Source organism: Dipodomys spectabilis, unplaced genomic scaffold (genome assembly GCF_019054845.1).
Source record: "Dipodomys spectabilis isolate Male_0828 unplaced genomic scaffold, ASM1905484v1 ptg000006l, whole genome shotgun sequence".
NCBI lineage: Eukaryota > Metazoa > Chordata > Mammalia > Rodentia > Heteromyidae > Dipodomys > Dipodomys spectabilis.
The window spans coordinates 6,817,861-6,885,174 of record NW_024870683.1 but is presented as its reverse complement, the minus strand read 5'-3'; the positions used below and the strand labels follow the sequence as shown (position 1 = coordinate 6,885,174).

The following is a 67,314-nucleotide window of genomic DNA, read 5'->3' as shown; positions in this document are numbered from 1 at the left end:
GCTATAAATGCATAATATATTCATACGCATGCACATGTATATACATATATGTATATATTACATGTTATATATCCATGTATAGACATACATGTGCACACACACACACACACACATATATATATATATATATATATATACACACGTATATATATGTATATAAATATAGATAGGACCAGGACACCCACACATATATACATATATATATACATATATATATATAATGTATATATATATGTATATATATATATATATGTCAGGACACACACACATATATACGTATACGTATATATATATATATATATATATATATATAGTGGTAGAGTGCTTGCCTAGCATGCATGAAGCCCTGGGTTTGATTCCTCAGTACCACATATACAGAAAAAGCCAGAAGTGGGCTGTAACTCTAGTAGTAGAGTGCTAGCCTTGAGCAAAAGAAGCTTAGGGACAGTGCCCAGGCCCTGAGTTCAAGCCCCAGGACTGGTTATAAAAAAAAAAAAAAAGGTTAATCTCTTAAAATATATGTACACTTGAAATACTATGATAAAGCACACTAAAAAGAAAATAAATTATAGGAAAATAGGCTCTATTGTAGGAGAGTACCAGCAGCATATGGAAGGAAAAATAAGGATAAATATGGTCAAAGTAGATTATTTGTATGCATGAATAGAACAATGAAACCTGTGGAAATTGTTTTAGAGTAAGGGAGAGTGATGGAGGTTGGGAAAGTCTGATCATGCATGTCACAATAAAATTCCCCTTCATACAACCTTTGCATGCTAGTAAGAAATCACAGAAATAAATACTCTCTTTAAAAAAAAAAATCTTCCCCAAAAGAAAGTCAATCTTTCCTATCAGGGCCTCTCTAACTGCAAAGATCATCCCTGACAGAACATCCTAATATCTGCTGTGTCCTCATGGCTGACAGAAGCATTGTTCATGTCAAACTGCTCCCATTACTCCAAAGCCATCTTTCCCCTCAGGAAATTCTGTCACTGACAGAAGCCTATTATATAGGACAACAGTACTGCACAGCACCAGGGACCACGTTCTCTCTGCACAGGTCCCATGTGAGTGCTGAGTGTCAGAATATAGCTCTGCATATTAGTATAGTGGCTCCAGTTCTTCTAGCACTACCATCACACAGGGATGGAATCCAGCCCTGGTAAAAACCCTTTGTGTTTAAAGGATGTTTTGACGCTGGCTGCAATGCAGAACATTTAAGCCAAGCTCTGTTCCAGGTGCTGATGACCCAACAATGAACAAGTTTAATGTGGTCTTAGGCTTCATAGAGCTCCTTCTCTTAAAACGGCAGATAAACTGGGTGCCAGTGGCTCATGCCTGTAATCCTAGCTACTCAGGAGGCTGAGATCTGAGGGTCAGGTTCAAAGCTAGCCTGGGCAGGAAAGAAGTCCATGAGACACTTATCTCTAATTAACCATCAGAAAACCAGAAGTGGCACTGTGGCTCAAGTAGTAGAGTACTCACCTTGAGCTGAAGAGCTCAGGTATGGTACCCAGGCCCAGAGTTCAAGCCTCACAACTGACTTTTAAAAAAAAAAAAAAGGCAGATAAATTGCTGGGAGCTGGTGGCTCACACTTGTAATCCTAGCTACTCAGGAGGTTGAGATCTGAAGATCATGGTTCAAAGTCAGGCAGTAAAGTCTGTGAGACTCATCTCCAATAAACTACCAAAACAGCTGGAAATGGAGTTCAAGTGGTAGAGAGCTAACCTTGAACAAAATAAGCTCAGGGGTAGCACCTAAGCCCTGAGTTCAATCCCCAGAATGGGGGAAGAAAAAGACAGATAAATATATCAAACATTATTTTTAATTGCAAGCCACTGGAACTCATTGGAAGGGTTAAACAAAAACTGAAATTTTATTTTAAAAGACCCTAGGGGAGCAGGCAACAGTGACTTACCGTGTAATGTTAGCTCAGTGTAAGGTCTGCACAGGGACACCTCCCTACCTCTTGGCTAAGTTTCCGGCCAGTATCTGTTACCTAGGTAACTGGCAGACCTGGAAGCAGTCACCTTCCCCTCCTGCTAGGTCACATCCTGGGCCACCTCTGGTCACATGCCTCCCATCTGACCTTAGGAGGGTCCCAAACCCTGAAGTCATGTCTGGATTCAGTGTGGCCACACCTTTCCCTCACCTGGCCACACCTCTTCCTGTCCCTGGCTTAGATAAGTCCTGGCCCAGGGGTGGATCACCCCTTTTCCTTTTCAACCAGCCTCTCCACCGTGCATGGTGGGGGCAGCAGTTTGGTAAGTAAACTTCTTCTCCTGCCTGAGTAGCATGTGGTGTTGTCATCAGCTACCTAATGAAACCTACCTATTTAATATACCTTACACTCAAGAGGCTGAAATCTGAGGATCAAGGTTCAAAGCAAGCTAAAGCAGTAAAGTCTGTGAGACTTATCTCCAATTAACTGCCCCAAAAGCCAGAAGTGGAGTTGTTGCTCAAGTGGTAGAGTGCTGGCCTTGAGAAAAAGAAAAAAAAAAAAAAAGCTCAGGAACAATGCCTGGGCCCTGAGTTCAAGCCCCAGGACCAGCACCAAAAAAGCTCTCAGGGGTATGGTTCAAGTGGTAGAGGATTTTCCCAGCAAGCCCAAGGCCCTAAGTTATGGGAAACTAGGGAGGATGTCGAACTCAAGGCCTCATGCTTGCTAAACAAGTGCTCTACCACTTGCAGAAAATGATAAGAATGACAGAGGCCAAGAAACTAAACAGAGATGAATGCAGTACAGCCAAGATGATCCATGTAAGGTCTGCTCCTGGATGGCTAGCAGACTCCACCCTCCTCGCAGCAAAGTCTCCACCTAGTACCTGCATTACCTAGGCAACTGGGACACCTGGAAGAGGTCACATCTGAATTTGATGTGGCCATACCTTTCTCCACCCATACCCTAGATAAGGCCTAGCTCAGGCCCAGTCGCCCTCTCTTTGCTCTTTTCTAGCTCTTTTCTCAGCTCTTTCCTTCTCTTCTCTTTCCCAGCTCTTTTTCCTAGCTTGCTCTTTCCCACCTCTTTCCCAGATGCTCTCTTTTCTAGCTCTTTCCTCTCTTTTCTAGCTCTTTTCTTTTTCCCAGCTCAATTTTCCCAGCTCTTTCTCAGCTCTCTCTTTCCCACCTCTCTTTCCAAGCTCTTAACTCTCTTTTCTAGCTCTTTTCAATCTCTTTCCCAGCTCTCCCAGTTCTCTTTCCCAGGCCTTTCCCCACCACATGGAGGACCAAGATGGCCTGGTACCAGCCCGAACGATGAATAAACCTACCCCTTACCTGAATACCACGTGTGTGGTGCTGTTCTTACTTGGCTACCTCTTTTTAAAAACCTAACAATCCAAATAGCCCTCCAAGACAAACTGGTGGCTCTCCACACACACACCAAGAAGGACACCAGTTGAACTGCCCTTATGCCCACACAACTGGGGCATCAGCTCTGCATTCCATGTTTTAGAGGGCCTTGCTCTGGCCCTCCTCCAATCCTATCTCTAGACCCAGGACAGATTGTCACCAGAGCCAATGGGACATACTCAGAGCTCACCTTCTCTTTCTTGACCACAATTCAAAAAACAAAACCCAGGGAATTCCCTGCTCAGTAGAAACAGCCTCTAGTGTTTATGAGGCCCCCCTCTCTTAGCTTTGTTCTTCCTAGGATGGACTGTGTAATTGATATACTAGGTCCAAAGGAAGACCAAGAAGTAGCTATCTGTAAGGAACATGTATCATGGGGCTGGAGCAGTTTCACTCAGGCATGTGAGAGTCTCCATAGTACAAGACAGGAGTGAGGGAAGGCAGAAGACAAGTAAGGGAAGGGAAGTTGGCTCTTCTCTTACTACCTGAAATGACTCCAATAAGGTTTGGCTTTATTATTTTTTGTTTTTGCTGTTTGTTGTTTGTTGGTGAGTGGTGGCTGTGAGGCTTGAACCCAGGGTCTCTGCACTGTGCCTGAGCTTTTTTGCTCAAGGCTAGCACTCTACCACTTTGAGCCACTGTGCTACTTCTGTTTTCTGGTGGTTAACTGGAGATAAGAGTCTCTTGGACTTTTCTGCCTGGGCTGGCTTCAAACCACAATCCTCAGATCTCAGCCTCAGGAGTAGCTAGGATTACAGGTGTCCAACCTTATTTTTTCAGAGAGGAAACTCACGTTGAGATTTAATCCTTATTGTGAGATAAGAACAGTTCAACTATGCTGTTTAGAGGTGGGATCTCTGGAAGGTAGTGAGGATAAGATAAAGTAAAGCCCATGATTAAATTATGGGGGTGGGGGGGCCTGCATCACCTCAGGACATTGGAAGTCAGAAAGCCCTGATTAGATTTGGACTTTCAACCTTAGACCAGAACCATGAACCAAAATCAACCTCTTTCTTTATACCTGAACCAACGTGAGGTACTGTTATCAACAACAACAAAAGGACTAAAAGATGACCTCCTTTTATCAAAAAATCCAAGAATTCCAAGTCAAGCCAGGCCTTTCAAGTTAAAATCATCATCGTCATCTTCATTATCAGTACTGGATTTGAACTGGGGCCTCATGCTTGCTAAACAAGTGTTCTTCTACTTGAACCATTCCCCCAAAAGTTATTTTAAGGGTGGAGTTCTCAAGACAGAAACATACACACATTTTTATTTGACAACTTATTACCTTGATTTGTAACTTTTCTTAATTTTTTATTGTTATTATAAAGGTAATGTACAAAGTGGTTAGAGTTACATAAGTCAGGTAAAGAGTACATTTCTTTTTGGACAATATGATATGTAATTTCTATTTTTTTTCAATTTATTTTATTTATGGGTACCAAGGAATCGAACCCAGGGCCTCATGCATGCAAGCACTCTACCACCAAGCCACAATCCCAGCCCTTTATGTTATTTTGTTAAGGTCTCCCAATGTTGTTGTGCAGACTTTACAATAGGAAAGTGTTATGGTTTAAAAAACTCAGAGGAAAAATTTGGGGGATAACACACAAACCCAGAGTTCAAGCCCAGGACCAAAAAAAAAAAAAGCTAGGAATGGTGAGTTATCCCTGTAAACACAGATATAGAGGAGGCATAGGTTGGAGGTTTGTAACCCGAGACCAGTCCAGGTTTAAAAAAAAAAAAAATACAATACGAGCTGAAAAATAACTAAAAAGTATAAAAGGTGTAGAGAAATACCTCATGTGGTAAAGCACTTATCTAGAAAGCACAAGTCCCCATGTTCAAACCCCAAACCCCACTGCTGCCAAATAATAAGTATATATACACAAATGGACTAGGGGTATAGCTCAGTAGTAGCACTTGTGCTTAGCTTGCATAGGGCCCTAAGATCAATCCTCAGTACCAAAGAAATAAAAAGTATTTAGATGGTGTCCTTTTTTTCCTGTCTCCAATGTTTCCACAAACATTAGGTGGTCAGTGTGCCAAATGCTACCACCTCAATCACAGCTACATATAATACGTATATAAAATAGACATCACTTCTACCACCATTCTTACTACCACTAATAGAGACTCTCTGCCAACCGTGTTCCTTTCCATCACTACTAGTTTCCAATTCAGTCCTTAGCAACATCCAACTCTTAAGATCTCAATCATTCCTCCTCTAAGTTTTCTCGTAATCTTATTTCTCTATTCTGAAACACTTGATAATCACCTCCAATTGGCCTGATAGGTCAGGATAGGTTTGGTTATGTTGTACTAACACCCAGATCTGAGTAGTTTCACACAACAAAATCCTATTTCCCATGCTTACCATGCCTGTTGTATGGAGCCACGCAAGCTCCTAGCACAGCTGTATTCCATGTGGTGCTGCTTTGATCTTTTGGCATACCCTTGCATCTCAACACATGCTTCTGTGATCCTTCTAGTCAGGGAAGCCAGCAAGGGGGGACACTTGTTTCCACGTTTTTGTCTATAAGTGACATATGCCACTTCTCACATTTCTTTAAACAAAGTGGGATGAACAGCCATGCTGTTCTTCTCTGCCAGGAGAAGTAAATCAGAATCTTGGTGGGAGTATTAATATCAACACAGCAACCTACATTCAAGAAAGGAGCATGGAGCTGGCCATTTCTGGCCATTCATGCCTGTAATCCTAGCTACTCAAGAAGCAGAGACCAGAAAGATCACAGTTTGAAGCCACCCCAAAGAAAAAAAAAGTTTGTAAGACTATATCTCAACCAATGGCTGAGCACAGTGGCATATGCTTGTTATTCCAGTGATGCAGGGAAGCACATGTACTTGGGAAGCAGAGATCAGGAGGATCTCAGCTGGGGGGCAGACCATAATAATACTAGCAAGACTCCATCTCAACAAATAAACCAGGTATGATAGTAATCATACCTATAATCCTGGCTATGCAGGAGGCTATGGATAGGAGGATCACAGTCTGAGGCTGGGCATAGACAAAAACAGTAGACCTACCTGAAAAGTAAATAAAGCAGACCTTCTCTGAGTTTCTATTTGCTGACTTGACTACCTGAGGAGTCTGCATAGAGTATGTGTGAGCAAAAATAACCTCAACAGATGTAGCCTTTCCACTTTCAATCTCCAGAACTGAAGTTGGGCATTTTTACACAAAATATTTTTTAAAACATTGTAGGAAAAGATAGATGTACTGACTAGAATTAAACATGAAACACTTTGAAATCAGAAGAAAAATAAAGTTTAAAAAAAAAAGCCTCAAAAAAAAAAACACCTCAAGATCATGGTTCAAAGCCAGCAAAGGAACATCCATGAGACTCTTATCTCCAACTAACCACCAGAAAACTGAAAGTGGCACTGTGGCTCAAGTGGTAGAGCACTTGCTTGAGCTGAAGAACTCAGGGACACTGCCCAGAGTTCAAGCCCCATGACCAACCAAAAAACAAAAACCTCAATTTTTTATTACATATTTTTAGAAAGTATATACATTCAGTCATGGAGTGAATGGTCATGGGACTTCTCTAGAAAAAAATCTGAGAAGGAAATAGATGCCTGCCTGGAAAACAGGAACTGAACACAGAATAAAAAACAATGATGGACAAAGAGGCCATTAACTTGCTAGTAAGAAATATGGTAGGGCTGGGAAGTTGGCTCAGTGGTAGAATGCTTGCTTTGCATGCCTGAGGCCCTGGGTTCAATTCCTCAGCACCACATAAGCAAAAAGAAAAAAGCCAGAAGTGGCCCTGTGGCTCAAGTGGTAGAGCACTAGCCATGAGCTGAAGAGCTGAGGGACAGCGCCCAGGCCCAGAGTTCAGGCCCCACAACTGGACCCCCCCCCCCCAAAAAAAAAAAAAAAGAAAAAAGAAATATGGCTAATTTCCCAAGAAGGACTCCAGGTCGATTGGAAAAAAAAAGTGGCCTCAAATTGGGTCAATTTGTGTTAGATGTGACAAAGCCAAGCAACTTAAGGACTCAATTGCCACTCCCAAGGAACAGTTAAGAGTCTGAATTCAAGTGAACAGCTCAGAACTCCAGGTTCATCAAGATGGCTGTTATACTATGCTCATCAAGAAAACGGTTATGTTCTAGAGATATAAATGATATAAATAAAAGCTATTTTCTACCACTACGTAGAAATAAAGATGGCTGCAGCCCTGCCAGATGACATCATCACAGTGGCTGGGCAGTGGATGCCAAGGAGAAGGGGGTGGCCACTAAAGGCAGGCCTTGGAGTCAGAAGCCAGCCAGGCTAGTTGAAGCAGGAACACAGGTGGAACTAGAGGAGAATTTTAGAAAAAAGAGGTAGAAGAACTTCCATATATCAGAATACAATGTTAGGATCCGACACGACCACCCCAAGGGAGACCATGTGGAGTCAGGCACACACAGGAGCAAGATTATTACAAGGTTTATTAGAGGGGCTATATCTCCCACAGGAGAGGGAGCACATAGCGTCTGTACCTATCCAGGTGGCAGGTAGCTCTGGGTGTGCACAGGCAGGTCTGGTTGGAGAGAGGGAATGGCCAGCTATCCTGCAGGAACTCTAGGGGAGGGAGGAGCTCAGATCTGGGTGGAGCTGAGGACCAGAGGTGGAGATAATGCTATCAAGATTGAGGAAGCTGGGTTGGGGGGGGGGGGGGGGAGGATGGGAAGGGATGGGAAGGGAAACAAAGGAGGAGGCTACAATGCTTGATAAGAAATGTACTCATTACCTTGCTCAGGTAATTGTAACCCCTCTCTACAGTATTTTCACAATTAAAAAAAGATTGAGGAAGCTAAAAAAGAGAACTCATGCTGCAGAGGAATTAACAGGAGTTCCTAGAATGGGCCTTCTAACTGCACCCAAAGGGAGACTCTGACCGTTAAACAAAGTAACCAAATGAACACACTAAGGTGCAAGGAAGACTATATTGCCAGGTAACAGTTGCACGTTGAACTGTCCAAAACAAAAAGGAAGCTAAATGTGTTTACTTTCATTTTCCAAAATGAGTATTTCGGGGCTGGGAAGGTGGCTCAGTGGTAGAGCGCTTGCCTTGCATGCCTGAGGCCCTGGGTTCGATTCCCCAGCACCACATAAGCAAAAAGAAAAAAAAGCCAGAAGTGGCTCTGTGGCTCAAGTGGTAGAGCACTAGCCTTGAGCTGAAGAGCTGGGGGACAGTGCCCAGGCCCAGAGTTCAGGCCCCACGACTGGACCCCCCCCAAAAAAAAAAAAAAAACCAAAATGAGTATTTCAAAACTCCTATGCAGAAATTTGCATTTTATACTTCAGTATTTCTCTACAGCACATGCCTTAGTAAAACAAAAATAAAAATAATAGTAACTAATGAGTCTCACTAGTGGCTCACATCTGTAATCCTAGCTACTCAGGAGGTTCAGATCATGCAGTTCAAAGCCCATGAGACTCCACCTCTGAAATAGCCAGCAAAAAGCAGGGCTGCAGACATGGCTCAAGTGGAAGAGCACCAGCCAAGTAAGCAAACTCTGTAAGTAAGCGAGCAAGTATGTACAATACTCTGCATTCAAACTCCAGAACAAAAAATAACTAAAGCAAAAAAGGGCTGAGAATATGGCTCAAGTGGCATAGCCTATCAGCAAGCACCAGACCCTAAGTTCAAACCCCAGTACTACCAAAAAAAAAAAGGTGAAAGATAAGAGGTCAGTTAAAGTAAGAAATGTAGATAAACGCTACAATCAGTAATTCTGAAACTGGTGCTGAGGCTTAACTGACACTTGAAACTTTCTCCTTCCATTTGTTTTCTATTGCATGGCAAGTATTTACAAAAACTTCAAACACTGGTGAGTCAAAGTCAAGACAATGGAAAATGCTTTCAGTTCTACTACTGCCATTAACAAAGAATGCCACCCAGGTACTGGTGACTCCTGCCTGATATCTAAGGATTCCAGCTCAAAGCCACTTGAAAAGGAAAGGCCATTGTTAGGTTTTTAAAAAGAGGTAGCCGAGTAAGAACAGCACCAGCACGCACGTGGTATTCAGGTAAGGGGTAGGTTTATTCAGTAGACCTGCTGGGACCAGGCAAGGTTGGCACTCCACGTGGCTAGGAAAGGCCTGGAAAGGAGAGAGAGCTGAGAAAGAGAGGAAAGAGCTAGAAAAGAGCAGAGAGAGGGGTAAGAACAGTAGCACTCACGTGGTATTCAGGTAAGGGGTAGGTTTATTCAGTAGACCTGCTGGGACCAGGCAAGGTTGGCACTCCACGTGGCTGGGAAAGAGAGAGGAAAGAGCTAGAGCAGAGAGAGAGCAGAGAGAGCTAGAAAAGAAGAGCAAGAGCTAGAAAAGAAGAGAGAGAGAAAAAGAGCTAGAAACGAACAGAGAGAGAAAAGGAGAGAGTCTGGGCCTGGGCTAGGCCTTATGTAGGGTATGGGCGGGGAAAGGTGTGGCCACATCAAATTCAGATGTGACCTCAGCGGATGCAGATGTGACCTCTTCCAGGTGTCCCAGTTGCCTAGGTAACGCAGGTACTGGGTGGATACTTTGCTGCGAGGAGGGTGGAGTCTGCTAGCCATCCAGGAGCGGACCTTACAGCCATGAGATTCTTATCTCCAATTAACCTTCAGAAAATTGGAAGTGGTGCTGTGGCTCAAAGTGGTAGAGTGCTAGCCTTGAGTGAAGAGCTCAGGACAGTACCCAGGAGCTGAGTTCAAAGCCCCATGACTGACCAAAAAGCAAAACAAAACAACCATTGTGCGTTCTCCAGTACTATGTGCACTCCCGTCCCCACCCTCCCAAAAAAGTAGACTGCCTAGGAAAGGTTTCTTCAAGGGAATCATATTTAAGCTAAAATAGAAGCCAGCCATTGAAGAAAAATGACCAAGTCAGATATAGTGATGCATGCCTATAATCCCAAGAGAGGCTGAATCAGTAGAATCTTTTTTTTTTTTTGGTCAGTCATGGGGCCTGAACTCTGGGCCTCAGCACTGTCCCTCAGCTCTTCAGCTCAAGGCTAGCGCTCTACCACTTGAGCCACAGCGTCATTTCTGACTTTTTCTGCTTATGTGGTGCTGAGGAATCAAACCCAGGGCCTCATGCATGCAAGGCAAGCACTCTATCACTGAGCCAACTTCCCAGCCCATCAGTAGTTCAAGGCCAGCCTGAGTTACTTATGAGTTCAAGTCCATTTTGAACTACACACTAAGACCCTGTCTAAGAGATGTTGGGGGGAGGGGGATGACCAGTGCAGCTGGAGCAGAGATATAAGGTGAAGAAGGACAAGGACGTAAACGTCACATGATCCAAGTCTTTGCAGACCAAAGGAAGGCATGAGGATTTTGTTATAAGTGCTGTGAAAGATTTTAGTCCACAAGTAACAGAATCTCATTTACAGTTTCAAAAGACTCTCAGTAGTATAGGAAAGAGTGATTAAGTTGGAGTAGTCTTCTAGGAGTCTCGGATAAAGAGCTGACACTGGCCAAATCCACATGGTGGCGATTGGAATAGAAGAGTAGTAATTCTAGACATAGTTATGAAACAAAATGACAGACAGCACTGATAGATTATATTTGAGGCATAAGAGAAAGGGAAAAACCAGGCATGACACCAGGCTTCAAGGCTGCATGTTTGAGTAACCGAAGGGATAGTGGGTGAGATTCTCAGCGATGCATGACTGAGGGAGGTGTTGGGAATCCAGAATTTGGTTTGGGAATTAAGATGCCTATGAGGCAGCCAAGAAGAAATCCCAAACCAGCAGTTAGCCTCCCCAGCCTGGAACCAAGAAGTAGACGGGTATATCAGCCCTGCCTCTTCAATTTTTCTCACTCCTTTGCTACCAAGTCATGGGCTTCCTGTCTCCTTAATGTCTCTAGTGTCTGTGTAGCTTCCTTGGTAAAGCTAAAGTAAAACCCCTTTCTCAGTCCCCCTCCTCAGCATAACTGCAGCAATCCCACATAAAAGCCCAACAGTCAAGTACTCACCTGTGTTTAGAGAGGCCCAGCCAATCTGGATGTACCATCTCAGGACTATGAGTGAAAGCTGGACTAGCCATCCCTACTGCTCCCTCCTCAGGAGTCTGACCAGAAATAAGTCCTTCACTCCATTGTCCCCAAGTGAATACACATAGCCTCCCACCACTAGCCCTTTCCCTGCTCATCCACACTGGATTAGTGAACACAAACTCCTATAACTCTCCCCCACATCTTTGTGCTCTGCTATTCCTTCATCCTTCTCAAAGTCGGGCATAGTTACCTCCATCATGCAGCTCCGCTGCCTCCTTCTGACTTGTCCCCCCAGGAGCCCTTGTTTATCTTATTTTCTGTGTGTGTGTGTGTGTGTGTGTGTGTGTGTGTGTATTGTTACTGGAGGCCTTACACTTTTTCTTAGGTTTTTGCTCAAGGCTGACACTCTTGAGCCACACCTCCACTCTGGCTTCTTGCTGGTTAACTGGAGGTAGAGGCTCTCTGATTTAGCTACCCAAGCTGGCTTTTAACTACAATTCTCAGATCTCAGCCTCGTGGGTGGCTAGGATTGTAGTTATGAGCCACCTGCACCCAGCAGGGGCCCTTGTTTTCTGAGTTTCTCCCAAGCCCCCAGGGGCAGAATGGCCCAAATAACAGTGAATGAAGGAGAGAAGTCTTCATGAATTCTTTTTTTTTTTTTTTTTGGTCAGTTGTGGGACTTGAACTCTGAGCTTGGGCACTGTCCCTCAGCAATTCAGCTCAAGGCAAGTGCTCTACTACTTGAGCCACAGCGCCACTTCCGGTTTTCTGGTAGTTAATTGAAGATGAGTCTTATGGACTTTCCTGCCTGGGCTGGCTTTGAACCATGATCCTCAGATCTCCTGAGTAGCTAGGATTACAAGAGTGAGCCACTGGCACCTGTGCCTTCTCCATGAATTCTTTAAGAAATCACCAAACAAAAAACAAAACAAAACAAAACAAACAAACAAAAACTCCTGGCATTGAGGTTACTTCAAGCTTCTAAGGGTAGAAGGCAGGGAAGGGGTGGGGGGAGTATTGCACTATTGCTCAAGATTTCCTCCATGGCTTCCAGAAGTTTATTTCTTTTCTTTTCTTTTCTTTTTTTTTTTTGTCGGTCTTGGGGGCTTGAACTCTGGGCCTGAGCACTGTCCTTCAGCTCTTCAGCTCAAGGCTAGTGCTCTACCACTTGAGCTACAGCACCACTTCCAGCTTTCTGGTGGTTTACTGGAGATAAGAGTTTCACAGACTTTCTTCCCTGGGCTGGCTTTGAACCGTGATCCTCAGATCTCAGCTTCTTGAGTAGCTAGCATTACAGGAGTGAGCCACCGGCACCCGGCTCCAGAAGTTTATACAAGGCTCCAACTATACTCAGGGACTACAAGGCCAAACTTCCCCACCCCCTGGCTGGGCCAAGACCCTCTAGACATGGACAGAAGATAAGGAGGAAGATGGGAAGTGATACAGACCCCCTTCCCAGGATCAGGGACTTTCAGAAGCTGAGTCATTTCTTGTTCATTTCCAGCTCTTTTCTGGAACAAAACATCCCAGCCTGTTGAGATTGCTATCCTGATTTCCACAGGCCAGAAACCAGATACTTCACTCCTATGTACTAGACGCCCTCTGCAGGCCCTACAAGGTTGAGGTCTCAGACCAGAAGCCCCATATCCGCTGTTCTCTAAGCATAGGACGCCCCCTGCAGATCCTGTGAGGTTAAATGTCACAACAATTTTAAAAGCCTTCAGAGAACTTGATGTTTTGCAAAACAAGCCAGACACAGAAAGACAAATACCACATGTTCTCACTCCAGCATGAGGTCAATAAATCAACTGTGTAGAAATACAAAATGAAGTAGTATACATTAGAGACAGGGAAGGGAAGGCAGGGGGGAACAGAAGAGAAAGTAGGAGGAACTTTTGGGGACAAGGAAAGAGGGTGCTGGGGGAGAGATGGAGTGGGGAAAAAAAGTCTGGGAAAGAATGGATGGACTTGATCCATTCACAGTGAATATATGTATAGAAAAATCACTGGACCCCATTAATTTGTACAATTAATATGTGCAAGTTTAAGAAGAAAAACCCTAATAGAGAGTATTATAATTAAAACATAGTATGCATAGGTTTGAAATACTATGGTGAAACCCCTTGGTACAATTAATATATACTTTTTATAATATAGTATATTATAAAATATATATAAATATATTAAAATATAATAAAATATATAATATTAAAATATAAAATACATTATATTTTTAAATATATTTTATATTAATAAACACAATTTAATATAAATAAATTACAAGGAAAGTAAAACAGGCTCTATTGGGAGTGGGGATCAATAGGAGAGAGGGGGTGAATAATTTTAAATTAACATACATGTATATATGAAAATAGAACAACTAAACCAGTTGAAATTGTCTTAAGAAAGGAAGAAGAGGAGGGGCTGGGAATGTGGCCTAATGGTAGAGTGCTTGCCTAGCATGCATGAAGCCCTGAGTTTGATTCCTCAGTATCACATAAACAGAAAAACCCAGAGGTGGCACTGTGGCTCAAGTGGTAGAGTGCTAGACTTGAGCAAAAGAAGCTCAGAGACAGTGCCCAGGCCCCGAGTTCAAGCCCCAGAACTGGCGCACACATACACACAAAAAAAAGTTAGGGGAGGGAAGAGGAATAAGAGAGACTGATAGACAGGGGTGAGTTTGCTCCAATACATTATATGCATGTATGGAAATGTCACAGTGAGGTACCCTTCATTGTATACAGATAATGTATGTTAATATGAAATCTTAAAAAGAAGGAAGAGAAGAGCAAACACACACAGAATTCTACAAGTGAGAACTTGCCCAAGTGACTGATGCATGTCCCATAAATAACACAATAAGCTGTACAGTCAATCACTCACAGGGAAATACCACAGACATTTAAGCATACAGCCACAATATGCTTAAAGACGCAAGGCACAGACACATATACAATCTCTCTCTCTCTCTCTCTCCCGCCCTCTCTTTCTCTCTCATACACACACACACACACACACACACACACACACACACACACACACACACACACACACACACAATCATGGACACATGTATACATAAATACACAAGGATAAGTGTCTTTTCCTAGAGAGAAAAATTGGAAGAAATAGACTGAGAAGCTGCTTGGAAAGCAAGAAGAGATACTGAGGACTTAATGAAAGTGAGTAGTTTAATGGGTCCTTCATTTTGCTGGGCACTAGACTGGTTTTGGATTTGGAACAGTTTAAATAAGCATTAGTATACAGAAGCAAAGTGTTGTGGTACATACTTGTAATCCCAGAACTCATGAGGCTGAGGCAGAGAGATACTCAGTTTGAAGTCAGTCTTGAAAACACAGCAAGATCCTATCTCAAAAAGAAAGAAAAAGAGGCGGGCACTGGTAGCTCGTGACTATAATCCTAGCTACTCAGCAGGCGCAGATCTGAGAATCAAGGTTCATAGTCAGCCCAGGCAGGAAAGTTCATGAGACTTTTTTTTTTTTTTTGTGGTCGGTATGGGGTTTGAACTCTGGGCCTGAGCGCTGTCCCTCAGCTCTTTAGCTCAAGGTGAGCACTCTACCACTTGAGCCACAGCGCCACTTCCGGTTTTCTGAGTGGTTTATTGGAGATAAGAGTTTCACGGACTTTCCTTTCTGGGTTGGCTTTGAACCTCGATCCTCAGATCTCAGCCTCCTAAGTAGCTAGGATTACAGGCATGAGCCACAGTGCTGGCTCATGAGACTTTTATCTACAATTAACAACCATTGCTTGAGCTGTGACTCAAGTAATAAAGAGACAGCTTTGAGATTAAAAAAAAAAAAAAAGAAAAGAAAAGCTCAGGGATAGCACCCAGACCCTAAGTGCAAGTCCCAGAACAGGCATACTCACACAAAGAAGAAAGAAATAGAAAGGGAGGAAGGAGTGTAATGAACCTTTCTGATACCATTTCCTTCCCAGACAGAACTAATATTCTCCCATGATGGGGTAAAATGGGACAGTTGTTCAAATGGTAAGGAGAGGCATAGCAGGAATCAGATCATAGGTCTCAGGGAGCCTGTGAAAGAATCAGAATTCATGTCAACATACAGATCTAAAAATGAACCTAAGACTATACATGTGTCAGATAGCTGTGCCTTTGTGGCAATTGTATGTCCCTGTATGACATGAACATATCTGTACATTGTGTGTATTCCTGTGCAGCCTGTGTATACCTGAGTGTTGTGGTATACCCATGTTCTGTGTGTACAATTCATGGGATGTAGATATGCCTGTATCCTAGGCGTTCCTAGATGTCATTGCCTGGATGGGTCCTGACCCCACTTGCTGCTCTATCTGTACAGGTTCTATCACCTGGTAGTGGAAACTTGCAGAGGTGTGACCTACTTGGAAGAAGTAGTCACTAGGGACATACCCTGGAAGGCTGTATCTTGTCCTCAGATCTTCCTCTGATTTCTTTGCTTCCTAGCTGCTCCTAGAAGTGAGCAGTGTTGCTCCACCACACAATCCCCACTATGGATGATCTGACTCATCAGCACCCAAAACAACTGAGTCAACTGACCATGGCCTGAAACTGAATGGGAACAGACAACAAAATATGTTCATAAATAGTCCAATAACTAACTCATGGTTAGCCTGATTTCACTCACAGAAGGTTTCAAAAGACTTGTTTTTTTCCTTATCATCACCTCCTCCATTTCCCTCAGGAAAGGGAACTCAAAAAATATCTTTACAGCCAGGCACCAGTGACTCATATCTTTTAATCCTAGCTATTCAGGAAGCTGAGATATGAGGATCAAGGTTCCAAGCTAGCCAGGGCAGGAAAGTCAGTAAGATTCTTCTTTCCAACTAACCTCCAAAAAGCCAGAAGTAAAGCTGTGGCTCAAGTGGTAGAGCACTAGCTTTGAGCACAATAGCACAGGGACAGTGCCTAGGGCCTGAGTTCAACCCCCAGAACCAGTACACACAAACACACAAGAAAAATCTTTACAGCTCCAGACAATTCAATCACTCTTCCTCTCATCTGACCACGGGAATGAAAAAAAAAAAAACTATACAAAACAGCAGGAGATATAACTCTGGAGGCTAACACCAGCATGTCAGGGGAAAAAAAGCCAAGCTAAGGTCCCATCTGGTCCAAAGTCATGCCTCAAGCCTTATATCTAGAAGCACATGATCTGAGCTTTCCTTTCAAAGTCCATCCTCCCCACTACCTCTATAGGATTGTACTTTCTTTTTAATACCAGTTTATATGGTCCTAATCTTGCTTGGCAAAATAAATAAACTTTTACTTTCCCAAAAATCCTGCTCTCACTATATGTGAATTGGCATTGAGTTCAAGGGATCAGATTTCTGGTATTTAAACCTCTGAAACAGTAAGCCAAATCCTTCCTCTAAGTTTTCTCAGGTATTCTGTTATAACAGTGAAAAGCTAATATACTTCCTTTTTTGTCTAAATTCTCCCATGAGGAAGTCCCTCAACAGGCTCCTAGATGTCATCTCTTAACTTGTATCCTTCATACTCAAGCTTTCAAGAAGGCTGAATTAAAACTCTATCCTATGCTATATACTTCCCACTGATTCACCACACTGAAAGGGCTAGCCCTGCATATCCTCAGACCAACTGGGTGGAACATCTCATTAGGAAACTAAAGTAGTACTCTACTAAGGCAAGCCTAGCACTCAAGATCTGCCTCTACCCTCCAAGCCATCCAAGATTCCAACTCATGGCCCTACCTTTTCTTCCTTCCCCAGAGCTCCAACACTTAGCCTATGGCAGCACCAGAGTAAGTCCTGGGCAAGTAAAGAGATGTGAATTGCCGTGGCCTGGCAAACCTTGCTCTAAACTAGACCTGACCCCACTAGCATAAGCCTGGAGTGTCAACATGAGCGAGAGTGTGAATGAAGGCAAGTGTGGCAACAGCACAGACTCCTCACATCCGGACTACAGTGCTTCCAACTAAGCCACCTGTCACTCACATATCTGTCTGTCTGCTGTCTGTAGCTAAGGCTGGGGAAGATAAATATAAGAGGAGGGTTGAATGAGGGACCAAGTAGGCTATTCATTTCTCCCACTTTGTGTGTGTGCGCACGCGCTTGCACACATACATGTGCATGCATTGGTACTGGGGCTTGAACTCAGGGCCTGAGCAGTATCCCTCAGCTTTTCCACTCAAGGCTAGCACTCTACCATTGCACTACTTGTGGCTTTTGGTGGTTAACTGGAGATAAGGGGCTCTTGGACTTTCCTGCCTGGGCTGGTTTCAAACCGCCATCCTCAGATATCAGCTTCCTGAGGATTACAGACCTGAGCCACCCCCAGACTCATTTCACTTATTTCTGATCCCTCTCATTCATAGTATCAGTTCAGGCTCTCTTCCCACCCTTCTCTCCACACCAATTTTAGCTGAGCATTTTGGGCCTTGGCTGGGACAGTTATTTCAACACCCTGGACCTGGTTAATGGTCCCTTTTCTTTTTGGCTCTGGAGCAGTACCCTCTACGTTCCCCTGCCAATCTCCTTCATTTACTGTAATAATCTGCCCTTTCTTCTCTCTCCTATGTATGGGAGATAGGATAGGCTCTCTGAAAGTGGAGTCTTCTTTACTATTATATCCTCAAGTCTAGCACAGTAGTTGGCATGTTGTACTCAGTAGTTATTGGTTGATTATAAAAAATAAAAATTACAGGAATATCAGTCTTTCAGCTATTAGGTGACTTGGCCAAGGCCACACAAGAAGAATTTCCATAGCCAAGCCTTTCTAGGCTGGGTTCTCTTTAAGGGCCCATTCCTTCTCAACCCAGTCATGCAAAGGGAGCAGGGCAAGTTAAGAAAGGCAATTGGCAGGGCAGATACCTGGCAAGAGTTATGGGGGTGTGAAAACAGTACTGGAGTGTTGCAAAGCACTTATATTGCTGCCTGTTGCTGAGGCCTCAGCCTGCAAGGGAGTATCCCCAAAACCTCATTTTATCCCTGTAAAACAATATACTATTAACCCCTTCCCCCCTTCCCTTAGCACCCCATGATGACTCCTTCCCCTCAGACAAGGTCTGATTCCACATCAGAGCCTGACGCTTTAACTCCGCCTCCCCGGGGGAGAATGTCTGGCTCCGCCCCTTCCGGGTTATAGGTAAGCCCCACCCCTAGAATGCGAAGGTATCCCTGTGACGTAATGACAACAATCCGTTTCCGGGGTGGAGCCAGGGAGGGCGGGAGTTTAGGCTGCGCCGACCCCTCAGCCCCCCTCCAGGTGATCCCCGCTCCTGGAGATCCTCCCCCGGAACCCCAGATTTCCCAGCCCCACGGCCGCCAAGTCTCCTGGCTTGACCTCCAACACGTCCCAGGCCCCCGAGATAACCTTTCCCGCAACGCTTTAAATCTAGTGCCTCCCAAACCCTGCGTCCCGCTCTATCCCGATGTGGCAACTGGCTTCCGGAGGGGCCCCTGGCTCAGATTACCTGAGACCTACTGAGCCCCGTCCTGAGAGTGCCGGGGAACGAGACTGGGGGCTGGGGCCATAGACTTAATCCAGTCGTGCTACTCCCCAGGAGACGTTCGGAACCCGGACATGTCGGGATTGAGGAGATACGAGGTGGCGCTGGAGGCGGAGGAGGAGTGAGTGGAGGCGGAGGCGCGGAGGAGGGACCCGGCGGCTCCGGGGGGCGGGGGAGGGGAGGAGGGTGCGCGCTCTCGGGCCGGGAGGGCGGGGCGGCGTCCCGGAGGGCGTGGGTGAGAGAGGCCCGCCTTCGAGGGGGCGGGGCCTTTCTCGTGGGCGAGCCGGTCCGGGGGCGGGGTCTGTGGGGGTCATCCCCGCCCCTCCCGGGGTCATCCCCGCCCCTCCCGGCGCCCGGCCCGGCTCTGCCTTCTCTCCTCAGGATCTACTGGGGCTGCTTCTACTTTTTCCCCTGGCTGCGAATGTGGCGCCGAGAGCGGAGGTGAGGGGGCTACGATCACGCGGACCTGCCTTGGACGAGACTTAGATCCGAGGGGTGGGCGGGGGACCCAAGGACTCCCCGCACCGGCTCACGCAGTTTTCCGGTCGCCCCACAGCTCGGCGCACCCCCGACAACAGAAGCTGGAACCTCTTCGGGGCCTGATGAGCTGTCTGTCGAGCGGCCTGGGCCCTGCTCCCCAGCGCTCAGGCCGCGGCCTCCTCTGCCGCACCCCCACCACCGCTGCCCAGCCAGCCGGTGCATTAAAGATTTAAAGCGAAGCCTACCTACCAAACTGCCTTCCTGACTCCGCCGCCGCGGCCTCCATTCGAGCTGGGAACCCCCTCTCTCCGTATCCGCTGTTTCCTTCCCAACCTGGCTTCTCTCCCTTTTAGCCAAGGCCCCAATTAAGACTAAGGGCTCCTCATCAGTGTCAGGCTTCTTGTTACTGTCAGTGACTGCTTCTCCGCCACATCCCCTAAAAAAATATCCATCACTGGTAGTAGCCTATATGGTAAGAACTAAGTAATCTTGGCCTGATCTACCTCTCCACTTTATCCCCATACTGGTATGTTTGTTCCCACAATCCCAGCTATCTGTTACCATCTTCCTCCTGGCCAGAACTTCGCCCAATGTTTGAAGAATCTGCTCTTCCTGAGAGTGGATCTAAAACAGTTTAAGCCAGGGTTGTAGAGCATAGTCAGTAAGAGGAGGAAATTCCTAAAAGCTGAGCCCAGCCAGTAGCCTGCCTCAGGAGAATGATGAAGGGTGGAGATGTTTCCTACAGTTAGTATCCCCACCTGATTCCAGGTTTTGAGACAGTGGCATCAGCCTACCTAGCAGTTCTTGCTACTTCCCTATGAAAGTCCAAGCATCATTACTCCCTGCCATCCCTTTTTTTCTCACCACCCAACCAGTCTGAGACCCTAACTCCTAAAGTGGTGAGAGACTAGAACTGCTTTATGGGCCTGCTTTCAGTTATAAACCAGATCCAGCACCAGAAAGGGTACTAGAGAATTAAATTACAGAAATAACTCATTCCTGGCTAAGGCCAAAACTGGGTTTCACCTTAAGCTGCACCTGCTACAGCAAATTGTGACTGAAAAAGAAGACTTGGTCTTATTTTTGGAGAAATCAGCACACACCAGGACAGTTTGTTTTCTGCCTTCCAAAACTGTTGTTCTCAACTGCCAAGTCCTGGAAAGCTCACAAAGTCAGTGGTGATCTACCAGCTGACAGAGACCTATGACATGAATGGAACATGGGAAAATTCCTTGGGATTTCTTTGAAAACACTCAAGCAGAAGTCCAAACTGGCAGTGGGAGAAGGAACTCTTAAGACCTCTGGGTACCAAAAATTCAACATGAGTGGCCTTTGGATTGTGATGGCTTTCAAGAAAGCACCTGAGGAGATCAAACCGATGGCCTTGCACATAGTAGGCAACTGTTTTTGAATTTTAAATAAATGGAATCACACAAAGAAAGTGCTCAAATCTTTAAGCCATTCCCATACAATGTATAACATCAAAGACCCCTTCAAAGGTAGAATGCTGTGTTCAATCCTGGTCCCACAGTTTACCAGGATTCTGTCAGAAGACCTCTGAGACAAACTCCAGGGAGGGGGGACTTCAAGTTTCACTCTGGATTAGAGGAGAGGCTCAGGTTTTCAGCTAGAGGAGGACTCCTCCCTAATCTGGAAAGTTGGAGGAGCGCCGTAACAGAAAAGGGCTATCTAAATGGTGACTGTCCCCAGAAAAGAAAACTGGAAAAGATAGCCCTGCAATATCCAGATGAGAGCTGGATAATTGAGTTTATTTACTTTTTGTGAATGTAAAAGACTTTTATTAGGGTTTTTAATGTAAACATGTACTAAGTGACATTACTAGAGGAAAGAGTATGGAGGCTAGTCAGGCAGGATTTGCTCTTTATCGTTTGCTATTTCACATCAAGCATGAGGGCAGTCACTCCGGAGATAATTGAGTTTATACTTGGGTATATACTCAGTTTATATATTTCAATTACTGGGAGGGACTTGATTAAAATTCTCCAAATCAGGAACATAGACCACTAACCTAACAGCATGCCTTACCTAGGCAGTTTCCAGCTTCTCAGAAAGGACTGATCACGGCAAGAAGTTTTGCCTTGAGGAACAGGGCAAAAAGGACAGGGAGGTCAACATACAGGATTAGGAGAAAATAGGAAGGATATGTTCAGGGCTAGAGCAGAAAGATGGGATAAATGGAAAAAATACTGCTGAATGCAGAGGGAGGGGAGATGTTCCTCCAGGTCCAGTATGGAAAGAGACTGGAATTTGAGTAGAATTTTTTTTCCCTAAGATATCAGGCTTTTGGCATGGCTTAAGTTATAGGGTACCTGCTTGGCAAGTGCTAGATCTTGAGTTCAAATGCCCGCACCAATAAGAGAGAGAGACAGGCTAGAAACCCCAAATCCACAAACTGGCATTCCTGAAATAGAACTTGGCAAACACAAGAAGATTTCTTAGGCCTTTCATCTGTTTTGACATCAGCAGTCTGGCACCATTTTTATCTTCTCTTCCACCTTACCTTTCCTCCTTACCTTCCTGGAGAAAGTAGCCCTCACCTCAGCCAGAAAGGTCGCTTTAGGGACTCATTCCCATCAGTGTCTCCTAGTAGGACAGGCAGGCCACAGCAAGAAGTGGGTTGTGATAAAGGCAAGTTAGTACTGACTTACGTTTCCACTCCACCCACAACTCCATTAGAATGTTGTATGTTAGGGCTGGGAATGTGGCTTAGTGGTAGTGTTTGCCTTGCATGCATAAAGCCCTAGGTTTGATTCCTCAGTACCACATACACAGAAAAAGCCAGAAGTAGCACTGTGGCTCAAGTGGTAGAACACTAGCCTTGAGCAAAAAGAAGCTCAGGAAGTATCCAGGCCCAGAGTTCAGTCCCCAAGACTGGCAAAAAAAAAAAAGTTGTGTTTTAGTGGCTGATTATAAAACAAAACAGACATCGTGTAAACTGGGGCTTTATGATTTTGTCTGATTGTCCAATCATGGGTGTGACCTTGAAATTGAGTGACTGAGGTGTGACTGTGAATGTGTGGCTATGGGAATGTAACTATGAAGGTCTATTATTAGATGCTACTGTGGATCCTTACCTGGCATTAATTATTGTACTATCAGCCCCCATATATGTACTACTGCTTGGCACTGTTTCTCTTATCTGGGCTTAAAAACCCAGGAAAAAATGGTTGTCCTAGAAGTGGAAAGAATCTGTGGCAACAGTTCAAGAATTAGAGCTCAGTAACATCATAAGATAAGCAATACATCTGCACCTGTGTCTGACTCACCTGGTGCCCCAGGTCAAATGTGCCCAGATAAAAGGTAGGGGGAGAGAAGAAGAGAGCAGTGTCTAGGCTGAGCAGCATGAAGGGATTCTTAACCACCAGTGGCCTCTTGCTGCTATTGTTCCTGAGCCCAGACCCTGGAACAGGTAAGTCTTGAGGAAGAGGGTATAGAAGGCTGTGTGAGTGGGCTGAGTAAGAGGGTAAGGAGCCCAGGAAGTCCAACCTCCAGCTGTGTGATAGCGCAGTTCTGGTTCTAGACCCTTCTGAACATATGGCTCTCTTGTTCCTAGCGCTGCCACTGTCACCCAGCACTACATGCTGTACTCAGCTCTACAGACAGCCACTCTCAAACAAGCTACTGAGGAAGGTCATCCATGTGGAACTGCAGGAGGCTGATGGGGACTGTCACCTCCAGGCTGTTGTGTGAGCTCTGTCCCCACTCTTGATAGCCCTGACTCTGGCCTCAGTCCCAACCCCTGATGTTTATCCCAATGCCAGCCCCATGAGCCTTCTGAGGTTTTCATATGCCCCATGCCCCAATCCTGGGACAACCTCATGCCCATTCTATGGGCATAGCTTTGGACCTTTCCATTCCTAGACTTCACCTGGCTCGACGCAGTGTTTGCATTCATCCCCAAAACCGCAGCCTAGCTCGGTGGTTTGTGCGCCAAGGGAAAAGGCTCCAAGGAAACCTACCCAACTTGAATCTGACACTGAAAAGGAAAATGGATTGGAGCCCCCAAATGCCAAAATAATAAAGAAGTATTGGACAATAATCCAAGTGTGACCTTTAAAAACTCCCTTTTTTAAAAATTTGAATCTTTACAGTTCTCCCACCCCCAAGAGCCAAGGTCAAGAATCAGAGACCTATACATATTCTCCAGGTACCTACATACATACAACATGCAGAGAACATATGATCTCTGCCTCACACACTTGGGCACATATGGACACAGACATAAACATCTACATACATTCCTCAGGTGGACCTCTAGCTCTGAGATGACATCAGAGATCCAGACACCTTTCAGCTGGCAAGTATAGAATACAAGATTGCAAAGAAAGGGGCTCTTCCAGCTGAGAATCCCATCTATAGAGTTCTCCTGCCCTGGTTGATTCTCCTGTCCATCTAGACACGTCAGCAAGACAAGAGTTACAGGTAGAATTAGATGAAGTTCTCCTGGGTCCTCTATAGATTTGAAGCACCTAGAAGAGCAGGAAGAAAATTAAGAGACACAGTAAGACTGGGTCTTGGCCCAAACATCCTAAGAATGAAAGCAAGGGGGTGGGGAAACCCATTCTGAGCCAACACTGAGATGGAATAGATGAGCCCAACTCTGAGTGAGCCCCAACACCCTAAAGATGAAGGGACAGACATAACTCTGGGCACACATACATTAAGAATGAGGGAGGAGGGCTGGGAAGGTAGCTCAGTGGTAGAGCCTTTGCCTTGCATGCATGAGGCCCTGGGTTCGATTCCTCAACCCCACATAAGCAAAAAGAAAAAAGCCGGAAGTGGCGCTGTGGCTCAAGTGGTAGAGCACTAGCCTTGAGCTGAAGAGCTGATGGACGGCGCCCAGGCCCAGAGTTCAGGCCCCATGACCCTCTCCCTCTCCTTCTCCCTCTATTCCCTCCCCCTCCCCCTCTTCTTCCCTCTTCCCACCCCCCCTCACACACACAGAATGCTGTGGGCATTGATCTAAGATATCTCAAGGGAACTGATAGATAAGCAGTTTTGAGTCTGACTTCCTGAAAATGTAGAAAGCCCTTTTAGAATCCCTGGTATCCAAAGGAGAGAGAGTGAAGAAACCCATTTCTCTGCCTAAGTACACAAGAATGAAAGGCCTAGCCATCAGCATAGATACCAAAAAGAATGAGACCGAACTCTGATTTCTAAATACCCTTAAAGTTACTAGGATGTGCAGCTCTTAAACCAGACACTGTCAGAATAGGAAATACCTTACCAAGTCCATACTCGCCTGGAAGCTTGTCCGCTGGAATCATCGGGGTCAAGAATCCAGGCTTCTGGGGTCCATTCTTCCCACCTCGTCTCAGCCTCAGCCTAGGGTATAAAAGGGCAGCTGTTCTCCCAAGTAATGTCACTTCCAAATGGGTTTAATCAGAAAAAAAAAAAAGCCAGGAACCAGTGTGAATCACAAAGTGGGGTGAATCAGACAGGTTCAGGTGTGCTCTGAGGCATCAAAACTTCTGTAGGGGGGCTGGGAAAGTGCCTCAGTGGTAGAGCACTTGCCTTGAATGCCTGAGGCCCTGGGTTCGATTCCTCAGAGTCTCATGGACTTTCCTGCTCGGGCTGGCTTTGAACCTCGATCTTCAGATCTCAGCCTCCTGAGTAGCTAGGATTACAGGCATGAGCCACCAACGCCTGGCCCTACAGTTTTTTTGTTTTTGTTTTTTGCCGGTCATGGGGCCTGAACTCTGGGTCTGGGTGCTGTCCCTCAGCTCTTCAGCTCAAGACTAGCGCTCTACCACTGGAGCCACAGCACCACTTCAGGCTTTTTCTGTTTATGTGGTGCTAAGGAATCGAACCCAGGGCTCATGCTTGCAAGGCATGCACTCTACCGCTGAGCTACCTTCCCAGCCCACCATGAGACTCTTATCTCCAATAAACCACTCAAAAACCAGAAGTGGCGCTGTGGCTCAAGCAATAGAGGGCTTGCCTTGAGCTGAAGAGCTGTGCCCAAGCCCAGAGTTCAAGCCCGACGACCGACCAAAAAAAAAAAATCTTCTGTAGGGATCTGAGGCTGAAGGACCTCAGTAACTTACCAGAGTCCCAGTGCTAAGGCCCCAGCAGCCAGTCCCAAGAAAGAGAAAATTCCTAAAGATGCTAACACAGCCACTTGTTCCAATGGATCTCTGTGATCTGAAGAGGGGTATCACATAGTGTTATCAGAACAAGCAAACTGAAGCTCAGTGACCCCTTCCCTCAGCGCTTCTCTTCATTCTCTGTGGCCTTTACTTCTCTGCCTAAGCTCACCAAATGGTTGTGGGTCTGGCTGCACGGAAGGCCTTGGAGGAGCAGGGCTGTCCACCTGATCTTCTGTCTCTCGTGGTTGCATAGGTAGCTGGTCCTCAACAGGTATCTTTGTCAGAGGACCTGAGGGTGTGTGAAACATGAGAAGTATCCACATCAGCATGGCCAGGGCTGGGCATAGAGGCCTACAAGGCAGAGGCTGACCAGCTTCTAGGGTGTGGCTTTTAGAAGTATAGCCAATAACTGCAAGGGTGAAAGGGTTGGTAGAAAAAGCTTGACAGGGTGATGGTTGTCTAGGGCAGCCATTACTTCTGCCTGGCTGTGACTGAGGGACAAGGGGAGGATGTACAACCTTGCCACCTTCAGGGACGTTAATTAGCCAATAGATGCTTTGGAGATGGGGGTTCTTCCCTTTTCTTTGGCTTTCTTTCTCACCAGTGCTTGGAGTTCCCCAGACCTCTGGACTCCAGGCGCTCCAGGTACCAGCATCCAGAAAGTCCCGGGCACTGACGCGCACAGTGTGAGACAGCCCAGCCACAGCATCTGTGATCACCTCCTCCAAGCCAGTGGGCTCCACCTGGGGGTTAAGATAATTCCTTAGGGCATTATCTTAGGCCCTAGGCTGTCAGCAGGGAGCCTAGACAAATGGTTTTCAAATGTTACCCTGTCCTCCCAGTGCCATCCCTGACAGCCAGTGGAGGGTGTAGGCCTCTAACTACTGTGGTGGCTGATGGGGTAGAGTCTATACCTAAGGTTAGGAATACTGTATTGGATAGTGACCACTTAGAGGGGCTGTCTGTGGCTTCAATCTGTCTAGGTGAACTTTTGGTCTCTCTATAACTTAGTTTCATTAAATATGATTTATTTTATTTTATTGTATTTATTGTAAAGGTGATGTACAGAGGGGTTACATAAGTAAGGTAAGGAGTTACATTTCTTGTTGAACATTGTTCCTCATTGAACATTCAACATTGTTGAATATTGTCCTTCATTTTTCTCCCACTTTCCCTGCCCTCTGGCTTCCCCCCACCAACAGTTGTAAAGTTCATTTCCAACACAGTGTCTTGTGAATATCGCTGTTGCATTGGTTCACCCTCTGTCCTTTATCTCGCCGTTTTATTCCCCTTCTCTTCCCCAAATCAGAGAAAGGTATATACAAGACACAGAGTACCAATGTAAAAATCAGTGGCAACTGAGGTTGATTTCCCCAGACCAGATGGTAGCCACTCTTGGGGATTGAGATAGCAGTGGGAGTTCACTACTATCCAGCTGGATGCCTGGCCCAGGGGGTATCAGAGCTGTTAATGAATGCCCAGAAACTACAAACATTCAGGATCATGAAATCAGAGACAAAACCCACAGCCCAAACTTAAGAAACACTCTAGGCCTTACCATGGACCAGACTGGATGCTGTGCTGGACGGTACTGCAGACGGAACTTAAGCAGGAAGTGAGGCTGGCGAGGCCAGGAGGCAGGGTATGTCCAACTGGCACGAAGGCGTCGGGGGTAGCCAGGTACTGACTCTACCTGGAGCCCCTGGGGTGGGTCAGGACGCACTAAGGGCGGCCAGACACAAAGTCAAAGGAGGAAACAGGTACTCATCCCTTTACCGCTTCCTAAGATGTGTGCTTAAAAGCATCTTAGCCGGGCTGGGAAGTTGGCTCAGTGCACCACATAAGCAAAAAGAAAAAAGCCAGAAGTGGCGCTGTGGCTCAAGTGGTAGAGCACTAGCCTTGAGCTGAAGAGCTGAGGGACAGCGCCCAGGCCCAGAGTACAAGCCCCATGACTGGACCCCCCCCCCCCCAAAAAAAAGCATCTTATCCAAGTACTTCCAGGAGGAGTGGAAAAATCTGAAACTCGGTCATTAGTTAGCCTTAGGACCTGTCTATCATCATATCTTTATTTTAAAGTAAGCTACCAGTCTTGGGGGTGAGGGGAGAATTTTGTTGCATAAGTAAAAAAGGAAATTTGCTATCCAAAAAAAGATGATTTGGCCCAAATTTCAACCAGTTTTACTGCCCGCCTCCCCACCACACACATGTATGCACACACACACATAGATCAAGAAGGAGGAATCATCGGGGGCTTCCCTTGGCTAGGGAGGCCATGAGATCTGGCTGTCTTCTGCACAGGGCCTAGAAGCAGGAGTCAGTCCTGAGGCTAGGCAGCCTCCAGGGAAGCTGAGAGAAGGAAGGACCTGTAGCTGCAGGCTAGAATGTGTGCAGAGGTTAACAGAGACCATCTCTTTGATTGCATCTGTGTGTGTGAAGTGGAGCCTGTGTTGAGAGACAACAGGATAGAGTCCCTCTGGGGTTTCTGCTAGGGGTCTGGGTAGAAGTCTAGGGTGGGTACTCACAGATGTTTTGCAAGCTCACATCCAGCAGGCGTGTACTGGCACCCAGCGGATTCACCTCAGTCACATTAATCCGATACTTGCTCCAGAATTCGGCCCCATGAACCACACAGCGGGTAGCCCCTGGGGGTTCCTGTGGACATGGCCAGGGCCCTGTGGATGAACCCTCACTAGGAGGGAGAATATGGTCTTAGGCTTGGAAATACCCATTGTGGGACACTGTCGGAGCCCCCAGACACTCCTTCGTATCCTACCTCTGACTATTAGCAGCTTCTGGTACATTCTTCTTCCTGGTTGGGAGGGGCCATCTGAGGTCAGGAAAGAAAAGAGGGCCTTCTGCCCTCTTTGAGGCTTTCCTTAGAGCCTCTCTCCCTGCCTCCCATCCCCATATTATGCCAGCACACTCAATTGCTTAGACACACACACACACACACACACACACACACACACACACACACACCTGTAAGAAGTGAAGTAGCGGGTGGGTAAACCGCTGACCTGGCTGGATCTCCAAGTACAGGAGAAGTTCTCATAGGCGGCTGCTTGGCAGGAGACCACAGGACGGGCTGGTGGGTCTAGAGGCAGAGGATGCAGCTAGAGATGCAGTCCTCCCCTCCTCCCTATCCCAGAGGGTTTCCTTAGGCTCTAGATTCCCTTAGGGATCACATGACTCACCACCACCATCCTCCCCAACTCACAGCCCAGCTTCAGGTTCACCATGCCCTCAAGGGCACCATCCAGCGTCCGACAGATGTAAGTGCCCTCATCACTGCTGTCTGCCCCAACCAGGACCAGCTCATTCCCTAACCCAGCGTCTGGTCCCTGTAGCATCCCAGACTCCCCATCTCGAAACCAGGAAACTGGGGTCCTAGAAGTGAGATGAGGTAATAGCGGAGAGAAGATTTAAAGATTAAGTCAGACCATGCCACTGTTCTCCACAGGCTCCTATTGTTAAACTCGTAAACAAGTCTAAATTCCCTTCACTGCGTAGAAAGTCCCTCATGATCTACCCTTGCTTTCTTTTCCTTCATCAGCTCCTTCCTCTTTCCCCTTCATCAACTATACTTTGGCTACATTGCTGTTCCTCAGAAGTATTGAGTTTTTACCCATCTCAGGAGAAGCAATTTTTATGACTTTAAAATATTTTTTTATTGAAGCATAATTCACACACAACAAAATGCTAAAGTACACACATCACTAGGTTCTATTGGCTTTGATGAGTGCTATCACAAGACAAGATTGTTTTCATCCTAGAAAGTTCCTTTATATCACCTCCCTCTGGGGAGAAGCATTTGTATTTGCTGTTCACACTATTAGGAATACTTCTACCCTAATATGTGGCTGGCTTTTCTTTTCTTTTTTTTTTTTTGTGGGGTCCGGTCGTGGGGCCTGAACTCTGGACCTGGGTGCTGTCCCTCAGCTCTTCAGCTCAAGGCTAGCACTCTACCACTTGAGCCACAGCGCCACTTCTGGCTTTTTTCTTATGTGGCGCTGAGGAATCGAACCCAGGGCCTCGAGCATGCAAGGCAAGTGCTCTACCACTGAGCCACCTTCCCAGCCCCGTGGCTGGCTTTTCTTTTCTGATCTTCAGAAATCAGTTGCAACGTCACTTCCTCATACAGACCTAGGAAGTAATCACTCAATCACCTTCTTCCATGTGTGTTTTTCTGTCCCGCAAATATTACTCATTGGCAAGATTCACTTATGGTCTGTCTTCCCCCATTAGAATGTAAGCGCTGCGAGGGCAATAATTTCCTGGCTTGTGTATTCCTGCCTCCTAGAGCCCAAAATACGCAAGGCAATTAGTGCCCAATACATACATATCTATTGTTTTATCGGTTTTTTTTTTTTCGTGTGTGGGGGGAGGGAAGGTACTTGGAGTCAAATAGTTCCATGTATGCCAAGCAACAATCCACTCCCAGCTCTAGTTGCATTTTTCTATTAAATGAGGATAATTAGGAAAAAGAGATGGGTATGAGAGGGAACATAAGTCAGGGCAGATCAAGAGTGTCATAGCAACAGGCAGGTAGATTACTTACCCAGCATTCACTCCAGGGCAACACAGCATCACCGACTTGCCAAGCTGCCCATACTGGACCCCTGAAAAGGGCAATTCTGAGGTAATATTCTTTTTTCCCTTCCCCTCTGCCCCACTTTATGAGAGTGACAAGATAAGGCATAAGACTGTCAATCAACTAGGATTAAAGTGTCAAGATACACTATCGAAGCTGGGCACTGGTGGCTCACACCTGTAATCCTAGCTACCCAGGAGGTTCAGATCTGAGGACCACAGTTTAAAGCCAGCCCATGCAGGAAAAATCCATGAGACTCATCTCTAATTAACCACAGAAAACCAGAAAGGGACCTAGAGCTGTGGCCCAAAGTGATAGAGTCCTAGCCTTAAATGAAAGAGTTTAGGGACAACACTCAGGCCCTGAGTTATTCAAGCTCCACGACTAACAAAAACAAACAACAAAAAAAGATATAGTTAGAGGATAAAGTAGAAAAGGGACCCCCAGGAGCAGAGATTAGGAGTGGTCACAGTTAAGACATGGGAAGGGGGTCACTGAGTGGCAAATCCTACACCAGAGTTGGAGGGGTCACAGAACATCATTCTTTTTACCTGAAGGACCCCAGGCCTGGGGGCAGAGAGAAGAGGAAGACACCAGGGCTGCAGCCACGACCACCAGGACCCTGCTCAGCCCTGAGTAGCTGTGGCTCATCTGTGGGAAGAGAGACAGAATCAGGGATTCCCCCATCCCTGAGATAGGAGGCTAAAGCCTGGTTCCTGCTCTCCAAAGACAACTGAGGTACTAAGTGAACTAAAGCTATTAGAAAACACTGGGTGTGATCAGAAGCCTTCTTTTCCATCATATTCCCGTGCAAGCACGCGCGCGCGCGCACACACACACACACACACACACACACACACACACACACCATCTCAGTCCTGGGCTTAGGGCCCAGAACAAAAGCCGGAGGCAACAGACTGTGCCAGCACCCCCCCCACACACACACCACTCTTGGCACCCACCCCTGGCACCAAGGGCTGGCACTGGCTTAACCACTCCCATTAACCCTCCACTCCATTTCGTGGGAATTCTGGCATTCATCCCACCTGTCCATGGCTAATCACTGCCTCTGACTAACCCGAAGCAAACCTTATCACCTTGCAGCATGGGGGCTGTGTAACGTGTCCAAAACTGCCCTGTAATCTTACCATGAAGTCTAGTCCTGCTCTGGCTTTCAAGTCTCTGGCCTGGTTCTGGCCCCTTGCTCTGGCTACTTGGGCTACTCAGCTGGGCCTGGCTTGAAAGCTTGTTGGTCTAGCTTATGAGGCTGGATGAAGCTAGGGTGCAGGCTGGGGTTGCAGAGTTAAGCGGATCCAGATGCCCTGGCTGCTGCCAGAGGCTGGGGATGGGCAAGCAGCCAGCAGATGGAGATGGAGACAGGGTGGCGGAAAGGGGAGGAGGACTTGGAGCCTGCAAGAATAGAGGGGCCTAGAATAGAGACCACAACACTAACAGAATAGGTCCTGATCACTCCGTCCTGAAGACCCAAGAGGGAGCAGGGGGTCCAACGAGGCAAGGGTAGGGTTGGGGTCAGGGGAACTCAAAAATGTCTGAGGAGGCTCTAACAGTGTGTGCATGTTTCCACAGAAGAGGGCTAGGAGAGAGGATCTGGGTGGAGGTTGGAGGGGGGCGGTAAGCAATAGTAAAAAAGCAAATGGGGAGAATGTTCTTGTCCAGAGTGCCAAAAGAGGAAGAACACACACCCCTCTGGAGTTAAATGGAGCATGGGCCTCTTGTGTTTGTGTCAGTCTGAATTTGTCTTGGTGGCTCCTTCTTGCCCCCAGCCACACTGACCCTACTTGGCCCAGCCCTACCTCTATGATCCCAGTGACTAAGTGTTCAATGGCCTCCAGGACTTCCTCCTACCAGCCATTGCACCAGCACTCCTATTCCACTCAGTTCTGTAACCCCAGAACTAATCCCTCCTTCCCATTCTCTCCCACCCCACACCCCCTAGCCCTGGAGCCCAGCTGCCCCAACCAGGCCCCCTCCCCTAACCTCCTGCTTACTCCCCCTACTTCCCATCTTCTCCCCCTCTCCTTCCTCCCTCTTCCTTTCCTCCCACCCCAAGCCCTGGGAAGGGAAGAGGTTCCCCCTGGGCTGAAAATGAAGCCACAGACACAGCCAGAGCCAGCAAGAGGAAGAGGAGAGTTGCTTATGCTTAAATCCCCATCACTAGGAAATTCTGTTTTCACAGTCGTATATAGCCACATTCACATATGGATTCACTACATACAGTTAACAAAGACACTTCTTTGAACACATATGGATACAATCAAATGAAAACCAGACACAAACTCCTGTTACCATTCTTTTTGCTCCCCAGCAAATATTTCATTAGGGAACAGCTGTCTGGGCTTCAAGGAGAAGGAAGGTCCCAGACTGGGGGATATATGGAAAGGCCAGAGTTCAGTTACCCCCTTCCCTGGAAGTTCCAGCCATTTCTCATCTCCCCCTCCACCCTTTGGGCCCCAGCATGAGGAAATGCCTCTGGTTCCTTGGTGCCAGATACACAGGACTCACACTTAACCTCAGACCCACACTCTCAGATAGTTAGAGTCACACTGATACATTCAGGCATCATCACTAGGACTCAGACATGCTTACATACTTCTCCACATACTTACAGTTTTTCTGTTTCTTTCCTTTCTCCTCTCCTCTTTCCTCTCCCCCCCCCCCAGTCTTCTTCTCCCTCTTCTTCTCTCTTCCTCTCGCTCTTCCTCCCCCTCCCCCTTCTCTCTCTGCCTCTGGGGTGGAGCTGCAGCATTCCCTAAAAGCAACTCCTCTTAGCAATGGCAGATCAGCATGTCACTGTTACAGGCCCCCAGGTAAAAGAGTCAAGCACAGGGACATTGAGAAACAGCTTGAGCACAGGACTAGAAAAACAGATGCACAGAAACACTTGGGAGAGAAAACAACAACTGTGAGCAACATATGTCCAAGAAGGGGAAGAAATACAAGGAACCATAGAGGTTAACATAAAATAAAGAGGGGAGAAGAGGAAGAAGGAAGGCAAGCCACACGTGTTAGGGATGTACAGATGGGCCTGTATATGCTGCAGGCAAAGTAGAAAGGTTAGTTCCACTCTGCTATGAAAGTGGGTCCCTCAGTATAGGAACAAGTAGTACTCCCAAGCAGTCTGTTGGGATGCAGGGCACACACAGAGTCACAAGTCTCATTCTTGCTCTATTACTTGCTGAAGTCACACACTAGCCACACACAAACTTAACCACCCACTCTCACACTGGCAGACACAATCTTAAACCCCACAGAGACCTTCCCAGAACACATTCCCCATGTGGTCGTAGTCCCTCTCACACACACAAACACACCTCACAACTCACAAAAAACGGCCCACACAATCCCACCCTCTCACTACCACATGCAGACTCAGCTACAAGCACGGGAGCACTGGCACATTAGCTGACAATTACAGCAATTGAGTCTCACACTCTGACATCTTCAGCCTCACAGTCGCACAGACACACTTAACAGTCGGTCACTCGGGGCCCTTAAGATCATACACCACTCTGCCCCGCCTCCTCCTGGCAAGACTTCGTAGTCAACACCCGCCCACCCCACCAGGCCTCACCTTCTGCAGCCCGCCAACGCCAGCGCCCTCCACCCTCGCCCTCTGCCCCGGTCTCTACTCGTTCCTGCCCGGGGCTCCTGCAGTTGGGCGCGGCTCCACCCAGGCACCAATAGAAGGAGAGAGGTGAAATAGCGGGGGCTCCTGGCCCATTGGAGCCTCCAACTGCCAATCACATCCACCCCCACCTCCTCTGGACACTTCCTGTCCCGTCTGGGATGGAGGAGGGTGCAGGGGGTAGATGCCAGGACAGAGCCCAAAGCTGTATTCCTGGGACTTGGACTGAAAGTCTGTCCTCATCTGGGGACAGCAAGACTAAAAGCGTTCAGGCCCCTTCCTCTCCCAGCTATCCACAAACAAAGTGCCAGGTTTAAGGCTTAGAAGCCCCTGGGCAGGTGACTGGAAATATTGAAGGTGCCCTAGACTCCAGATAAGATAAAGAAAGCCAGTGTAGAACAGTAGTTTAAGGAACTTTGCTGAGTGTTGTAGTTTTAGAAATGCCAGGCCTTTTGCCAGTTAAATCCCTGTCTCTGAAGGTTGGACCTACAGATCAGTGTTTAAAACCTGACAAGTTGCAGTGAACATGGAGGTGCAAGCATATATTTATGCAGTGTAAGCGTATGTTTATGTTTGCTTTTAAAAAAAATCAGCCACCTTCTTTTCAGGACTTGCAAGGGAAATGCCTACTATGTCTCTGATCTCCTTCTTGACTAGTTAACAGTACCAAGTCCTAGATACTTCCCCTCCAAGGTCTCTCAGGAAAAAACAAAACAAAACAAAAACACCCTGGACTATAAGGCAGGCAGGCAGCCAAGGTTCTGGGGCCTGTCCAGTCACTGTCCAGTGTCAATGTAATTCCCCCACCCAGAGACTCAGTTTCCCTAAGGGGAAAAAAAAAAGACTAAAAGTGTTCTGGCCATCTTTGCATTACTCATATGCCTTGCCTTCACCTTAAAATTTGGAAGACAGGAGGTAACATCTGTTTTCCTGGGTCACATGACCTGTTTTCCCCTCCCCCCTCTCACTAGGGAAACATGTTCAGATGGGAGGGGGTAGAATCAATGACATTCTGAGAATGGCACCTTGCTTCTAGGTTCTGGGGCTCCTACCTACCTCTTGCTGCCCCTTCCCTGTCAGAGATGTCTATTGCCATGTGCAATGTCTGGGGCAGTGGAGGGGGAGGTATGGGGATGGTGGGGGAACAAACAGGTGTACTGAGGGTACACATACTGCATGTGAGCGTCTGAGGAAGCCAAGGACACAAAGCCACATAAATACTCCTTACCCACCCTTTTCAGCCCCTGTGGGATGGAGCACAGCCAAACTGTGGCCACTCACAAAGTCAGGGTTCTGGCTAGCAGCCCAGGGTCTGGCCAGTGACCACTGGGATCAGGATCCTACTCACCCTCTCCCTACCAAATCCTGAGGCTGGGGTTCAGGGAGCTGACACCAGGTCCAACAGTGAAGAGGACCCTGGGCTCCCCAAAGCCTTGGCCTCAGCTAAGAACACAATACTTTAACACTCTCCTAAACTGTAACAACGTGTGTAACATGAATAAGAGAATCATTAGGCCAGATGCAAACCTGGAGAGTCAGAGATTTGGGCTACAATTTGCGCATCAAGGTGTTAAATATCTGTCAGCAAAGAAAACCGGCTAGAAGAACATTTAGTCTTTAATCTCAGATCTCTGAAGGTGATAGAGATCATACTCCTCTGATATCACAATAGGTGGTTAGAGCTCAAGAAGCAGTTTTATTGATACTGCATCTGCCCAAACTCCAGTTCTCTCAGCCAGAAAGCTTCAAGGCCCTGTGGTCAGTGTGGTCAGATGACAGCTGCTGTTTCCTTATTCGCCTTCAACTGGTAATGTACTTCAGGAAGTGCCCTTAATCTCTCTGCAGCCTAGAAAGGAGACAAGAGACAATCAGGGAGGGTAAAGGCCACCCAGAATGATAGTATGGACTTTGGACACCCAGGTGACACACTGTGATAAGGGTGTATGGAAAGGGTTTATGGTGGTCAGGATAGGTGGAGTTACCAGAGGATGGGGGTAGAACAGCTACTGAGTTCCTAGGAATGCCCATGTTTTTTGAGGATCCTCGGGGTCATGATTGTTGGGATCCCTTAAAGAAGTATGGGTGAAAAGGGAGCCTGAGGATCCAGGATGCTCCGAGATCTGACCTGCTCAGGGGTGAGGTCCCTCTGGGCCTGGGCAAGCATTTCATAGCCAACCATGAATTTCCGGACAGTCGCAGAACGCAGAAGTGGAGGGTAGTAATGAGCATGCAGTTGCCAGTGGTCCCACTTGGCCCCAACTTCTGATCCTGTAGGAGCCCCTGAGAAGAAAATGGTAGAGAAGGCCCTTTTCTCAAGTCTTCAGTTTATTTCCTACCCCAAAACCAGGCTAGATAGTCAAAATCTACATCTCCCAGCATTCTCCATCAGAGGCATCCAAGCATTAGAAAGCATACAAGTGAGTTTCACCAAATTTGCTGCTCCATCCTCAACCCTAGCATCCTTGCCTTTGACACATCCCTACCAAATAGGCAGGGAAGCAGAACTCAGAAATGGTGTTGGGGCTAAATATAGATACTCAAAAAGTCTTACCATGCCAGCCCATGGAGTAGGGAAAGGACATCTCAAATAGGTTGTCATACTTGGTCAAAAGCTTCTTCATGATGGAGGCTAAATCTGGAACCAGAAGCTGACTCTCAGGTTGGAAACTAGTGGTTTGTCCTACTAGAGCCACTCCAACCAGAGTCCAGTCCCTGTGTCCCAGCTAGGAGACTGACCATCCCGCTCAGCAGGGGTCAGCTCAGGCAGCCTCCGCACATGCCGCCGGGGCAGTAGTAGAGTCTGGAAGGGCCACACTGCCCAGAAGGGGACCAGCACTAACCAGTGCTCACTTGTTAGAACCAGACGCTCCTGGGCACAGAGAATGGAAATGAGATCTTTAACACTGGTGTGAGGATAGGGGATAAGCAAACAAGCAGGTCAGCAAATAAACAGAAATAAAGCATTTGATAGATTCTTACCACTTCTACCACCTTCACCCAAGTCTAAGCCATTATCATCTTTCCTTAGATTATTGCTAGTGCTTTCTAGCATGCCTCTTGCTAGTTCCCTTCTACCTTTCTCATTCATATACTTCTCTCTTTGGGGATAAGAAGGCCCACCTTCCTAAGGAGCTCCTGGCGGCCATACTCCACTAACAGAGGCTCTCCATGCTGACTCTGATAGGCTTGCTGAGACCGCTCCTCACGCTGAGCAATATCTGGCAGGAAACTGCTAGCCCACACCTGGCATGGACAGGAGCAAAAAGAAAGGCAGGTATTTTATTTGCAAGCCCCTATATCACTAGTATATTTCTTTTATTCTATCCCTGTTCATAGTGCTGGCTTAAACTCCACTAAAGCCATTCCAGTTTCTAACAAACTTACCTGGCAGTGGGGGTGGGGGTTAGAACAGCCCATCATAGCTCCTTTGTTTTCAAAGATCTGTTGGGTAGGGGTAGAGAGCTTTAATCATCCAAAGGCATCAAGTCAACTCTCTCCCAACAACATCCCCATAGAAACAAGAATACTACTTCCCCTGAACCAAATTTCCATCTCCCCATCCCTTCTCTTCCAGGAAAAGGGGAGGCCTCACAGACCTGCACCCAAGGGTACTGAGCACCCAGCTCCTCTGTGACTGAGGCCCACGCATCGATGACAGCACGGATTTCAGGGAGCGACATGAGTGGCAGTGTCACATCCGACCAGGGGTGGAAGCACATGACTTTACTAGGTGGTGAGGGACAACAGAGGGATAGGGATTGGACACTAGGGGCAGGACCCAATCCCAGGGCTTCGTCTTCAACCCTGGGTTGAAATTTAAGAAGATAAATTCATAGTTACCAAACTCCCCTGGCAGCCTCTACTCGGAAAAGGGGGTGATCGCTGGGACCTGAGGTAAAGGAATATCATCACTGCCTGCAGCAGCAGTTTCCCCAAGAGGTGTGGCCTCCCCATCAAGGGTTAGAATCAAGTTACCTGGATCAGGAGCATCAGGCTGCAGAGCTGGGAAGTCATTGTCAAACAGGAAGGTGCCATCATAGTGGGGATTTACCTACTGACAAGAATAGGCTAGAAAATCCTCTCCCCCATACCACCATCTGGTGGGGGGGGGGGGCGGGGGTAGGGTTGCACAGGCTGCTAGAGGGTAGGCGAGGTGGGATATGGTCCCTCCTGTGAGTGACTGGCAGCAGTAAGGGCGGGGCTACCCCCTCGATGGTCCACACTGTGCATATGGCTCTGCAGGCTTACCTCCCCATTCGCCCTCACGGCCCCAGGACACAGAGGGTTGAGAGGGTCATGGCGGGGCACTGTTTCCACATGCTGGGGCTCCACCTGTCCTTGCCAAGGCCGCTTCATGCGATGAGCTGACACCAGCACCCACTCATCCTGCAGCGGGTTGTAGCGAATATGCTGATGCTCTGGGGAGGGTGGGGACAGTCAGTTAGCAAAGCTCTCTGGCTCCCCCTTGCTGTTCTCACCCACCAGCAGGCCGGGCCCAAGCTGAGACGCCCTCTGGTCCCGGTCCTTCTCGGGAGCAAAAGGCCCAGAGCCTGACCTTCCCAGCGCCAAAGGGCCTGCAGCCCCTCTCTCGGCCAGCGGAGCCCCAGCCTGGGGCGGGCGAGCCGGCCTGGACATGGGGTCAGTACTCCCTAAGCCTTAGGAAGTGTGCAGCGCACGCTCAGCACTGTGTCCCAAGGCGTCCCGACCGCCCTGCAGTTACCGCTGGCCCGGAAGACTGAAGCCGGGGCGTCCTCCTCAGACGCCTGCCGGCGCTGCTCGGGGTCGATTCCGCTGTGCAGCATGAGGCCACCCCAGGGACTGTCAGGAATGTCGGAGAGGCCCCAACTCACACTGCCCTCGCTGTCTGCTCTGCTCCGCCCCGCCCCCGTGATTGGCCAGCCGCCAACACGTGACAGGCTGGTGGCGCCGTCAGCCACCTGGAGGCGGGGCTCAGGAAGGCGGGACATCACCGCGAGATGACTGACAGCAGGCACAATAGCCAGACCGAGAATCCAAGGCCCCGGAGGAACCTCTCTCTGTGAAAGCTGAATGCCACACGGTCCTTCAGCTCCAGGGCGTTTACCAGACTAATTTGCTGCACTCAAATCATTCATCTGGTTATTCGTTAAATCAATATGTACTGACCATCTACTATGTGCCAGACTCTTGGGCTTTAAAAATGTGAAGCCTGGGGCTGGGAAGGTGGCTCAGTTGTAGAGCGCTTGCCTTGCATGCCTGAGGCCCTGGGTTCAATTCCTCAGCACCACATAAGCAGAAAAAAAAAGCCAGAAGTGGCGCTGTGGCTCAAGTGGTAGAGCACTAGCCTTGAGCTGAAGAGCTGAGAGACAGTGCCCAGGCCCAGAGTTCAGGCCCCACGACCAGATCCAAAAAAAAAAAAAGAAAGAAAGAAAGAAAGAAAATGTGAAGCCTTGGATTCCTTGTAGGCACAAGTCAGGAGTGTCAGGTAAGGCTGAAAAGTCTGAGAGATGCTATCCCCAGATAACAGCAAAATGCTGGACCTGAGGTGTGGCTCAGGTGGTAGAGATCCAGCTGTGAGTAAGAAAGCTGAACAAGAATATGAGACCTGGGAAGGTAGCTCAGTGGTAGAGCACTTGCCTTGCATGCATGAGGCCCTGGGTTCGACCCCCCAAAAAAGAATATGAGACCCTGAGTTGGGGGGGTGGGGGATGCAGGGAGAGAGAGCAAGAGCACATTGTGGCACATGTATGTAATCACAGCTAGGCTGGAGGTGAAGGTTGGAGGTAACAGTGGGAGGATCACTATCTGAGGCTGACCCTGGGCAAAAGCATGAGAATCTCTCTGAAAAATAAATATATATATATATATATATATATATATATATATATATATATATATATATTTAAAGGCTGGAAGTGTGACTCAAGTGGTAGAATACAAGCACAAGGTCCTGAGTTCACAACCCAGTATCTCCAAAATATATACAAATATGTTGCATATATAGTATATGTGTGTGTGTATATATATATATATATATATAGTGTGTGTGTGTAAGACAGGACCATCAGTAAGTAACATCACTTACCAGCCGGGAGACATCTGAAGTTTTTTTTGGGGGGGCCCTAACTCTGGGCCTGGGTGCTGTCCCTCAGCTCTTCAGCTCAAGACAAGCACTCTACCACTTGAGCCACAGCGCCACTTCTGGCTTTTTTCTTTTTGCTTACGTGGTGCTGAGGAATCAAACCCAGGGCCTCAAGCATGCAAGGCAAGCCCTCTATCACTGAGCCACCTTCCCAGCCCATATCTGAAATATTTTACACACCTTCTCTTCTCCAAATTCTTCAATAACAATAATGAGCTAACATGAGGATAGACTTCAGTACGATTCAAGACAGAAACTTCATGAGCTAGGAACTTGCCTATAAGAGGAAAGATTCTTTCCCAAGTCAGGCTAGGCAGAGCTAGATACTCTGCAGCCAAGCTGCAAAAATTAGGTCACTGGTCATGTACCTGATCTCTGCCCTACAGTCCTCAGGGTAGAATCAGAAGACACTACTAGGTAGAAGGCAGAGAACAGGGCTCAGAAATGAGTTTTACTCCCTCCACTGACTGGTCACTCATACAAGAGGAAGTGAGGGTAAGGGTAGGAGATCTGCTTCTCTATTGTTTCAGTTGTCTTTGTTTGAGGGACTACTTTTTGTGGACAACTCCCGTGCTAACCATACCAGCTGACTCTTCAGGAAAGTCTCCACAGCACTCCTCTCCTTGTGTGTCTCCTTTGCAGGCACTCTCTTTCCATTCATATTGGGGACTGAATCCAGGGCTCCTGTCACCACTACTTGACTCAATAAAACAAAATGCTTCTAGGCCTTTTGTTTTTTGTTGGTTTTTGAGCTAGTCCTGGGGCTTGAACTCAAAACCTGCATCTTGAACACCGTTCCTGAGCTTTTTTTGTTGTTGTTGTTGTTGTTCAAGGCTAATGCCCTACCACTTGAGCCAAAGCCTCACTTCTGGTTTTTGGTGGTTAATTGGAGATAAGAATATCAGGGACTTTCCTGCCAGGGCTGACTATGATTCTTAGATCTCAGCCTTCTGAGTAGCTATAATTACAGGCCTGAGCCACTGACACTTCGCCAGACTTTTTTTGGGGGGGAGGGGGAGGATTCTGGTCGTGGACCTGAACTCTGGACCTGGGCGCTGTCTCTCAGCTCTTCAGCTCAAGGCTAGCGCTATACCACTTGAGCCACAGTGCCATTTCTGGCTTTTGTTTCTGCTTATGTGGTGCTGAGGAATGGAACTCAGGGCCTCATGCATGAAAGGCAAGTGCTCTACCACTGAGCCACCTTCCCAGCCCTCGCCAGACATTTTGTTTTTAATTTTGATTTTGAGACAGGGTCTCTCTAACTTTGCTGGGGCTGGCCTCAAACTGTTGAGCCTCCAGCCTCTTCCACCCTCCTGAACAGCTGGGATTACAGGCATTTGCTACTATGCCCAGTCCTTGATTACTTTTTAGGGGAAAAGGAGAATGGCTTATATGGGTCCTACCCAGATTTCTCCTTTCCAGATCTGAGAAGTACAATCTCTACTATGGCATTTAGAGAATATAATTATGATGTTCACTACCTTAGTCTCATCCTGGGGTCATTCAATAACACAGGATTTAAAAAAAAATTAAATAGAATGCACTGCAGAAGCTTTCTGAAAGATCCGATAAGATTGTTAGAGACCCAATTGGTCTCAGAAGGGTCTTCCTGGAATGAAAAGCAAGAAGCAGATGTTGCTGCTAGTCCTTGCTACTTAAGAGTCCATGAGCTTTAGGAACTGTTTGTCAGTGAGCTTTGGAGGATTCTTTATGACAGCAACTAAAATTATCTACCCTAATACATGCAAAAGACATGCTTCTATATGCAGTGCAGCTAAGAATAGAGGCAAAGGAGATAGGCTTCTTTTTAGAAACTTGGTAGAGAAAGGAAAAATAAAAAAGAAATTATTGCTGCGAATTGTGGCACATATGCACAATCCCAAACCTACAGAGACTAAGGCAGGAGGATGACAATAATGATCTGTTTAAGACAAGCCTGGATTACATAGCAAGACCAGCCTAAAACAAACAAAACAAAAACAAAAGACCAAAGGCACAGCTCAAGTAGAATAGCAAGTACTAGGACCCTAAATTAAATCCTCAGGTAGAGGGGGGGATATGCTGGGATTGGGGCTTGAACTTAGGGCCTTGTGCTCTCACTTGCCTTTTTCACTTGACTGGTATTCTACCACTTGAGCTCTACCTCTGCTTCTGAGCTACACAATATATAGTATCATATCTTTTTTTCCGTGAGTGTATGTAATTTTAGTTGGTATGACTCCCCAAACTCAGTGGCTTAGCACCACAATTCGGTGTGTGTGTGTGTGAGTGTGTGGTGTGTGTGTGTGTGTTTGAGGTGGAGGAAGTATTGTTCCACAAAGCAGTCAGAGAATTTGGTTCCATCTATTTGTGCCTACCACTCCCCAATGCTTTACAATTACCTTCTAGGTCCTCTCTAACACTGTAATAGATGAGCAAATAAAGAGAATGTAAAGAATTTCACAGGCGATTTTAGGAACTAAACCTGGAAGCCTACATTTCATTGCCCCAGGATGCAATCACATGAACCCAACTGACTAGAGTAGACTGTGAAATGTAACCAGACTCTGGGTGCCCAAGAGCAGAGGAAATGTATTTGCACTGTCTCTGCCACACGTCTCTACTGAGATATCTAATGATCATTTCCCATCGTCTTATTGAGCCTCTCAATTATATTTGACTGTGTTGATCTTTTATTCCATCACTCCCATGTGTTAGGCTATTTTCATTCAGTTCCTTTATGTTTTATTTATAGAACACATTTAATGCTCACCATATGCAAGCACTAATTGCTTTAAAAATATTAACTCATTTAATCTTCATCACAATGAAGGTATGTCCTATGAGGTAGGTATTTTATTGATTCCATTTTACAGATAAGAAAATTGAGTCACAGAAAACTTATACAAAATTACACAACTTGTAAGTCAAGTTTGAACATAGGCAGTCCACTTTGAGTTCTTTCTGCTTTCTGCCTCTCTCTGTCCCTCTGTCTCTCTGTCTCTGTCTCTCTGTCTTTGCCTCTCTGTCTGTCTAGTCTCTTGCCTGTCCACACTCCCTCCCTCTCTGGCAGTACTGGGGATTGAAGTTAGCCTGGTGCTTGCTAGGCAGGTGATTTACCATTTGAGCCAAAATCCCAACCCTTATTTTGTTTTTCTGGGATCTAACCTAGAGCTTTTCACAAGCTAGATAAGAATTGTGACACAAAGCTATAGCTCAATCTTGAGTTTATTTTTTAATCCCCCATTATGTCAAAATGCTGCCTTTTTTCTCTTTCACTTTACTGCCTTTTTGTTCTCTTCTTCTGCTATTTGCCCCTTAGCCAATGATGCTTTTTAGAGCTAAGCTTTGAGGAGTGCTGGAATTACCATGCACAGATCAGTTTGTAGATTTTTTTAAAAAAATTTTTCCTTGCCAGTGCTGAAGTTGCACTCAGAGCCTCCTGATCATTTGTTCATGAGTGGTGCTCTACCACTTGAGCCATACCCCCAGCATAGCTTTTGCTGCTTAATTGGAGATGGAGTCTCTTGGACTTTTCTTCCTGGTCTGGCTTGGAAATTCAATCCTCCAAATCTCCACCTCCTGAGTGCCTAGGATTACAGATGTGCCACTGGCACCCAACTAAAACAGCTTGAATTCAGGGGACTCACTCTTGCTCAGCTTGCTTGATCATACCATGGTTGGTGCTCTACCACTTGAACCACATCTTTAGCCTTTAGATTTTAATTACTACCGTTTCTAAGGAATCTGCAGTGAGATCTCTAAACTGGGATGAGACCATGCTGCACTGACTAGAGCCATATTCCTTGTGGTCACCACAGAACTTGATCCACACAAGTGCTAAAATGTTACCTGAATGAATAATACTTCCTGTGTCTAGACTGGATTTGAGTTCCTGATCTGGACACAACTAACTGCCCACTCGGTATGAACAAGTGTGTTAGCCAAGTAAATTGAAGAAGAGAAAGATGGAAAAGAGAATTCCAGGAAAATAGCAAGCCTTGTCAACCCTATTTCCACAGTTCTCAAGCTCACTTTTTTTTTTTTTTTTTTAATCTCCACGGACACAGATCTTCTCTCTTTCTTGGACATTTGTTATGGTATCCCCCAACTCTCATTTTGCTCCACCCCCCCCCTCTCCGCCCCCTCCGCAGATATTGTGTATCCCTGTGCTACTCAGGGCAAAATCTAATCCCACTGCTTCCCTGTGCATAACCTTGTGTAAACTACTGGTTTACATCTTTGTACCTCAGAACAAAAATTGATCATAGAACCCCTAAACAGCCCCATGTCACAGAACCCCTAAACATCCCTATGCTGTCTCTCCCCTAGGTGTCTTGGCTCTTGCAATGGGGTCTCATAGACTGGAATGCCCTTCTCCTGGCTTAAAGACATTGGGTGTCACTGCGTCTGGAAAGCTTTACTTAATGCTTCCAGGTTCGGCCACCTCTCCAAGCTGATCCTGTGCTAGCAAAGGAGGTCCTTTTAATAGTTACGAGACCCAGAGACTTTACAAGTCTCAGGCAGGTCGCCTTGTGGGTGGCCCCGCAGCCCACTGCACACCGCAGACGCAGCAGCTGAGAAGCCCAGCCTGCAAACAGACGCTTAAACGCCCACAGCCGGAAAGCTTGGCCCCGCCCCCTCACCTCACGTGCGTGACGCCTCCCCACCCTCTGCGCCCCTATTAGTAAATGGTTCAACCCATAGGGCGGTGCTACAGTGCCCGGACCTCTCTGATTGGCCAGATCGAGCCATACCACAGTGTTTGCGGGGGAGTGAGTCGGGACCGGCGCCGGCGGGCACCGGGGCCGGACCTAGACTCTCTTCTGCGGTACGCTGCGTTCGGCCGTGCGGAGCGGTGCCAGGCCAGCTACCAGGATGCAGTGGGCAGTGGGTCGGCGGTGGGCGTGGGCCGCGCTGTTTCTGGCTGCCGCGGCGGTGCTAATCCAAGTCCTCTGGCTCTGGCTGGGTACGCAGACCTTCGTCTTCCAGCCCGAAGAGATCGCGCAGTTGGCGCGGCAGTACGCTGGTGAGCGGGTTGAGGGCGGGGATCGGAAATCGGGGAACCGGGAGCGGGGCGAGCTGGCCCGGCAGAGCCAGAAATGTGGTTTCCCAGGGTGGTGTACCCGGGAGCCACGGATGGGGTTGGTCCTGATTCCGCCGCTTCTGTTTCCGCCAGGGCTGGATCAAGAGCTGGCCTTCTCCCGCTTGATCGTGGAGCTGCGGCGGCTGCACCCAGGCCACGTGCTGCCCGACGAGGAGCTGCAGTGGGTGTTTGTGAACGCGGGCGGCTGGATGGGCGCCATGTGCCTTCTGCACGCCTCGCTGTCCGAGTACGTGCTGCTCTTCGGCACCGCCCTGGGCTCCAGCGGCCACTCGGGTCAGTGCTAGCGGTGGGCCGTACCGGGAGGCTGGGCCAGGCCCTCTTTTCTGTGGTTCATCTGGGCTATAAGTGAGGTGAAGACACCCTGATAGTCGATGTCTATCTGATTGTCACTCAGGGCGCTATTGGGCTGAGATTTCTGACACCATCATCTCTGGCACCTTCTACCAGTGGAGAGAGGGCACCACCAAAAGTGAGGTTTTCTATCCAGGTGAGTAAGGAGGCTGTGCCAAATATATGGCTCCCCTCATGCAGGGAGACAAACAAGTGGGGAAGTGAACAGGACACAGAAATGGGATTAGAGCGCACGGGGTGGGGGGGGGGAGGGGGCGCGTTTCCTTCCTCCCCAGCCTCATAAGCCACAGGTAGTTGGTTGAGGCAGAACTAAGGGACTCTGTTGCCCTCCCCTGTTTAAGAGAAACAAAACATAGCTTTCTGACAAAGGTGTCCAATTATTATCCGCCAGGACACTGTTTTACCCAGACAATATTCCAGCACTTGTTGGGGAGACAGTTAATAGTAAATGTGTTTATATCCAAGTTAAGATAGATGTTGTCTCCCACCTCTTTCATTTTAAATAATGAAACCATTTACATTTCTTAAAAATAGAGCTTTTGGTAGGAAAGAAAGTGGAGCTTTGGACTTCATAGCGGGTTAGAGGTTGAGTGTAAACATACAAGCAGTGTGATTGAACAGTTAAAAGAAAAATTCCAGGGGCTGGGAAGGTGGCTCAGTGGTAGAGTGCTTGCCTTGCATGCATGAGGCCCTGGGTTCGATTCCCCAGCACCACATAAGCAAAAAGAAAAAAGCCGGAAGTGGCGCTGTGGCTCAAGTGGTAGAGCGCTAGCCTTGAGCTGAAGAGCTGAGGGACAGCGCCCAGGCCCAGAGTTCAGGCCCCACGACCAGACCCCAAAAAAAATAAAAAATTTCCAAAAGCCTCACAAATCTTGTAACCATCCTATTTAACAAGCCCAGCCCATTTTAGCTAAATTTCCACTTGATATGTTTGAGAATTGAGAATATAGATTTCCATACATTGGCTCATGGCCAGTTGGGGAGTAGGCCTTTCTGGCTTCCTCCAAGACAGAACATGGGCTGGGTGAGGCTATAGAATATGTAGGAGTGGCCATCTGGGTCTCTTACCCCTCTAGATGGTGGGCCAAGTGGGATAGGACTTTTTCCTCTCCCAAGACTGTCTCTTTATGTCCCACCCGGATAGATAGGCCATAGGCCAGGAAAATGTAACAATGAAGGACAGGGCAGAGTGGGCTCCTCACATGGGTACTCCCTATCCCTCAGGGGAGACAGTTGTGCACAGGCCTGGCGAGGCAACGGCTGTGGAATGGGCGCCAAACACATGGATGGTGGAGTACGGCCGGGGTGTCATCCCATCTACCCTGGCATTCGCACTGGCTGACACTGTCTTCAGCACTCAGGACTTCTTCACCCTCTTCTATACCCTCCGCTCCTATGCCCGGGGCCTCCGACTTGAGCTCACCACCTACCTCTTTGGCCAGGACCCCTGACCAGCTAGGCCTGAAGAGAGAACTGTGGATGAACAGGAGCAGGCAGGCCTGTTACACATCCACTTGCTGAAGCCTATGTGGACAGGGCCATATTCACACCATGCAGATTATTGAGTTCCTGATGTACAAGGAGGGACATACATGCTTAGACATCCAGACACAAAACTCGTTGAGAACAAATGGGACACACACATATATAGTTAAATAGATAGATGTCAAGACTTAGTGTACTTCAGGATCATGCACTCATATCCATCCAGAGAAGGAGCCCCAAGTATACTAGTGGGGCCAGTCATGAATATACATATCACGAGCTTGACTTAATAACTCAGGCTGTTCAGGGTTTCCTGCCAGCATTCAAGGCTCTGGAGTTAAGGATGGGGGTGGATATTACATTCTGCCTCAGTCTGACTCGTCAGTACAGCCGTAATCCCTGGTAGAGGAGTTGGTGAGGGAGAAGAGGAACTGCCCTTCACCTGTAGCTATGATACCCTTCCCCTTCATCTCCTCTCTCCTCACCATATGCCTTATCCCCATTTTACCCCCTGCTATGCAAAGGCCCCCCCCCCCCATGTGGCTTACCCTGCCCCCAGCAATGAAGTCACTGGGGAGTCAAGGGAATGTAGAGAATGCTGAAGCCAAGGTCTTCCATCTCTGATAGAACCTTGTTCTTCCCTTGGGGGTATATGGGAAAGTTGGCTTCATCCCAGGTCTGACCACCAAGGAGAGGATCTGGAGAGGTGTGCCTGGATCTAAGGGACCATCCCCTAGCTTAGAGAAGGCTTTTTCTGCGTGTATACACATCCCCCATTACAGTTTCCAGACGGTTTTGCTACTGCATTCTCTGTTCATCTGTCTGTCTCTGTTAATAAAGACTTGTCAAACTGTTCCATTTCTTTGTGTATGAACAGCAGCAAAAGCCACTATCTCCAGGGGGAGTTCAGAAAGGCCTCTTTCTTGCTGTGCTATTCTGTTTATAAAAGATAGAAACTTTGGATGTGTTAGGGACTATATAATCCAGTGTGCCTAAGAATTACCTAAGAGCCCTGTTGAGTCTACAGATTACTGGGCTCCATCCTTGGAATAAGGTGTACTGGGGTGAGGCCTTCAGATTGGTATATATATATAAGATTCACTTCAACACAGTTGTGAATGCCACAGATTATTCTGTGGATCGTCTTGAGAATCCAGTCCTGGATTGGCCACATGGTGGCACTGTGCTCCCACTTTGGGGCTGAAAGCATCACTTATTTCTTGTCAGCTTCTGTGCCCCCAGAGTATGAGAGATAGCTCCCAAACTGAGCAGGTGTTCTTCATTCTACGATCTGCCTATCAACCCAACACTTTTGTGGAAGCTCCTCTGGTGATATGTGACGTGGAGAGGACCAGGACTTGGCTAAAGCAAGCACGAAAGCTAAAGTGCCCTGGGTCCCAAGGGTCCTATTTTTTGTTTTTTCTTTTGTAATAGCCTGTACTGAACCCTGAACTCAGGGTCTAGGCACTGTTCTTTAGCTTTTTTACTCCTTGAGCCACACCTCCAGCTTTTTTTTTTCTGGTTAATTGGAGATAATAATGGGCTTTCCTACCTGGACTAGCTTTGAACCTCCATCCTCAGATCTCAGCCTCCTGAATAGCAAAGATTACAGGTGTGAGCCATCAGCACCAAGGACCCTGTTCTTGCCCTGTTAATGTTTACACCCTAAGCACCAAGCTTACTTCATCTTCCTTACTTCCTTACTCTGGAGTTCAGACCATGACCATTCTACTTCTTAGGACTTGGTATATTAAAAGTGGGAGAAATGTAGTTATGAAATTATATGGAGACAGGAAGGGTGAGCAAATACAGTCATTCAGTATAAAAAGTTATATATGCACACATATACACACTTGATATTCTGGTGAACACAAATATAAAAGGCTACACATATAACTTGACTTGAAAACAACATCGTGGGCCAGGTATGGTGGTGCACACTCATCATCTCAGGAAGAAGGATCAGGAACAGAGGCCAGCCCTAGCAAAAAAGTGAGACACACCTCTACCCCCAAAGATAAAGCAAACAGGGCTAGGGCTGTGGTTCAGTACCTGCCTAGCAAGTATGCTGTCCTGAGTTCAAACACCAAGTCTAAATGAGTGAATTCTGAGTGGCTGAAGTCCAGGCAGATAGCCATCTTGACCTTGCTCCCATTCCCACCAGGTTGGCTATGTTAGGCACTGATTAGGGCCTCTATTGGTGAAGGTTTGCAAAATCATGCTTATTTCCTAAGATTTCCCCTCTGGTAACCCAACTCTACCTCTAGGTTCAAACTACATACTTGTCAGAGATGCCCAAGTGTACCTTATCATTTCTCCCTCTCATAAAGGACTAAAGCCCCAGGCCCCTCCCCATCTCTGTTGCTAAGTGCAATGGTCATTTCATAGTTCTCAGTTTATTTTATTGGCACACACAGCTCTTCCCTCTCCCTTCTTCAGTTCCTGCTCAGTGACTCCTTTCCTTAACACACAGCATCCTCCTATAGTGGCTTTCAGATACTTTCACAATTGTGTGTGTATGTTCACAAGCCCATGTGTGCATCTGCAGCCCTGAGTGTTAAACCCAGGGCCTCATATATGTTAGACAAATGCTCTAACCACTGAACTATACCTCCAGTTCCTTCCCTCCAGTTTCATGTGGTTTGTGTGTCTTTTTTTTTTTTGTCGGTTGTGGGGCTTGAACTCTGGGCCTGGGCGCTGTCCCTCAGCTCTTCAGCTCAAGGTGAGCGCTCTACCACTTGAGCTACAGCGCCACTCCCGGTTTTCTGGTGGTTTATTGGAGATAGGAGTCTCACGGTCTCTCCTGCCCGGGCTGGCTTTGAACCGCGATCCTCAGATCTCAGCCTCCAGAGTAGCTAGGATTACAGGCATGAGCCACCAGCGCCCGGCTTTGTGTGTCTCTTTTGTTGCTAGAGGGGCTTGAACTCGGGGCCTGGGCTCTGTCCCTGAGCATTTTGCTCAAGGCTAGCACTCTACCACTCTAAGCCACAGCTCCACTTTGGGTTTTTGAGTGGTTAATTGGAGATAAGAGGTTCATGGGGACTTTTCTGCTTGGGCTGGCTTCAAACCGTGGTTTTCAGATCTCAGCCTCCTGAGTAGGATTACAGGCATAAGCCACTGGCACCTGGCCTCCTTCCAGTTTTTGATAGGCTTAGCCTAATTTCCTTTCCCTTGAGTGTAGGCTATAGTTAGTTATATATGTTAACAAATAATAACATTAATAATAGCAGAAGTGCTAGTGTGTGACTTCTACAACTAGGTCATAAAATGTACTTCTGCCTCTATAGTCTCTTGAACCACTCTAGAAGAAACCAACAGCCTTATATAATCTATAATCCTGTATAGAAGGCCCCTGGCCTCCTGCTGACCACCAAGTGAGTGTGCCATGTTAGAAGCATTTCCTTCAGCCCTAGCCAACGTTGTTAGTACAACCTCATAAGAAACAATGAGTTCGAACCACCCAGCTAGGACAATCTTGAATCCCTGACCCACAGAAGTGTGAGAAAATACATATCATTTTAAGTTTCTAAGAGTTTTTGTTTGGGGGAGGGTAGCAATAGATAACCAATAAATCCTCTATTTCTTCCAACCCAATTTTTCTCCATGGTTCATATCTCCATCTGACACAGTATATATTCCCTCCCCCTGTAATTATACCAGAGCAAAGAGTTTGTTATATTTATGCCTGTGTCCAACAGTACCTATTGTAAAATAAGTACTCAATAAATACATGTTGAATGAATCAAGCAGTCATTTGCAGAGGCTGAGGTCAGTTTGTCTTATTTTTGTCTCTGTGAAGTTTGAACTGTATGAGTGTGAGAGGCAGCCTTTTGCACAGATGAAGAGAGATAGGCTTACTCTTTCTTCTCAGTTCTTCCCAGTAGAACTCCCCAAAGACAAGTCTAGTTTGCTTGATTGTGTGTGTGTGCGCATACACACACACACACGTGCACACAACACATATGCTGGTCCTGGGGATTAAAATCAGGGTCTAAGTGTTGTCCTTGAGTTTTTGTGCTCAAGGCTACCACTTGAGCCACAGTTCTGAGTCTGGCTTTGTTTGTTTTGTGGTTAATTGGAGATAAAAGTCTCACCAAATTTTTTGCCTGGACTAGGTTTGAACTGTGATGCTCAGATTTCAGTTTCCTAAGTAGGTAGCATTACAGGAGTAAGCCATCAGTGTCTGGCTCAATTCCTTATTTGGGGGCAGGGAGAGTGGCTGCCCAGCCCCATGCCCCTCTCCTCTCCAACCGAAGGGAAAAAAAAGAAAGAAAAAAAAAACTCCTACAAAAAGCAATCTCCAAATCCCCAACTGAAAATTCCCCAAACCAGTTCTTGAACTTTTGCCATCTATCCAGGAGGGATTTTACCATCTGTCCTGGAGCCTCCTCTAGGGCGAAGGGGGACTGAGGGAGAAGGGAGCTAGCCTGAACTGGAGTTCTGCAGATCTCTACCCTCTAGTCATTTATGACACACTCCAGGGCATGACTGGCACCTCTCTTGGCACCTCACTGTTTCTTCCCTTTGTGGGCCCAGCATATGAGGAGAAGATGGAAGAGGTAGAGGCTTGGCTTTGCCAAAGAAGATTACATCCTCCAACAGCCATGGGCTGTGGCATTGGAACTGAAGGTGGATGGATTGCTGAGGAAGGGGTGGGACAGAGGATTCTGACTGGCTTCCATGATGATATTTGAGGCTAGCCAAAAGTAACAGTGGGGCTGAGTCTCAGCATGGCCAAGGATAAGGAATAAGGAAGGTCTTAGCACTGCAGTGGCAGCTGGGCTCTAGACTAGGGTAGAGGCTAGAGGCAGGGAGACCAGAAGGGTAGCACCCAACATGGGACTCTGTTGAGAAAAGCTGGTGGTCTAGGCCAAGGCAAGCTGAGGCTAAAAGGAGAGTGCTGACTGGGAGAGGGTGAGGAACGAGGTTAAGTTCAAATTCTTACCCTCTACAAGAATGGGCATCATGGGCCATATGCACCTTACTGGATGTGAGGTCTGAAGATGGTCCTTGATGCTCAAAGGGTATCATAGTTTTATACCCATGCCAGATGTCACTGCTCCAAATACCTGCTGTTCACTCACCTTAAGTTGGTCCCTGTGCCTTTGGCAAGCAGTTTCCCTTAGACAAAGATAACTAGGACTGTATGAAGGGGCCAGAGAAGATTAATGTCCCAACTTCTCAGAGGAGGGATTATGGCTGTCACACGGAACTACCAAAAGAGAGTCAGCATCTGGGATGGGAGATTACTAGGATAGGGTAGGCCCAAAATAGTTGGCTGCAGGGGTCAGGGGGTGGGGGTGGGGCATCTAGAGAGAGATTTTGTGTGTGTGTGTTGATTTGATTTAATTGATTGATTAATATATCTAGCCAAGGTATTTAGAAATGCAGATATAAACTATATATCATACCCATATAACTATGGGTATGATGTGCTACAGTAGAAAAGCTTTGTGCATGCTCTGTAGTAGGATGCAGAAGGTTTTTTTTTTTGTTTGTTTTTGTTTTTTGTCAATCATGGGGCCTGAACTCTAGGCCTGAGCACTGTCCCTCAGCTCTTCAGCTCAAGGCTAGTGTTCTACCACTTGAACCACAGCACCACTTCCAGCTTTTTCTGCTTATGTGATGCTGAGGAATTGAACCCAGGCCTCATACATGCAAGGCAAGCGCTCTACCACTGAGCCACCTTCCCAGCCCTAGAGAGAGATTTAAAAATTAGGGAGCTGCCAGGTGTGGTGGCTCATGCCTGTAATCCTAGCTACTCAGGAGGCTGAAATCTGAGGATCGAGGTTCAAAGCCAGCCGGGGCAGGAAAGACTGGAGACTCTTATCTCTAATAAACCACTCAGAAAACCGGAAGTGGCACTGTGGCTCAAGTGGTAGAGTGCTATCCTTGAGCTGAAGAGCTGAGAGACAGCACCAAGGCCCAGAGTTCAAGCCCCATGACCAACCAAAAAAAAACAAAACAAGCAAAAAAAAAAAACGGGGTGAGGGGAGTCATGGGTAGAGAACATGTTGTGAAGAGGGTCATCTCTAAACATAAAACAGGTGATGGGAGCCCGAGGTTCATGATACTCTTTGTTCTCCTGTGCCAGAATATCATGTCAAAAAGAGATTTTGGAAAAAGATAAAACCCTGTGCAGCTCTCCCTGTGTGTGTGTGTGTGCCACAGGGTGTACTTCAGGTATGCTGTTGGCTCAGAGATGTAGATGTCTGGATGTGTGGGTGCCCAGGTGTGAGCCCACCACTATGTGCAAACTACAGCACACTTGAATACTGCAAGTGGCCAGAACAGAGGAGAGGCTTGTGTTTTAACCAGATGCTCCACATACATCCCAACATCCTGCAGAGCGATTTCCCAAATCTCAACCTGCCCGGCTCTTTGGCACTCTAGAGCTCTAGTGAGAGTGACAGAAGGAGAAGGCAGTTGTGTGCCTGAACTTGGGACAAGATGCATTGGTATGTGAATGCAGCTATGGGGGGGGGGGGGCGGTAAACGACTTGTGAGACTGGGTGGGACCGGCGGACCAGAATCCAGCAGCGGTGAACTTGGGGAATTAGACTTGCCCAATTCCCCATAGCTCTCCAGCGCCCCCTCCCCCGATCTGGCTGTAAGGAAGGTGGTAGACACCTGTTGGGAGACGGAGGGGCAGAGCCCCGTGGGGGGGGGCCCTCTTCCCCCTGCGCTCCCGCCCGCCCTGCCCAGCGGGTCCCGCCCCCCGCGACCGCAGCCAGCAGAGCAGCAGCCGAGTGAGCGAGCGCAGAGCGCCACGACGGGCAGAAGAGCGCCAGGCTGCGGGAGCGCACGGCTGCGGGAGCGCACGGCGGGTGACAGGGAGCCGGGAACCAAGCCGAGGCTGGGGCCGCCCGGGAGGCGGGCGGAGCAGAGGGGCCGCGGTGGAGACGCCAGGGGCAGCGGGCCAGGCCAGGCAGGTGAGTGCGACTGCTGGGCTCTGGGAACCAAAGAACGGAGACGCCTCCAGACCGTCCAGTCCCTTCCCTGGTCCAGGCTCGGCTCCGTCGTCCTCTATTCCCGTGCCTCGATTTCTTGTCCTCTTCCTCTCTGTCCCATCACTCCGTTTTCCCCTGCCCTTCTCTCCCCCCCCCCCCTTTCTCTTTCTCATCTCTTTTCTATCTCTCCGGCGGTGTCAGTCTTTCCCTGTCTCTCACGTCTTACAATTAGACCCTTTCCGCCTCTTGTCTCTGCCTTCTCTCCGCACTGCTGCCACTTAGGTCTTTTATCTCTTGCTTCTCTCTCTAACCCTTCCTGCCTCTCTATCAAGCAATTTTCCCCCTTCACACTCTATCCTTACATTTATCTGTCTCTCCCATCTCTCTTCACCTTGGTGGCTCTTCATCCTATCCCCATCTCAATTTTTATATCTCCCTGATTATGTCTCTCTGTGGCATCTATCTATCCTCTATACATGTCTAGCTAGCTAGCTATTTCTTCTTCCTCTCCCCCCACCCCATGCCTGTCCATTTCTGGGAAAGCTTTCTGCCCTTTCCTTATGTACAGGGTGCTATCTATACATGTCTGGATCCACAATCATCTCCCTTGTGTTGAGAGTGTGTTGGGGCAGTAAGGCTCACCACCCATAATTTCCTGCTCACAGGCGGCCCTTTCCTCTGGACCCCGTCTGGTACCAGGCCCCCCCTCAGTAGGGGGACTGCGCCTGGAAGCTGTCATGGAGACCCTGCAGAGGCAGCAGGCAGCTCGGCTGGCCCAAGGGTTGGGGCCGTTGGCCCCTCCTCGCCTCCAGCTGCCACAGCCTCCCTTACCTGGTCCTCGGACCATGCAAGCTCCTGAGGGGGCTTTGGAGGAGGTTGGGGCTGAGGAGGAGGAAGATGCTGAAGAGGATGAGGAAGGGGAGGAAGCCAGAGCAGAAGAGGAGGCAGCTGAGGAGAGTCATCCAGGGGTCCATGGCCCCAGCTCACCTTCCAGCCAGCCCTCTGGACCCCATCCCCATGAGTGGACCTACGAGGAACAATTTAAGCAGGTAGGACCTCCTCACTGTTAAGGTCTTCCTCCTTTCTTCCCCTCTGAGCAAGGCAGAGCCAGGTGATCAGTAGTCCACCCATCCCTACCACCCTCTGCAGGATGGAAAGACACACACACACACACACACACACACAGAGAGAGAGAGAGAGACAGAGACAGAGAGAGAGACACAGAGAGAGACAGAGAAACAGACAGACAGACAGGCAGACAGACAGAGATAAGACTAAAGGAGACATAGAGAGGAGAGACACTCTAATATATGGAAAGGTACAGAGGATGCCCAGAAATACAAGGACTGACAAATTAGAGGCATTGGTGGGGAGTCTAGGGTCTGGAGATTTTAGTGCCAGTACTACCCAACTTACCTTCTTATACATCAAATCACAAGGACCAATGGGACTGTCTATCTCTGTCTTTGGAAGCAGGTTAGAAATTGCCACTCCCTTTGCATGCTGCTAAACCTCTTGTCACTACTCCACCATCTAAAATTTTCTTCCTAAGTTCTATAAGTGACAGTTTTTAGCCTGTGTTGGCCACTACAGCTGCAGTATACCTGGCAAGCCCTTGTACAAGTAGGAATTCTAAGACTTTACTCATATGGCCTTAATGTAAAGGTCTTTCTTCCTATTGAACACCATGAAGGTGTTACTTAGGGCTGTTACTCCCTATGTGCTATTCTGGTGTATTACTCATAGGGTATTGGCCTTAGATATTTTCCAGAGGTATCAATCTGTGCATAGTGTTCTGTGACATTATTATAAGACTAGCACATACTCAGGCCCAGTGTCTGGAGATAACAGCTCTAGTGACTGTTTCCCCTGGGGGTAATTCTGGGAGAGTGTATTATTTGTAGATATCCAACTAAGACAGGAGTTTGATAGTTGTGTGACTCTAAAACTAGGTCTCTGGGATTTGCTTCTCTTACTTTGAATGAAAGAGAATTGTTCCTATAGTGTAACTCAGGGGTTGTTATTCTGATTGAGTGACTCCATTACTGTGGGAATTGTTCATCTTAGACTTGAGAGGTGATACTAGAGGTGGGACTCCAGGTGACTGAGAAGTGGTAGGATAACAGACAGGTCCCTCATGCCCTGACTTCTCAGGTCATGAATAACTCTTCTGTAGTAGGCAAGGTATCTGCCTGTAGAAGGGGATCTGACCAGAAGGTGTCAATCAGGAGCTCTTGAGCATCATTCCTACTCCTTACTCACCCTTAGTGCACTCTCCCCTCTCTTCTCTCTCTCATACACATATGCATAAGTCCCTTGAATAGATGAATGGAAATTTATTTAAGGGTCTCAGGTACACAGCCTCTGTATTATAGAGCAGAGTCCCAGCTTGGTTTCCTTCTTAGGCCTTAGGGTAGGAAAAAAAAACAACAACTCTATCTTGGAGAGTGACTGAGCAGTCATAGCTTTTTCCTATTTGTCAGATGCACATTTGAGCTGTCCAGGGTATCACTATCCAGGCTTAGTTTCTAAGTGTAGTAGAAAAAACACCACCAGCATGGTGCCAGTGGCCCATGCCTGTACTTCTTGCTACTCAAGAGTCTGAGATCTGGAGGATCTTGGTTTTAAGCCAATTCAGACAGAAAAGTTTACTAGACTCCATCTCCAAAACAACCAGAAAGAAACAGGGCTGGATTCTTGGCTCAGGTGGTAGAGCAGCCTAGGAAATGTGAGGTTCTAAGTTCAATTCCAGTACTGGGGGGTGGGGGTAGTATCAGCACTGATACTGGGCTCAGATTTTGGCTTGAAGCCAGCCTGGGCATAAAAGTCTGCAAGACTGGGCTGGGAAAGTGGCTCAGTGGTAGAGTTCTTGCCTTGTATGCATGAGACCCTGGGTTGGATTCCTCAGCACCACATAAGCAGAAAAAGCCGGAAGTGGCTCTGTGGCTCAAGTGGTAGAGCGCTAGCCTTGAGCTGAAGAGCTGAGGGACAGTGCCCAGGCCCAGAGGTCAGGCTCCACAACCAACAAACAAAAAAGTCTACAAGACTCCATCTCTAAAATATTAACCAGCAAAATGCCAGACTAAGGGTGTGGCTCAAGTGGTAGAGAGCCATATGTGAGCAAGGAAGCTGAATGGAAGTGTGAGGCTCTGAGTTCAACCTTACTACCAGAAAAAAGCCACTATTTACTTCTGGGGGAGGGGAGGATCAGGCCTGATATTGAGAAATTCACATCCAGACTCTACTCACACCTTCAGTTAGAGCCTCCTTCTTATTCAGGGTAAAGCCTGAATTTGGGTTTCAGGGGGAGAGATTCAGTAGAACTAAGAATGACCCTGCTCCTTCCTCAGCTGTACGAGCTTGATGCAGATCCCAAGAGGAAGGAATTTCTGGATGATCTGTTTACTTTCATGCAGAAGAGAGGTGAGTGAGGTAATGGGGGAAGGAGCCCTGGACTGCTCCCTTTCCAGATTTTAGAAAGGGAGATTATTCCGGGGTGTAGTCCCCAGGTGTGGTCCTCCTGCACAGTGCTGAGGTTGGCAGCACCTGTCCTTTGGGCCTTCAATAACATCTTTAACCTCTGACCCTGCCCCCCCTTCCCCACCCCAGGATTAATTAGTGGCCGGCCCACTGGCAGGTTAATGAGTGTGGGATCAATTGGGAGGGTGGGAAGGGGAACTGGTAGGAAGCTGTCTTGGGGTAAAGGAGTGCCAGGGCTGGAGGGCTGGGAATGCCTTGGTTCTTTCTCTATGGTGGGCTCTTTACCTAGCCTTGTCTCTTCTTAATTTCCCCTTACTTTAAGCCAAGGGATGCCCCATGTGTCCTGTAGGAGAAAGGACTGGGATTGGATTGAAGGGAGATAGAAGGGACTAGAAACCACACTTAGTGGGCAGTGGAGAAGGAATTTCTTTCCAGGTATCTCAGTGCTGGAAGAATGCAAGAAGGTTCCAGGAGGGGATTGGGGTAGGCAGCAGTCCATCACTTCCGCTTCTCCCCAGATTCATGGGACTGAACACTGACTCATTATCTCTCTCTACAAAGCTAATTAACTCACTCAGAGTGCAGCCTGATAAGCTGCTAATTAACTGGCTGCACTGCACCCTCCCCTTAGTGCAGCTGCTAGCCCAACACCAGGTCCCTCCAGACCCCACCCTAGGCCCTGCATCTCTTGCCAGTGCCTTCCTTCCCAGAGACCCTTGGTGGGGCCCCAGATCTGCTTTCTCCCCTGGGAGTTCTGGTCATTCCTGTCCTGGTGTCCCCTCTCTGTCCCTTCCTCAGAGCCTCTTCTCCACTGAGAACGGTAAGGCGTTTTGAGAAGATCCCAACACTGCCCACACCCCCGTAGCTCTGCTTTTCTTCCTCCCTCCGCTCCGCTGCGGAAGAGGGGGGGCTCCCACGGGGCCGATAATTTCCCCCCATTAATCAGGCCGCAGCTAATTGTTCGGGTCCAAAGGCGACGGTGGAAGGGGACGGGATCGGTAAAGAATTAACTGGGGCCCATCGCTCAGCGCAGACAGGCCCCTTTGTCAGATCTGGATGGCGGGGGCGGCGCAGGCTGCGGAGTTGGCTGGTCCAGGCAGGAGCCGATTCTTTGCCCGCCATCCCCTGGCCTTAAGCAGTAACTGAGAGTTTTCAGAGAAGTCCAGCTCTTTGGTACTATCCACAAGTCCTTCCTATAATCTACCTCAGGTTAGCGAACTAAAGCTTTCAGGCTAAATACAGCTGCCACCTATGTTTTAATGTATTTAGAAAATACAATTAGGAGAGGAATAGCATTGCTACACTGTGAAATTCGGAATCCACGACCTGTCAATAAAGTTTTATTGGAATACAGGCATACCCACTTCCTTAAGTATTTCTAAGGTTGCTCTCGGGTTGAAATTGCAAAATTGGGTAATTGTGACAGCTACCACTTAAACCACAAAGCCCTAATATTAATCATCTGACTCTTTACAGGGCAAGTTTGCTGACCCCTGTTCTTAGCCCCCTGTTCTTGTAACAAGAAAGGCATCACGGCTCTGTCATCCTTCCATCCTTCCTTTCCTTCTCAGGAACCGGCCCCAAATCCCAGGCCAAGCCTCGCAGATATCCAACTCCTTCAGGCCCCCAGGGAAGACCACAGATAGGACTTTGTTTTAGTCACCTGACGCTTTACCTATTCCACAACAGGGACGCCAGTAAACCGCGTACCCATCATGGCAAAGCAGGTGCTGGACCTGTACGCATTGTTTCGCCTGGTGACGGCCAAAGGCGGCCTGGTGGAAGTCATCAACCGAAAAGTGTGGCGAGAGGTCACTCGCGGCCTCAGTTTACCCACCACCATCACCTCGGCAGCGTTTACCTTACGCACTCAGTGAGGCCAGGAGCGCAGGCAGAAGCCAAGGGCAATCCGGGGCTGAGGGTGGAGGAAAAGCATGAAGGATGGGGTGGGTGTGTGGGACTTGATTGGCTGGGCCCAGCCTTTCTCTCCATGTCCACCCCTAGATACATGAAGTACCTGTACCCATACGAGTGCGAGACACGGGCTCTCAGCTCCCCGGGCGAGCTCCAAGCCGCCATAGACAGCAATCGGCGAGAAGGACGTCGCCAGGCTTACACCGCGGTCCCGCTCTTCAGTGTAACGGGGCCGGGACCAGGCCCTCGCGGCGCTCAGGGTCCCGCCCTAGGTCCAGGTCCTGGCCCCGCCCCGCCCCCGCCCCAGCTCGCTCCCGGCCCTGCCCAGAGTTCCGCCTCTGGCCTGCCAGCGCACGCTTGCGCCCAGCTAAGCCCCATTAAGAAAGGTGCGAGAGAAAGGGTGCAGAACTTGGGATGGGGGGTGAAGGTTGTCTCAGTTCTATACAAGCACGGAGGTGCAACAAACAATACAGGGGTTCTAAGGTTCACAGGCTTTGTGGCAAGGAAGCGACAAGATCTAATGGAGTTCTGAGGCTTGGAGATTGCTAAAATAGAAAGATCCTGAGGGTTGGGGATCAGTAAAGCCTCGAGAGTGCTAGCTTACCTCTGTGCTGGGGCTGAAGCTCAGGAACATAGCTCGTTTCACACCTATTCACATAACGCACCAAATTGGTGTGTTGGCTCTACACTTTCAGAGCCTCTAGACTGAGGCTGTAGGTAGGAAGAGAGATTGAACTTTGTGTGTGAAGTTCAAGTGACCGCTTCTGGTCCCAGACATTGGGGAGAATCAAATACAAAGACAAGTTGGGTTGGGCCAAAGGAACTAAATGATGTCTTCTTTCAGAGGAAAGTGGAATTCCAACCCCTCGTCTGACATTACCTGTGGGTCTGGCTTTGGGGCCTGCACGAGAGAAGTTGGCACCAGAGGAGCCTCCAGAGAAGAGGGCTGTGCTGATGGGCCCCACTGACCCATCTCGACTTGGTGCACCCCCCAGTTTCCTGCCCCGTGGCAAAATTCCTCTGAGGGGTGAGGAGGGGTTTGCTAGTGAGGGTCTTTGAGCTTGTGTCCCATCACACAGTGGAGGTAGAACTGATAAATCCTTCAATAGACAACTATGTAAGTATAAGCATAGGACAAAACAGAGCCAAGACTATCTGTAGGAATGGGGGAGGGGATTCTAAGTTGAAGTCTCATTCCCCAAAATGTGACTCTTCTACTCTATCCCGGACAGAAGAGCGCCTGGATGGACCCCTCAATCTGGCGGGCAGTGGCATCAGCAGTATCAACATGGCACTAGAGATCAATGGGGTGGTCTACACTGGTATGGATACTGTAGGCTTTCTACACTGGCATGGAGTTGGGATTTAGACTGGCATGGGTATTTTAGACTTTCCCTACTAGCATGAGGTTTAGTGATAAGTGAACTTACATGGATAACTTGAGCTTCATGGATTGTTACATTGGCATGGGATCCAAGGCAAAGGTCTCTGTAGCATGGTTACTATAGGAGTTTGCCTTGTCATGGGCCTTTTATGGTGCCAATATTTCTTATTGTTGGAGGATATTAACTTTGGCAAGGGAGTTTCTCACTGAACTCAACAGCTTGCCCTCATTGATTTGTGGCAAGATTATACATGAAGACCTCTAACAATGAGGACCATTTTGTTCCCTTCTTTCATCCCTCCCTATGCTTGTGTTTGCCTTTTACTATCTCCTCACTTTTTTTTTTTTTTTGCCAGGTGTCCTTTTTGCCCGCCGTCAGCCTGTGCCAGCTTCCCAGGGCCCAACCAGCTCTGTACCCCCACCCTCTACAGGACCTCCTTCTAGCACCTTGTCCTAAGAATTCCTACTTAGAACTAAGAATCCCAGCTCCATTTCTGAGGGTGAGGAGGAACCCTTCCACCTTGGTTCTTTCAGGATGCCTACTCTGGAACTCAGTCCTGGGAGATGACAGCACCCTACCTCCATGCCAAAGCAATTTCTTCTGATGTTTCATCTACCTCATTGTAAAAAGAGGGCACTTCCTCCCTAGCCATGTCTAGCAGTATCTACCAAAGAACTCCCCAGGTACACCCTATCATGTATCTTCTCATGTGCTCCCGTGTCAATATCATCTCTGGCACCTTACCTATTTGAGTCAACCCTGCTTCTCTTCAAGAGCCAGGTGAAGGGTTGGGTTGAAGCATTGTAGAGGAGACATCCCTCAGGTAGCATTTGGAAAATAAAGCTATCCCTCCTTCTCTGGTGTGTCCTTTTATTTGGGTCTTGGAAGTTGGGAGGAATGATTTGGTATGAGGGCTGCATCAGGCCAGGATCTCGTTCAGGAAAAGGCAGAATACAGACTTCCCAAGAGAATAGCTGCATAAGAATAGCATATATTCTCTTCAACCATGCTCGGTTTCAAATCCAGATTTTGTCTCAAAAGTTCTGGCTGGCATTGGGTAGGTCATTCACTCACCCGCTTTGAATCTTAAGTCTCAGGAAGTTTCCAACTGATCTTTCTATAGAAATGGACCTGGAGTAGTGGCTGTATTCATTAATTACACATGCAATCTCAGATAATGGGTAGAAAAACTCCCTGGTACCTTGGAAGTAGAAGTATGTAAGACAAAATTCTTGACAATTGGGGTTGAGCCAGGATAGGGAGCGTTGCCTAGGTAACAAGACCGCTTTTAACACCTATCGCTAGCCTGGCCTAATGTCTTCCGGTATTGAAGGCTGGGTCGTGACGTCACTTCCGTCATGGAAGGCCATGGGTGCACTTGGATTGGTCAGTTTTCCTATTTGGGAAGGAAGTCCCGCCTCTGGATGTTCGGTGACTTGGTCCGGGTGGCAGCAGCGATGGCGGCTCTGACTGACGTGCAGCGGCTGCAGGCTCGAGTGGAGGAGCTGGAACGCTGGGTGTACGGCCCTCACGGGACTCGAGGCTCGCGGAAGGTGAGCAATCTGGTCCCGTGGCCTGTTTCTGGCAGCGGGACCACTAGCCCTGCCTTTGGGATGGATGCCACCGCTCCATTTCCAACGCCCACAGCGTTGGAAATTAAAATGTCCAGGCTTCTCGGAACAGATGGGACCCTCGGAGTCCACTCCTGTGGGACGAGGGGCGGGTCTGAAGACAGTTAGGGCTGTTTGAGATGGACTCTGACAACTGTAAGACCCCGCCCCTGCCGTCTTAGGCTCGGTGGGGAGACCTGACACACTCAAGGAGCAGGCTAATGAAGAGTTTCACTAAAAGCTGACGCCCACAGGAAGTGCCATCTTGTAGTGTAATTAATTGCTAAGTGAATTGTGCGTGGAGAGGTCCATGGGACCCTACAGGAGGCTAAGTGGATGGGAGGATCCACTTACAGGTGGATAAGAAGGCTCCTAGGAGTGAGAGGTGAAATCTGAGAAGACCTAGATTAGGAGGGTCAGAGACTGAATGCTAAAATGTTCATATGTAGACGTAAATTAATTTATTTTGGTGTTGCTACTGGGGCTTGAACTTAGGGCCTGGATGCTGCCTTTGCTTTTTCGCCTCCCACGGGTATCTGTCCAATATAACCTATGAAAATGGATTTGTCTACTGGTCTTTTCCATTTGGCTAACAGACATCTCAGGCTCAACTTACATGCTCTTAACTGTACTTCTCCCCTAATCTGATTCTCTTCTGTATTCCCTAATGCAGGGATTGAAACATCATTGGGATCCTAGAGTTCATCATAGACTTTTATATCTCCTACACTAGACTTCAAGTGGAGGGGATGGGCCTAGATATAGGCCAGCCAGTCTGGCAGCTGATACAGTCATGGCTAGTCATGAGGTAATAAAGGCCTAGATACTTGAATTTCTATGCCCAAACTCAGGGTTTAGGAATTAGAGAATATATAGTAGGGACTGGTACCTCTTAAATTTATATTAGTTCATTACCTTCTTATTTGGACTTTAGACTCTCCAAGAAGTACATGACTTTCATATCAAGGATTCCCTGAAAGCGTGACTACATCTTTAATCAAGAGAAAAATATCATTATAGATTACTAGGACTCAGAGACTTGAGAGACTAGAGAAATTAGGGTTCTTTAGGTCTTCCAAGCCTTGGATCAGGAGGTGTATCTTGGAATTAACCTCTATTTCCTTAACAGGTGGCTGATGGTCTGGTCAAGGTGCAGGTGGCTTTAGGGAACATTGCCAGTAAGAGGGAGAGGGTGAAGATTCTGTACAAAAAGAGTGAGTACTTTCATGGGATGCCTGCTTAATTTACTTCCCAAAAGCCTATGCTTCCCGGGACCTGATTGTGACTTTTCAGCTAGTAGATCACTGGAATATCCCCTTGAGAATATAAAGAATGTGAAGGCATTTCTCTACCAAATTGGGGTTTGCTCTCCTACCTGTGTATAAATCACAAGTCAATGCCAGTGTTCTGTCATTGGATGAGAGCTTTTCTTCAAAGGTTCAGCTTTTCTTATTGAAGGAGGGGAAGAAAATATGGATTTTTTTTCTCTAAGAAAGGTGAAGAAGCAGGAAAAAATTAACCATTGAGAGCTTTGGTTCAGCCAAGCCTTTTAAACTATGTCACAGCTAGTAACTTGTTCAGTAACTAGAAATTAGATAGCACTAATTTGTCTTGGTGGAATTGCGGAGGAAAGGGGCCTTTTATCCTTGGTAAAGAATAGGTCAGTGGGAATGCTGGGGGCCCCAGTGTGTGGCAGTGATGTGCTTTCCAAAGCATAGGTTCAACTAGCAAGTGCTGATACTGGAGAAACTGGGAAGTAGGATAGGAGCCATTCCCTAACCTTGTGAGTTCTATTTTTCATCTTTTTGATCTTTTTTTCTCTTTTTTCAGCATTGGTGCTTGAACTCAGGGCCTTGGGTGCTGCAACCTTAGCTTTTTCACTCAAAATTAGTGCTTTATCACTTGAGTCACAGATTGACTTCTGAGTTTATTTAATTGAAGATAAGATCCTCACAGACTGGGCTGGGAAGGTGGCTCAGTGGTAGAACGCTTGCCTTGCATGCCTGAGGCCCTGGGTTCGATTCCTTAGCACCACATACGCAAAAAGAAAAAAGCTGGAAGTGGCACTGTGGCTCAAGTGGTAGAGTGCTAGCCTTGAGCTGAAGAGCTGAGGGACAGCGTCCAGACCCAGGGTTCAGGCCCCACAACCGGACCCCCCCCCAAAAAAAAAAAAAAAAGATCCTCACAGACTTCCCTGCCTAGCCTGGCTTCAAATTTCAATTCTTAGATCTCAGCCTGGCCAGTAGCTAGGATAACAAGTGTTAACACTTTTTTCAGTACTAGGCATTGAACTTGCTGGGAAAGAATTCTATTACTTGAGCCACATACTCTCACTCCTAATAGTTAAAAGCTAGATAAGTATATGTGCTTTATGTATTAAGCCCAGGGCCTTGTATATGCTAGGCAAGTACTGAGCTATATCCTCAGCCTTCCTTTCATTTTTTAGTAAGTTTTTTTATTGTAAAAATATTGTTCAGAGGGGTTACAGTTACATGAGCAAGGTAATGAGTACATTTCCTATCAAGCATTGTTGCCTCCTCCTTTGTTTTTCCCCTACCACCCCTTCTCTTCCACCTCCACAACTACACTCCCACCCCCTTTCCCCCCAAATTGTAAAGTTTGTTTTTCAACATAGTGTCTTGTACATCTCATTGTTACAATGGGTCAACCTATATCCTTATTTAAACATTTTGTTTTTCAGCCTTCATTTTCATTGTTCTATTTTTCTAGTTGAAGACCTGATCAAATACCTGGATCCTGAATACATTGATCGAATTGCTATACCTGATGCCTCTAAGTTGCAGTTCATCTTAGCAGGTAATTCTTGACTACATGTGCATGTGCATCTGAGGATCTAGGTTGTGGGGGAATGAGCACAGAAATGGCCTCTCTCTTCCAACTTATTATATATACAGCCCTAAAAACGACTCTGGAATTCTGACCCAGCTTTAGGCTGAAGCCCATGTGCTCCTATGGGTCTCTAGTTAGCACTGGGTGTAGTATAACTCTGGGATAGCTGTCTTCCATTGTCAGCCAAAGTGGGAGCTACTCCAATGTTGGAGGATTCTCATTAAAAACCTTTCTCACTCTGCTTACTGGACAGAGATATGAGAAGGAGATGAGGTAGAGAACATTGTCATTGGGAGAAAGGAGAGTTTTGGCATGAGTTTGAACATTTTTCTTTCATATGAGAAATATCTGAGATTTCAGAGCTAAGCTAGGAAGCAACAGTTGCTCAGATTTTCAGTATATCAGTTGTCACAGCTATTCAAGAGACTGAGGCAGGATGATTGTAAATTTGAGGCCAGACTGGGACAACATAGTGACACCTTGTCTTTTTTACAAAAGAAAAGATTTAGCTAGATGTTAGTGGCTCAACCCTGTAATCCTAGCTACTGAGGAGGCTAAGATCTGAGGATTGCAATTCAAAGCCAGCCTAGGCAGGAAAGTCCATGAGACTCTTTATCTCCACTTAAACATCAAAAAGCTAGAAGTGAATCTGTGGCTCAAGTGGTAGAGTGCTAGCCTTGAGCAATAATTTAGCTTAGAGACAGCACCTAGGCTCTGAGTTTAAGCCCTAAGACCAACACACAGACACACACACACGCATATACACACAGAGGAAACTATTTAATGCTCATCTGCTGTGATCCAGGCTTTCTCCTGGGTATAAGGCATGCTATACCAGAAAGCCCTTGCCCCTTTGGGCAAAATCAGACGTAAAAGAGACAGAATTCTTTCTTTAAGCACTTAAGATTGTAACCTAACTTGGAGATCAATCTCTCAGAAGACTGATAAATGAATATAATGTAACACTGAGGGCTGGGTGGGGAAGAGAAGCTCCTGCTAAGAGGAACTGTCAGAAGTCATAAAAAGGCTCCTGATCAATTGCCATGGCTCAGGTACCAAATTCAGGAGATCTTCCCCTGAACTGACTGGAGCCCAGTTCTCCTTCCCTCCCTACACACTGTCTCAGAGTATACATCTATATGCAGGTGAAGTTACATAGTCTCATAATCATCTTGATTTTAGTTTTTCCCTTCTTGCATGTGGTCCAGTTCCATCTTCACAAAATGTTTTGAACATGTAACTTGCCTACTTTTGAACCTCAGTGTCTCTTTTCTCTTTCTTTTCTTTCTTTCTTTTTCTCTCTCTCCTCCTCCTTCTTCTTCTTTTTTTTTTGGTGCTAATACTAGGGCTTAAACTCAGGACCTGAACACTGTCCCTGAGCTTTTTTGCTCAAGACTAGTGAGTCACATCTCCATTTCTGACATTTTGATAGTTAATTGGAGATAATATAATAGCCTCACAGACTTTCCTGCCTGGCCTGGATTTGAGCCACGATCCTCAGATCTCAGCTTTCTAAGTAGCTAGGATTACAAGTATGCACCACCAGTGTCTGGCAGTGTTTCTTTTCTTAACTAGGATAAATGCCTAATTATTTAGCCTACCATTAAAAGCCTGCTAGCCTATTGAGCCTGCCCTTTTTCCTGTTGTGGTCTTCCTGCTCCAATTCAGCTAGTTGAATTCTTTTTCCTCATTCTTACATTGTCATTTGTACATAATAGTCTTCACTCTTTTTTAAAAAATTCATCTTTAAGAGTTGTCTGAAGAATTGCCATTCAACAATAGTCCTCACTCTTAAATGCCTTTCTACTGACACCCCACTGTATTTTCCACAGTAGACAAATTCCACTGGATTTCAGTATATTGAAATCCCCTTAGCATACAGAGTCTAGCCCAGGTCTACTCTCCCATTGTTCTCCCAGCTCTCCTATTATCTGTGTCTAAGAGCCACTACACAAAACCTTCCTAGGCTGGGAAGGTGGTTCAGTGGTAGAGTGCTTAACCTTGCATGCATGAGGCCCTGGGTTCGATTCCTCAGCACCACATAAGCAGAAAAAGCCTGAAATGGCACCATGGCTCAAGTGGTAGAGTGCTAATCTTGAGCTGAAGAGCTGAGGGACAGCGCCTGGGCCCAGAGTTCAGGCCCCACGACTGACCAAAAAACAAAAAATAAAACCTTCCTGGCATAGTCTGCCATGGATCTCCTCTAACAGACCTTCCCTGAGGTCTTCTGTTGGGGAACCAAGTTCAAAGTACTCTTCCTCTTGTGGCTAAGAGCACTTGTTGAGTTGCTGATAGGCGGCTTTAAGAAGAGACTGTGGAGTTAAAACCTGGATAAAGGTGGGATTTGTAGAGATCAAGAGGCTTTTTGGACTCAAAATGGGTTCAACAGGAGCATCCAGAGGGTGGGATGGAAAT

The 67,314-nt window shown here is 47.3% G+C and overlaps 7 protein-coding genes across 17 annotated transcripts in view; 5 read left to right on the top strand and 2 right to left on the bottom strand.

The window, feature by feature from the left end:
- The first annotated feature begins 18,523 nt into the window (after window positions 1–18,523).
- LOC122121286 lies at window positions 18,524–20,761 on the top strand. The gene is made up of 4 exons (XM_042695424.1): window positions 18,524–18,596; window positions 18,895–18,961; window positions 19,222–19,281; window positions 19,397–20,761. Exons 2-4 carry the CDS (start codon window positions 18,915–18,917, stop codon window positions 19,551–19,553), a joined length of 264 nt encoding a protein of 87 aa, XP_042551358.1. The 5' UTR covers window positions 18,524–18,596; window positions 18,895–18,914; the 3' UTR covers window positions 19,554–20,761.
- A 1,463-nt stretch (window positions 20,762–22,224) lies between these two features.
- Window positions 22,225–42,786, bottom strand: Il11ra (interleukin 11 receptor subunit alpha). 5 transcript variants are annotated; one of them, XM_042695370.1, is made up of 14 exons: window positions 42,762–42,786; window positions 32,649–32,654; window positions 30,573–30,672; window positions 29,989–30,049; window positions 28,648–28,817; window positions 28,410–28,524; window positions 28,204–28,239; window positions 27,953–28,119; window positions 26,989–27,152; window positions 26,032–26,173; window positions 25,600–25,725; window positions 25,389–25,485; window positions 24,569–24,666; window positions 23,389–23,810 (listed from the first exon to the last, which is right to left on the bottom strand). In XM_042695370.1, exons 3-14 carry the CDS (start codon window positions 30,670–30,672, stop codon window positions 23,794–23,796), a joined length of 1,293 nt encoding a protein of 430 aa, XP_042551304.1. In that variant the 5' UTR covers window positions 32,649–32,654; window positions 42,762–42,786; the 3' UTR covers window positions 23,389–23,793. The 5 variants fall into 5 exon arrangements, with proteins under 5 accessions (XP_042551324.1, XP_042551304.1, XP_042551302.1 ...); XM_042695368.1 differs by lacking the exons at window positions 32,649–32,654; window positions 42,762–42,786 and adding an exon at window positions 33,614–33,713; XM_042695389.1 differs by lacking the exons at window positions 32,649–32,654; window positions 42,762–42,786 and adding an exon at window positions 33,614–33,713 and having other exon boundaries at window positions 24,584–24,666.
- Window positions 22,509–23,387, top strand: Ccl27 (C-C motif chemokine ligand 27). The gene is made up of 3 exons (XM_042695438.1): window positions 22,509–22,750; window positions 22,895–23,027; window positions 23,203–23,387. Exons 1-3 carry the CDS (start codon window positions 22,684–22,686, stop codon window positions 23,357–23,359), a joined length of 357 nt encoding a protein of 118 aa, XP_042551372.1. The 5' UTR covers window positions 22,509–22,683; the 3' UTR covers window positions 23,360–23,387.
- Window positions 35,267–38,557, bottom strand: Galt (galactose-1-phosphate uridylyltransferase). Of its 4 annotated transcripts, none has more exons than XM_042695391.1 (11): window positions 38,388–38,557; window positions 37,916–38,085; window positions 37,643–37,718; window positions 37,508–37,556; window positions 37,264–37,393; window positions 37,052–37,108; window positions 36,788–36,910; window positions 36,404–36,536; window positions 36,219–36,302; window positions 35,793–35,947; window positions 35,267–35,513 (listed from the first exon to the last, which is right to left on the bottom strand). In XM_042695391.1, the coding sequence occupies exons 1-11, from the start codon at window positions 38,467–38,469 to the stop codon at window positions 35,436–35,438; spliced, it is 1,137 nt and encodes a 378-aa protein (XP_042551325.1). In that variant the 5' UTR covers window positions 38,470–38,557; the 3' UTR covers window positions 35,267–35,435. The 4 variants fall into 4 exon arrangements, with proteins under 4 accessions (XP_042551325.1, XP_042551335.1, XP_042551329.1 ...); XM_042695401.1 differs by lacking the exon at window positions 38,388–38,557 and adding an exon at window positions 38,223–38,311; XM_042695395.1 differs by lacking the exons at window positions 37,264–37,393; window positions 37,916–38,085; window positions 38,388–38,557 and having other exon boundaries at window positions 37,643–37,683.
- Window positions 42,787–44,530: 1,744 nt separating the features above from the next.
- Sigmar1 (sigma non-opioid intracellular receptor 1) lies at window positions 44,531–47,564 on the top strand. Of its 2 annotated transcripts, none has more exons than XM_042697599.1 (4): window positions 44,531–44,796; window positions 44,947–45,147; window positions 45,269–45,361; window positions 46,580–47,564. In XM_042697599.1, exons 1-4 carry the CDS (start codon window positions 44,646–44,648, stop codon window positions 46,744–46,746), a joined length of 612 nt encoding a protein of 203 aa, XP_042553533.1. In that variant the 5' UTR covers window positions 44,531–44,645; the 3' UTR covers window positions 46,747–47,564. The 2 variants fall into 2 exon arrangements, with proteins under 2 accessions (XP_042553533.1, XP_042553526.1); XM_042697592.1 differs by having other exon boundaries at window positions 44,538–44,796; window positions 46,450–47,564.
- A 6,816-nt stretch (window positions 47,565–54,380) lies between these two features.
- Arid3c (AT-rich interaction domain 3C) lies at window positions 54,381–61,077 on the top strand. Of its 3 annotated transcripts, XM_042697720.1 has the most exons (7): window positions 54,381–54,709; window positions 57,011–57,083; window positions 58,830–59,013; window positions 59,145–59,440; window positions 59,899–60,081; window positions 60,287–60,376; window positions 60,795–61,077. In XM_042697720.1, the coding sequence occupies exons 1-7, from the start codon at window positions 54,398–54,400 to the stop codon at window positions 60,893–60,895; spliced, it is 1,239 nt and encodes a 412-aa protein (XP_042553654.1). In that variant the 5' UTR covers window positions 54,381–54,397; the 3' UTR covers window positions 60,896–61,077. The 3 variants fall into 3 exon arrangements, with proteins under 3 accessions (XP_042553654.1, XP_042553670.1, XP_042553664.1); XM_042697736.1 differs by lacking the exon at window positions 59,899–60,081; XM_042697730.1 differs by lacking the exon at window positions 60,287–60,376.
- A 781-nt stretch (window positions 61,078–61,858) lies between these two features.
- The window catches only part of Dctn3 (dynactin subunit 3), an 8,253-nt gene continuing 2,797 nt past the window's right edge, over window positions 61,859–67,314 (top strand). Inside the window, exons 1-3 of the mRNA XM_042698104.1 lie at window positions 61,859–61,992; window positions 63,179–63,263; window positions 64,780–64,866. Coding sequence (XP_042554038.1) covers window positions 61,864–61,992; window positions 63,179–63,263; window positions 64,780–64,866 — 301 coding nt within the window. The 5' untranslated portion in view covers window positions 61,859–61,863. The remainder of the gene's footprint in view (window positions 61,993–63,178; window positions 63,264–64,779; window positions 64,867–67,314) is intronic.

Coding starts and splice junctions, on each gene's coding strand:
- Il11ra (XM_042695370.1), bottom strand. CDS start 30,672: ATGAGCCACAGCTACTCAGGGCTGAGCAGGGTCCTGGTGGTCGTGGCT. Junction 28,120..28,203: donor GAAGCTGCTAATAGTCAGAG/GTAGGATACGAA, acceptor TCTCCCTCCTAG/TGAGGGTTCATCCACAGGGC. Junction 27,153..27,952: donor TGTGAGCTTGCAAAACATCT/GTGAGTACCCAC, acceptor GGCCGCCCTTAG/TGCGTCCTGACCCACCCCAG.
- Galt (XM_042695391.1), bottom strand. CDS start 38,469: ATGCTGCACAGCGGAATCGACCCCGAGCAGCGCCGGCAGGCGTCTGAG. Junction 37,109..37,263: donor CTCAGTACCCTTGGGTGCAG/GTCTGTGAGGCC, acceptor CCTACCCAACAG/ATCTTTGAAAACAAAGGAGC. Junction 36,537..36,787: donor GCCAGGAGCTCCTTAGGAAG/GTGGGCCTTCTT, acceptor CTCTGTGCCCAG/GAGCGTCTGGTTCTAACAAG.
- LOC122121286 (XM_042695424.1), top strand. CDS start 18,915: ATGTCGGGATTGAGGAGATACGAGGTGGCGCTGGAGGCGGAGGAGGA. Junction 18,962..19,221: donor GCGCTGGAGGCGGAGGAGGA/GTGAGTGGAGGC, acceptor TTCTCTCCTCAG/GATCTACTGGGGCTGCTTCT. Junction 19,282..19,396: donor ATGTGGCGCCGAGAGCGGAG/GTGAGGGGGCTA, acceptor GTCGCCCCACAG/CTCGGCGCACCCCCGACAAC.
- Ccl27 (XM_042695438.1), top strand. CDS start 22,684: ATGAAGGGATTCTTAACCACCAGTGGCCTCTTGCTGCTATTGTTCCTG. Junction 22,751..22,894: donor GAGCCCAGACCCTGGAACAG/GTAAGTCTTGAG, acceptor TCTTGTTCCTAG/CGCTGCCACTGTCACCCAGC. Junction 23,028..23,202: donor TGTCACCTCCAGGCTGTTGT/GTGAGCTCTGTC, acceptor TTCCATTCCTAG/ACTTCACCTGGCTCGACGCA.
- Arid3c (XM_042697720.1), top strand. CDS start 54,398: ATGGAGACCCTGCAGAGGCAGCAGGCAGCTCGGCTGGCCCAAGGGTTG. Junction 54,710..57,010: donor ACGAGGAACAATTTAAGCAG/GTAGGACCTCCT, acceptor CTCCTTCCTCAG/CTGTACGAGCTTGATGCAGA. Junction 60,082..60,286: donor TGGCAAAATTCCTCTGAGGG/GTGAGGAGGGGT, acceptor TATCCCGGACAG/AAGAGCGCCTGGATGGACCC.
- Sigmar1 (XM_042697592.1), top strand. CDS start 44,646: ATGCAGTGGGCAGTGGGTCGGCGGTGGGCGTGGGCCGCGCTGTTTCTG. Junction 44,797..44,946: donor GTTGGCGCGGCAGTACGCTG/GTGAGCGGGTTG, acceptor TGTTTCCGCCAG/GGCTGGATCAAGAGCTGGCC. Junction 45,148..45,268: donor GGGCTCCAGCGGCCACTCGG/GTCAGTGCTAGC, acceptor ATTGTCACTCAG/GGCGCTATTGGGCTGAGATT.